The sequence below is a fragment of the Pholcus phalangioides genome, unplaced genomic scaffold (assembly GCF_987345545.1).
Source record: "Pholcus phalangioides strain wild (caught in Gottingen) unplaced genomic scaffold, Ppha-v1.0 ptg000039l_1, whole genome shotgun sequence".
In the NCBI taxonomy this organism is placed as follows: domain Eukaryota; kingdom Metazoa; phylum Arthropoda; class Arachnida; order Araneae; family Pholcidae; genus Pholcus; species Pholcus phalangioides.
The window spans coordinates 30075188-30147276 of NW_028301625.1; the positions used below are offsets into that span (position 1 = coordinate 30075188).

Sequence of the window (72089 nt, forward strand, 5' to 3'; positions counted from 1 at the left end):
GCATGCCCCATGATTGTAGCATGTGTAAACTGGAAATAGTTATGAAACCCCTCTCTGTAAATTTTTGTTAACAGAATAAGTTAAACATAAAAAAAAGAATTATCGTACGGGTTTTTTATTTCAATTACAGTATTTCGATCAATCAGGAACTTGTCGAATTACGAGCATTTTTAAAGCATTAATGTGGATTTTTTTTTAAAGATGTTTTTAATGACATTTTACACATTTTTTTAAAAATTAATTGTGTCGATCATTTTTATAAATGTCTCCAGAAAAAATTCTTTAAAGATAGGGTTCAAATCAAAGCTGCAAAACGGCCATTCATTATATTCGACGTCATTGGTTTCCAACCGAAGTTTAGTTGATTTTGAAATATGAATGCAAGAATTATCATATTGGAGTATTTAGCCTCCCTAAAGTTTTAATAGTAGTAACTGGCAAGAGCTGTTTTATATATAGGGCTGATCCAATCAATTGATTAATCGGGTCGGTTAATCGATCAATTGTCAATCATAGTTGAAAAATTTTAATCGAAGGAATTGACTCGATCAATCCGATTAAAATTTTCATTAAAAGATTGTAATTTAACTTTAATTAATATACTTTGCGGACCAAGAAAAAATATCGTTACATCAAGAGGCAGAAGTTTAACATTAGAGTATAGGCATTTCCAAACAAGACTTGAAAAAATATCGTTGCAGAGGGATTTCTCGTTATATCGAGTATCGTTGTAACGAGGTTTCACTGTATATCAGTTCTTGTCGCGACTTTATATAATTTTTTTCTAGGTTGGAAATACTTTGCATTTCAAATATTTCTCGCATTTCATTTCTTTTGTAAAATCTCAATTTTTGGAAGAAAAAAAAAGGTTACATTCATATTCTTATATTTTTTTCTCTCTTGAAGAATTCATAACGGATAGAATTTCAATAAATAAAAATTTGATTTATATAACGGGAATGGCACCTAGTTTTAAATGGACCGGAACAACCTTCTCTTCGTTACGCATGTATGCCGACTGATGACAAGGTCAAAAAGAACATTTTCCTCTCAGTCACTTGGAAGATGTGTGTGTCCATGTCCTATCACAGATCAGGTAATAAATAACTTTACATTCTCTTCATTCCCTGGTAGTTATGACGACAAGTAAAAACATTTACAAAACATCGTATACTTTGTTTTCTGCCTTACCTATTTTCCAGATGATTCCTTACTTTAGGAAGAGACTTATACCATGGCTACTTCTTTGCATGATATGATATCTGCTCCATTGCATTCGTTGGTGAAGTATGAGACACCTGTACTTATTAATAACAAGGATGACGAAAATCTAAAGGTATCTTTGACATATATAATATTTCTAGTAATAGCCTGTTTAAGATGAAAAATACAAAATTAGTTACAATTTACCATTTAAGTGGCAATGAAAAAATATCTCGCTTCCTTAAGAGCCTCTTATTTTAGCATTGGCAAGCTTAAATATTTTGTAAAGTTGATGTCTCCATGGAAAACTTTTCCCCATAGTTTTCACCTACTGAAAATCGGAAGTAAGCCTTCTTCATTAAAAAAAATATATGATTTTGGAGGGTTTTTTTTAGTGATTTCTGCTCTGTTGGTTAGAGGGTTAAGTAAGTCTGAAATCAAATATACCGTTGGCAATACAATCAGTAGAATTTTTACTGGTTTCTTCATGGACTTTTAAACTTGAATAACAACTTCCTCTTGTAGCATCTCAATAAATATTTTATTCAGATAAAACTATCTCGTGGGAGAAAGAAATTTTAATTGAAGCACTTGATTAATAAACACGCTTTGAACAAATAAGAAGGTTTTTTCCTAATTCGGCAAAAATAACACATTAAGTCAGGCCAGTTGCCAGAAATTTCGTTCGGGGGGGGGGGGGGGAACCAAAGTGATAGAACAATAGATTTGGCCATCTTTTTTCGGTCAGTTTCTTCCATTTCGGCGGAGGGGGGGGGGGAACCAGAAATCCAAGTCCCCCCTCGCTACGGCCTTGCATTAAGTTAAAAACAGTTCTATTCTTTGAATTAATCTTGAAAAAAAAAACGTATCTAGGAGCAACAGTTGATTAAATAAAGCTCGTATCTATTAGAACACCGGGTATTTCATTTGGAAATTATGACTGTGAAAATCAACATTGTCTCATTTCTTTCTTATAGGGAAAGACTAGGAAAAGTTCACCAGTCAAACAACAGTCTTCATCGAAATCTGCACGCCATGGTCAGAAGGAGGAAATTATTGAAATTCTTGACACAATATTGCCTCCAAGGTACGAAAATGCTGGATAAATAACTTTCCGTTGTATATACGAAGCTATATATATATATATATATATATATATAAAGATCGTTTAATATAATCTCTACGAAAAGTTCAGGTAATTTCACAAATATTCTTGATCCTAACTACGTGGAGAACGTCATTACGCTATATTTTTTAAAATATCTAGCATTTGTGTTGTTATACTAATTGGTATCACATGGAACAAGTGTGAACAAGACTCTTCATAACCTTAATCCAGAGCTGAATAAATCGCAAAAAAAATTTAGGCGGCAAAAAATTTTTACTGGAAGAAAAAAGGTCCAAAATAATGCTTCTTTTGACTTTTTCAGGGCATAGTGACCCTCTTTCATGTTGGCAGATATGCTGTGATAAATTCCAAACATTTGTTGCTGCTCTCAATATAGTAACTAATTAAAGAAAATTTTAGGTGCAAATACCAATTTTTTAGTCGCCATGGCGACGTGGTACCTGGGATCTGTCCAGCCCTGCCTTAACCAAACAAATGATTAAATATGTTTAAGACGAGCCAATGAAACAAATATTTTATAAAAAAAATTCAACGATTTTATAAAATTAACACATCGTAATAATACCAAGTAAAATTACAAATGTAATTACGCATCGTAGTCATCAGTAATCTTTATTTTATTCATTACTCTCATACGTCGTTTTGTAGTTTTTTCCTTCTAACAACCCAATTATTAGTATGAAAAATAATTACAATTTTCATACCATTGAACCCGATGACCATTAACAAGTTTGCAATCTTACTCTTTTTACATAATTTGAAGATATGAAATTAAATTATGTGCTATTCACAGAGAATACGAAGAAGATGGAAAATTATGGATTCAACCAGTGTCCAGAACACCGGCAACGAGATTGGAAGTTATAAATCTTCAAGAACGTCTTGATATACGTCTGTACGAGAGAAAAGCAAAGGAAATCGGTATCTGTCCTATCAGAAGAGAACTTTACGATCAATGCTTCGGTAGGTTCACACGTGTACAACTTATATTTTCAACAAAGGGAAATACACTGAGGAGTTGAATGAAGTTTCATTTCAAAACTAGTGTTGTCTAAAGGGGTTGGAAAATAAAAGGTGAGCCTCTCCCTCACACACAACACAACACAAATGAAAAAAAAAAACCTTAAAAAAAGGAAAAAACTAAATTTATAATAATAAATACAGTAGATCCCGCTTTTAACGTTTTTCAAAAAACAGTCATAAAAAACTTTGTAAGCAGGAAAACGTTTTAAACGGGAAATATTAATGAGTATTAGTAAAAGCTGGGACCAAGAAAATAAGTAGTACTAAGCGGGAAAACTTTCTAAGTGGGAACGTTATAGACGGGATTCACTGTATACAATATAAACTAGAAACTTTTAGCACAAATTTCATGTTTTCAAAAATGATTCATGCAGTTTGAAGTCGGCGCAATCAGTAGAAGAGTGTACATGTGGCATGAATTGTATCGAATTTAAAATTTTGTATCGAAAGTTGAAAAAAGTCACTTTCTCCAAAAATACTGGGTTGTTCGCATTCCGGAGTCTCTTTCGGCAAAATTTCCTCTTCCTCCACAGAATTGATCCTTAGGTCGGCATTACACTATGTGAAAGTTTTAGAAAAGTTCTTTTCTCGAAGTCTAACAGTGCGTGAATTAATTCCTCCTAATAGCCTATGTGGGTGTACGGGAACTACATAGAATTGCCAAATTAGGGGTAAGAAAAAATAATAATGGGGAAAATTTTGACCCTTTTGGACACCAGATTTTTGAATATTATTGTCTGGTCCGTCATTTTTTCAGCCAACTCAATGGATTTTTATAACAAAGATATTTAAGAATTTTCCAAAAATATGTGATTCGAATTTCCAGCATGCTGATCTCCCTCGATGTTTCTCGGCATGCCGGCTCTGATGCCGGGGAATATGGTACGAATTTTTTTTTTCTTTCAGCGTAAATCCCCGGTGGAAAATCCTCAAAGATAGTAATGGAAACTTAGGCCAGGATTACATACAAAAAGTTTGATTAAAGATCTTTTACAAAACTTTAAAAAAAACAACCAATCTTGAAATCTGTCTCAAGTCCGAATTAAACGATAAAAGTTTGATAATGACCCCGGCCTTAACCGAATTCAACATCATCAATGTTAATCAGCTCTTAATTTGTTTTCGTATCAGATTTTGTTTTCTACCTCTGTAATTGTGCTTTGCCGGGTGAGATGTGAATGAAAAATAAATTACTTATACAGTATAATGAAAATGTAAAGGCAAACATCTAATTACTTGAAGTGATCTTTCTACATGACCTCTGATCTCACAAACAATATTTAAGTAGAAAATGATAATTTTTTTAGCAATGAAAGACATTTTGAACTTTAAAATTTATCTAACTGGTTTATGCAAAATTAATAATAAAATGAAATTCATTTTCCAGATGAGTTAATCCGCCAAGAAACTCTAAATTGCTCGGAGCGGGGTTTATTGCTATTGAGAGTGCGTGATGAACTCAGGATGACGCTTTCGGCCTACGAAACGCTATACGAGAGTAGCATATCATTTGGCATAAGGAAAGCATTGATGACAGAAAAAGGAAAATTAGACATTGAAGATCAGGTGAAAACGATTCATTGGTTTTTTAATGATAAAAATTAAACTGGATATAAATATAGAAAGTACACATTGGCACCCCCCCCCCCCGATACAGTATTTTATTTTATAACCGTAAGCAGATATTGCTTTCAAATGATTCCAAAAGAAAACTAATTTTACACACATCGACGGCCCAATTCAAAAAAGCAACACCTCAAAATTCTGTTTTGAGATAATCTGCATTTTTAAAAGATTCCCTTTGTATGGAACTGAGTGTTAATCAACTGAGATTTAATTACACAACCAACCGTTAGTCAGTAGGGAGCATATAAACAGAATTAGGAGTTATTGCTGTTTTCAATATGTAAAGGTATTTTCCCACCGTTCTCATGGTGTGCATAGCACAAAAATGCAAATTTCTGAGTTGCCTTCTTGAACTGGGCTGTCGATATGAAGCCGAAGAAAATTTAATGTTACGTTATCAGGCCCGTAGAAAAAATATATTTCGGAAAGGGACACCTGGTGTTTTATGGTCTTGAATGCTATGATAAAACCATACGGAAACTATTAAGCTGCAAGACAGTTCATTTATAAATCATTTTCCAACTTAATCGGAAAATTCCACTCCAATAGTTCTAGAAGTTCATTATAGAAGTAGCATACACATAGTGTGTGTGTGTAAAGTAAATGAGTGTGATAATGACACTAGTATGATGTTAAGGCGGAAGTAGAACACGAAATTTAATTCACAGGTATGACCTGTAGCTTACGCGTACAATGGTTTCAGACAGTGGTATTTAAACTTTTTGGAATCGTGAGCACCGTTTACGCTCAGCATCAGGAGAAAGGCACTCGTATGGTAACTGACACATGTCTAACCCCTTCCATGCTCGATTATTCCATGCTCTTCCATTGCTCGATATGCTCATTTTTACGATGTGATGAGATATTTTTTAGCATAACTGTAACGTTCCTTCTAATTTGTATTTCACGTGCGTCACCAGTTTCTTCTGTGTGCGGAATGGCAATATGCTATATCCACCTATGATATATTTCATGGCCTTGCGTGTGTGGAAGCGTTTTCATCGCAAATCACGAGCACAGCTTGAAGGGAACAGTGCATAATTGTTTGTAATTGGCATACAAATTTTTCCTAGAAAAACCTTTATTAGTTGTTAAATTCACCTGTGAAGTTTGTTTTCTAAATTGGTTTTGTTAAAGTTCGCAGTACTGAAGTCATTAGATTTCAGTTTCTATTAAAAAAAATTATACAATGCATGTCGTTTTAACATGGCTCCCACAAGGGTAGGGCTGGCAGAATTCCGGCCTGGGACAATTCTTTTTTTGTTTTTCGCATTAAAAATTCACTGTGAAGGGGCCCGTAAAAAATCTGACTAGGGAACCCGGCAAAGATCCCAGCCAACGGGCCCTGTTGCCTTTTCCTTGGAGACCCTTCTTGAAAGGGTTATTATGCAAAACGAATGTAAACTTTTTGCCCCCCTCATTCGGCTCCGGTTGCCCCAGCCTAGTTACGGCCCTGGCCGCCAACTAGAAACGAAAATTTACCCTGTCGCCCGTATCCTTTTTGGTACACAATAATCAAGACTAGGAGGTCAACCAGTCAGAAACAAAAGTTTCAAGGTTTTCAAGTCTTAATTATGGCCCCCATATCCTGCACACGGACCCTATATAGGAAATTCATATAGTGAAAAAAAACCCAGAAAATGATGTGAATCGCCCGGGCCCCCAGGCTGGCGCATTGCCAACCCCACCCTTGTGGGAGGGGGGACATTGTCTGAACAGTATAAATTGACAAAACATACAAAAAACAATTGCAAATAGACCATGAAGCTACTTCTTATATTCAGTTAGTAGACACCTGCCGATTCAAGAGCAACTATACATTTCTCGACATGAGCGCCGGAACTTGGGAGCTAAGGTCATTTGAGCCCCCAATAATTGATGAATATGCAATGCAATCCACCCTTCCAGCTCCTGCGTAAGCGCTTGAGTCCCGCATATACGGGACGACTGGCAACTTTCAGGCTCCTTTCCTCCCCCCAATGTTTTCATTTTGTCGACACCAGTTTCTAGATTGATGTTAAGCAGTAAAAAATAAAATTCGTCGCAACTGTTGCTCATCAATGCTCAATCCTCATCTTGGGGGGTGATCAATTTAAATAGTCTCACTCCGTTATAGCAACCCCGATTATTTATATATATATATATAGAGCCTGAAATTTTCAATAAACAATTAATCTTCAATTTGTACAGATTACAAGCTTTCAATCGTGTTAATTCGATGAAACATCAAACTCCTTACAGGGCCACAATTTTTTGAAATAAATGGTGGCATAAAATGAGAGTTCAACTTATATACAAGGTGTCTTGCAAGTCCTAATTCAGCCTTCATCTTAACAACCGTTAGTCGTAGAGAGTTATGGTTCTAATTTAACCCTTATAACAGCACTTCCGAGATATCTTGTCAAACTTGATCCGCTTTATTTCGGTCATCCCGAAATATTTCGGGTTCATAACACGCTTTTATTTCCAATGTGGCAGTTATAATGGGTATCAGGAAAATTTTAAAAACAGCTTAAAGGGTTAAAAAATGCTCAAAATGTGTTTAGGAGTCCAAGGCCGTAACGAGAGGAAGGGGGACTTGGGGGTCTGCCCCCCCCCCCAAAATGTGAGAAAATGACCGGAAAAAGATGGCCAAATCTATCGTTCTATTATTTTGGTCCCCCTCCGAATGAAATTTCTGGCTACGGGCCGGTAGGAATCACTCTGTGCCAGTTTCAAGAGTGAAAATATAGTGTCATAAAATAAAAATATATTAATTTTTATGTGGTCCCCATCCTCTAACTTCCAATTAGAAAGTTGTTGCCCTGTCATTCCTGAGGCCAACCAAAAAATTCCCTGTTTCTAAGTGCAATAAGTGCAATATATTTGCATTCAAAAATCGGAGAAAATTTTAGAAAGAACAGCATAAACTAACAGATAACTGTTATGTCAAGATGGCTGAAAAAGAACGAGCTTCATTCCAGATGGCCTGGTCCTCAAAATGCTTGTGAACATGTTCACCGGCTGCAGGAGCAGTGTGGCAGACCAGTATCTCCATCAAAAAACTTCACTTTGCTTCACAAACATATTCTCAACTAGCCTTCACATGGAGAGAACCTGGCACATTATCTATCTCATCCAGAATTATGGTAAAAAAAAAAATTATGAAAGGCTAAAAAGAACAAACTATAACTTGCACATCTATTTCAAGGGCTGTAACTATCGTTTGTCACCCTTGTTTTTGGTAGGTCTACACTTTTAACATGGAAACATATTGCAAAATGAATTCATAAACTCTGTGAATTACAGCAATCACAGTTCTATAAATAAAAATATACTTCATATTATTATTATATTTTTGCATTGATAAACTGGAGTTGATACACTAGCAGAAAAAATTAGTCATAAAAATGAATATATTCTGCGTTATATTATGAATATTAAGAATATGAAAATTTTACAGGAATGTTATGATATGTGACATACAAATACAAACACAAAGCCACAACAGGCAAATGTCCAATGAGTTGGTTAAAAAAAAGATGGCCATAAAAAATATGGATGTCAAATATAACCGAAATAGAGCAACCTAATATAAAAGCATATATCACAAAAAAACGAATAATTAATACTATGTAATACACTACTACTACTACTTTACTTTGAAAAAAAATAAATATATATGAATGATATAATAAACTGCTCATAAAAAATATGATTTTCTTATCTAACCATAGATAGCTTCTCGATTTATCCCCTATGTTTATATTATACTTCTTTTTAAATATGTCAATTGCGTTAAAATTCATGACCCCTAGAGGTAAGCTCTAATCCATTTATAAACAATCTTATCAGAGAAAAACTCCTTGCAACACCACAACCTGGAATTATTCCTTACTAAATGATACTGGTGTCCCCTTGTTGAAGCAGTGGATTGATGGTGCATTGATAACTCATGGCCCATTCTATTGAAAATTTTAAACACTTTGATCATATCCCCTAGCATCTGTGTTCCTCCAATGCAAACATATTCAAGAGTATACCAATAAGAGCACATATAGCTCTTCTCTGTACCCCTCTTATCAAGTCTATGTCCCTCTGTAGGTATGGTCTCCAAAATCTTATGACATACTCTAGTCCAGGATGAACTAAACCTCGGAAAACAGGAAGAATGACTTTTACGAGAATGCAAAGAGACCTCTTTAAGAATGAAAGAGAATGCTATTCTACTTTTTGACAATCATTGAGATATGTTCAGAAAACTTCAGCCGCTCATTAATGAGAATTTTCAAATCCGCAAACCTTGTTGCATCTGGGATATTAATATAAAATTAAATATTATATAAATAATTATATTATAATATTATATAAATAATTATATTATAATATTATATAAATAATTATATTATAATATTATATAAATAATTATATTATAATATTATATAAATAATTATATTATAATATTACATAATAAATATATTATATAAATTAAATATTTTCATACTTAAATCACAAGTGCAGCATTAAAGTTATGCTCAGTTTCATGATTTTTATCTTTAATTTATCCTGCCCAGTGAACATATCGGCACATACTGCTATGTATGTTTAAGCTAATTAAAAATATTTTACAGATGAACCTTCTCCACTTAGAGAATGAGAGACTGAGACTACGTTTAAGAGAGCAAGAATCAAGACATGAACAAAGCAGAAGATTCTGGGAACAGCAAATGGCTGTTGAAAACTGCAGATTCACAGATGAAGTGGATTCATTACGAAAGGCGAATGATCAGTTAAAGGTTTGGCTGTTGTTATTTTCATGTAGCGTACCTACAGTTTTATATAGGTATTTATTTATTTAACATATATACATTATTTACATTTTATAAAAAACACCTTATTTAGGTGACATTTTAAAAACACTACTCATTCCTATATTTTTGGATGTAATAGAGAAGCAGATGAAACTACTGTTAGTGTAAAATATATTATACCAGCAGATATGTAAAATAAATTATATACAGTTGAAAATCATGTATAATGATAACCTCTATAATGATTTACATATATCGCCTATATAACAATACTACTCTCAGATACACTTCCCATAGTGTTAATATATTCTCTCTATAACATTAAATCATGCACAGTCCAACTACTCTTTCTCGAAAACTCTATTTCCTGAAAAACTCTATATCATGAAAAATGAAAAAATTCATTGCATTTTCTGTACTAAATCGATGAATTTTCACCTTTGTCTTTTTGAATTTTTTCAAAAAATTCTCTATCTCAAAGGTCAAGCAAAATGATAGTAAAAAGAAAACACAAAAATTCCTTTTCTTTCGTGCAAAAATTCCTTTACTGGTTTTTCTCTGGAGGTGAGAGAAACTGATAAGAAAGGACTATTTATATATTATAGACCATTGTATTGATGGATCTTGTCGATCAAAGGCAGATATTGAGATTGACAGAGTGGGGATGCCATGTGTGGATGGCTTGTTCAGCATGGCAAAAAGTCAGCCAACAGATAATTCAAAATTGCATCAAGAAAGCTATGGGTTTCGAACCAAATACCTCAGTGATGAAGGAATCAGATCTGGCGAACACTGGAATTTCAGCGAATCTCGGAAGAATGATGAAAAATTAAATTCAGTACATTAGAGAATTATTAAAAAAACACTTGAAAAAAAATTTGAATGTATTTTAGTGTAATTGGACATTGATTGTGTAACTTAGCCAATAAATTTCCTCAGTATGTAGTGAAATATAGCATGGTATTTTTCAGTTTATAATCAATCAAATTTTTTGGCATTTTTTCCTTTCTCAATAAAAAAATCTCTTATTTCTAGGAAACTCTGTCTCAAAATTTTTTTCGATCCCATCAGTTTCAAGATAGAGAGGCTTGATTGTATAACAATACTTTTCTCCAGTCCCTTGAGTTTCACTGTATATTTTGGAAATTATATTCAAAAGTAAAATGCTGAGCTCCATGAAGAGTTTTCTCGAAAAATGTCAATGTTTCAGGAAAAATAAACACGCCACATAAAGCAACTTCTAATCTTTTCAAAGTATTTAACACTAGAATTGCCAGCGCAGTCATTTTGATGGTTTTTGATTTTGAAAACTCTATAATCTCGATGATATTTAATGTACACACTCATTTTTTGGTGACTTTCCATTACTTATATACAGGGTGTTTCAAAAAGAATCGCCCGATTTGAAATGCGTATATTACGCATAATTAATAAAAATATTGAACATAGACACTTAAGATTAATTTTATATTACATGGCTAATCAAAGTTTTTTACAAACCAAATTATAGGTGCTTAATATGTCCACCTTGGGATGCACGGCATATGTCTATATACGGTAGTCAAATTCGTCCCAAACTTTTGTGAGCATGTTTGCATCCACTGCTTCCACAGCTGCTGTTATGCGTATCTTCAGTTCAGCTAATGTAGCTGGAAGGGGAGGCACATAAACATAGTCTTTTATAAACCCCCACAAAAGAAGAAATCGCACACTATAAGGCCCGGAGATCTTGGAGGCCAATGATGTTTAACTGAATCGTCAGGTCCCGATCTATCATGTAGGAATGCATTGTTCAAAAGTTTTCGAACGTCCAAGCTCCAGTGTAGTGGTACCCCGCCCTACTGGAAAATAAAGTTATTATCCGAATCGGTTTCTAACTGTGGGAAAAGCCAATCTGGACAAACACTTCAGTGCCGGCTGAAGGAAGAGCGTTAGTGCTGCCTGTCAGCACCTGTGTGAAACTGGAGATTTCCCTCTTTCTTTCTACCTATACATTATTCGATCAAAACGGATGATTCTTTTTGAAACACCCTGTACCTTTCTTGATGCACAAAAATTTGAAGATAATGAAGGTTTTGTTCGGGAGATATCAACACTTATACCTAGAACGGCCAAGGCATAAATTGTTTTCTTGTTTTTCATGTTTTCTTGTTTGGGGTGGGTGTTGTATGTTTTTGTGTGTTAAGGTCCCTCATTCCTCTGGCAAACTCATTTTTTATTTTAGTCAGAGTTTAGATAACTCTGTGTCATTATCTGCTTTGAACGATTGCTGAGAAACAAGGCTCATTCCCAATGTAAAGAAATGGCTCTTAGTCAACAGACAAGTTGTTTGAACAACAATGATATTTTATCAATACTAAATGACAGAAGTGGCGAAAGCACTGAAGAAAACATTGGGGAAGCGGCTGAAAATTGTCATTCGTCTCGTGTATATGGGAATCAAGTCCTCACTCAGGAGGAGGAATGATGTTTTTCATTGTATATTCATGAATTTCTTGGAGCTCAGCCCCCCACAAAATTTATTGGGGGAGGCTCAATTTATCTTAGCCCCCCCCCTCCAGGTTCCAGCATGTTTGCTGAATGATATTTTGCACAATGAATCTGAGCCTGAGGAGACTTATGATGAACACCATGATTTTCTGCTACATCCACCCAAATGAGATATTAAGGATCGTGAAAGTGACTGGTCTGAACCAGATAACATGGATGAAATGGAAAGACAAAGATGTACTTTTTTTAATTTTCATACTCTTTATAAATTAATTTGCAGAATGAAATTTTAATAGTGCGCTAGTTTTTCCTCAATGTGCAAATTTATGGTAACATAATATTGTATGTTATCCGTAGCGTTTGCAAATACCCAAATAGTCTGAATAGAAAAGGCTATGATATACGTATAAAAAGAGACAGATCATTAAAATTGAGCAATGCATGATGTGGTGTAGGATTGTAAGTGCAATGTTCATCTATCCCTTTTTCATGGTAAATCTTGTCAAAAAATGTCCTCTATATTTTCATATTTAAAGTTGGAGGGTCATTTTATAGGCACCCAGTATACTTGAGAAAAGGTAAATTTCTTCAAAATTCACAAATTAACCATGTGAGACGATGCTTGCTACTTTTTATTGTGAAAAATTTTGTGTAATCAAGTATGTTGTATTAACAATTTCAGCAACAATCCCGAGATATCTCATCAAACTTGATTTGCTGTATTTCTGTCACCCCCAAGATATTTTGTCTTTTAAAAACCCAATGAAGTTGTTTTTACAGTAAAACATGTTTTTCACACATTCCCCCACCCAATTAATCAACTGCAGTGAGCAAAATCAGCTCTTGTTCAACATTAGATAAGAAGGAGCGAGAAAAATAAAGAAATATACGCTCAGTGTATAAATGGTACAAAAAGATTTTTTCCCCAAAACAAAAAGTATTTCTCTTCCCAGAAAGCCACAACACATGGCAGGTGTTTTTGTATCATAGTTAGGGAAATAAAAGCGATGGGCAGAGTAAGTTTTCTGGTTGGGAGAAAAAGCAGTTAGGGGTCATTCAAGTATTACATCAGCACCAAGGTGGGGGGGGGGGAAGGGGGTTTTCGATTTTGCTGACTTTTCGTGACAAGGGGGGGGCAGAGGTTTGAAGGTTGCTTACATCATCAACCACCCCTTTTTGAAAACATGAAATATTTTAAGCTGCTGACAAAATTTTGCTGATGGGGGGGGGGGAGAAGGGGGTCAGTGTTTTGCTGACAGGGGGGGGGTGGAGGGGGTCAAAAATGGCTGAAAACCTCTTTACTTAATACTTGAATGGCCCCCATTATCTGCTCACAATTGGAAAAAATTCTGCTTAAAATACATGGCAATTTGGGAAGGTTTCGCAATTTAAAATGTGGCATTTATAATGCAGATCGGAAAAATTTTAAAAATCGCTTAAAGGGTTAAAAAGACTGCTTTGGCCCTTCTAGGTGTAACTTATAGTCGAGCCCTTCTAGTATTAATCTTGAATCTAAATTAGGGACAAGAAAACATAATTTTGAACAACAAAGATGTTGTAAACAGTTTGCATACAACGCATACACACAAGAAATGTTTTGGATAACATTCTGAATATAACATTGTCACAAGAATGATCATACGTACACATGATTATCAAAACGTCATCATATAAGGCATAATCAAAAAGAAATGTGAAATTTATAATTATTTGTAGTACTTTCATTTCATAAGTGTCTAACATATTTTTTTGGCTAATATAAACATCTCTATGGATTAAAAAATAAAAGTTACATAGTAAAAAAAAGATAATGCATTAAGGAGTTATGTGGAATTGAATGAGACTTTGTACCTCTGATCATAACAGTAATAAAACACTACCTTGTCTCAGCTATATAAAAAGATATCCTTAAAATATAAATACCTTCATTCATATTACTGTTGGAGGACATTAAGCAAATGCTACTTCATTAAAAATAAAAAAAGGAACAACACTGTAATAACTATTTCATTTTCTGATAGGTTCAGCTGGAAGCAATTGTCACACAACAGGAAGATGAAGAAATATTTAACGCCAACATGCATGATTGATTTGTGCATTTTTGAACATCTGACTTACAAAAGACATATTTCATACTACTCATTACACTTGTAAGTCACCTAAATATACACAAAAAAAATATTATTTAAATATATTAATGATTGACAGACATGATATCAAGTTTAGGTGATTTGAGGAAAGTGATGTTTAGTTTTTAATGCCAATCGAAATATTACTTTATTATTTCATACATGTAAAACACGTGTGTTATACATATTGTTCTCTTTTCTAGGTTTATGATGATGCCATTTATAGTCAATGGTATCCTATGCCATGGATGCACAGAGGTTACCAGCTACGCAGATCAATGTTATCCATGAAGTTGGCTAGAAGTCGCCTTAATAGCATAATGAATTGCCGTCGATTACGACTCCCTGCACTTGGTATAAGTACGGCAAGAGACCGAATTAAAAAAATATCTCCTCATGTTATTTTAACTCCATCAACTCCAGTGGAAGATGATACATCACCCTCAACATCAAGAGGAAAGCCAGGAAGTGCTTAAGCTGCAATGTTTTGCTCTACAATCAATTTTATCATGAAAATTCAAAAATGAACAGTTTATGAGCAACTATAAAATTCCATGCAAGAATTAAGTTCATACAAGTAAGAAAAATTAACATCAAACCACACCCAAATAAGAATCATTAAGTGCATAATTAGAAACATTCATTTTTGGTTATGAAAAAAAATTCATGTGCATGAAAGGGTGAAAAAATTATGTACTATATCTCTTTAAAAATAGAAATATTTTTCTGAACTGCCTTAATTAGTAGACAAAAACAATCTAATTGAAATTTTCTCAAATAATCGATGAATGGTGATGTCTTCATGATTATTTTGCACAGCTCTGATAAAGCATCAGTTGAAAATAATAAAACATGCCTATAAAACTTCAATGAGAGAACAAATTAGGACCAAAACAAGTGTGATAAATAAAGGGGATAATTTTCATGTATTGGCTAACCCTTTTTAGGTTCAATTTACACTGGTTTCGAAGGTAAAAAAATGTTGGTTTTTTTTTTTCAAATTTTAAGATCAGATACATTAGATTCTAAGATCAGAACACAATAGTAAATAGTATATTGGCATGCAATGTTGCCTAAAAGTTATTTGAATTTTTTTTATTTCATGGGAAGAAAATTTGCTTTTAAAGTTGACTTTCCTGTTAAAGTTTGCAGTACTAAGGTGATTCGATTTTAGAACATCTTTAAAAAATTGTACAATGCATATGAGATTTTAAACTAAACAACATGTTTAACTTTTATACTGTGCAATTATATAATTTCCTGATCCTGAAATTCAGCTTATGAGCTAGACTTCTCATACAGAAAAAAGTCAATTGCCGCATAATGTGTAGTGCTATTATCTGCTGGCCAGAAGTTGGCAAAGTGTTTGAACACATGCAAAATAATGCAAGATGAATTGAGCAGTTATAATTTCTCTGCCCAAGCTACCCCCAGGATGGCCCAGAATAGCAGATTATGAGTGCCAGAGGTCAGCTTAGAATAGGCTAGAAAATAGATTAAAAATACTCTCACTAAATCTTTAGTCTCACAGAGGCAACATTCTCCAACAGAAGCTTATAGAACATCAAGTAAATTGCATAGCTGTTTCTAGTGAAACCAGACAAACTCAAGCACTTTCAAGCAAAACATTAATATAAATAAATCTTTATTTATTTTAATTTATTAAATACCAATACAAATTAAATATAGATAAATCAACATTTTCCTCATAGTTATTTTCAAAAGTACAGTATAAACATGTAATTGTGTAAATATTTTAGCAAATTAAAAATTTCTCATAATAAAAAAAAGGTACCGTAATCATTAATGTCATTGTGTATGTGAACACTGGATCATAAAAATGAAATGAGATCCTTGAATATCTCATTGGTGTGGGTATTCATAACCAAAGTGAAACAAACATTCCAAAAAGTAAGTATTAGTTTGCTCATTTTCAGATTTCCAATAACTTACTCTGATGAATCTCCACTTGATTTTTGCATCATCTACATCAATACCTGAAACATCCAAATTAATTGAAACACATTCTGGCATAAAATACTCAACCATACAATTTATCATTTCAATAGTTGTTATATTCGAAAAATTTAGAATTCACTTGAATAAAGAAAAAAAGAACTTGTGCAATTTTAAAACACACCTGAATTTTATCCTTGAGTTTGTTTCATATGCTTTCACAATATGTAAAAGAATAATTAATTGATATTTCCTTTATATTTATCCAGTTTAAAATGTATCAAAATTTTGAATCTAAGTTTTATATTTTAAGAATTTATTAAGATAAGGTTATATAGGGCGATTCCTATGGCATGTACAAAATTCTAGTAGAAATTGGTGAATCAAAGACAAATCGGAATCCATGCCCCACAAAGGTAGGGCTGATAGGGCTCCAGCCCAAGGGACCAATCTCATTTTATTTTTTTACACTATAAACTCACTATAGAGGGGCCCAAATCTAAGACACGGGGGTGCCAATGCAGTCTAAATTCTTTCCTGGTATGGTAAATGGCATTGTACAGGTGTGGGAGTTCCAGGCATTTGATTCATTGGCTAGCTTAATCACTGGATCTACCATGCCTTAAATACTTTTTTTGGAACCCCACCCCATAGACTGGGGGCTTATCAAAACACTGGTACATGACAACCCTATTGACAGCACTGAGGAACTGATTGCATGCATTGAAGGGAAGTTCAAGACATGCCCGGATCTTCCCTGGATGTTGAAATTCCATGCTCTGGAGATTTGAGGACTGCATTACAGCTCATGCATGATACTTGAAACACCTTCTTTTACCTTTGTTACTTTCGTAGATGTACATTTATTATTAAAAATGCATATCTGCTTACGTGATGTCCTTTCACTTCTGGTGCATGCTACAGCATCAAGAAAGCATTCCGACTGCACATTGCTTTGTGATTTTGATTCATTTTTGAGTCAATTACTACTTCCAGAAGTTTTTACACATGGTAGCAAATCACTCTGTACATAATAAATTGTAATTATGAGTTTACGTTTTTGTACATTTCATGTCTTGACATGAAAATGTATAGTAATGAAAAATTCTAAAGTTCTTACTTCAGAAATTTTTTACAACAGTTGTCCCTTATAATCCTGCCTCCTTTTTCTCAATTTGGTAGGATGGGACATCTTTCCAGATTGCATATTTTAGATTATGCATAAATGTTAAAAAATATCATGATTTTGGAAAAAAAAATGGTGGTTTTCTAAATCTCAAAGATATATTTCAAAATTGAATAAAGTATTATTTAAGGACACATAACATAAAACACAACTGAGTTTTACTCATGCTTGATTTTTCAAAAATAAAAAATTCTAAAATTTACATACTACTTACAACATATGTAAAGAACATACATAGCATAAGCCAACTTCTCATTATACACATTACATATACTCATTATACTCATTATACACATTTTTTCTCATTATGTACATTTAACTATCAATATAGGAGTAAACAAATATTTGACTGAAAAGTGAAGACTTTAGTTGATTAATAGCATAAATAATTTGCACTACACAGAAAGATGTCATCTTACATCCTGGTAACAACATTTGATGTTCCTTGGTCATTTCTGTATACAGGGTGTCTCATAAATAGAGGTACAAACTTTAAGGGAAGGTAGAGAATATCAAAAAAATTGAGAATTGCATACGAACCCATGACCAGAGACATCATCATACGTTGCTAGGTGGCAAGCACTCCAGCTGGAGGTGAAATATGTGATTTTTCCTAATTTTTTTTTTCTGCCAGCTCTCTGTTTGTTTACCATTGCAAGCTCCTCAGATGACAACTACTGCTCAAATGAGGAAAGATCACATATTTCCCCTTCAGCGCTGTCATGAACAGTGCAGCCTAGTTTTTACCACTTCGCAAAATCATTTTCCAAAGTATAAATTTCACATTTCTATTAAGTTTCTATTCCTGCATAAATAAATAAAGACTGACATACTTTTTGCATAAAGATTTGCATTCTGTTTAAGAAAAATTAAAAAAAATATTGATATTAGATTATTTCCTGAAAACTCATGTTATAAAAAAAAAATTTAAAAATATGATCATTTCAGAGAATCCTGACCTCACTGAAATAATTTAAATTATAAAGTACAATGTGTAATAAAACTAAACATGTGTAAAAAAATCAATAAAGCTCTACATATACAAATAATCCACACAAAAAAAGACATCAGAAATACTCTGAACACATAGCTTGAAACAGAAAGAGATTATATGATCCCAGGAAATACCTTCTCAAAATTAAATGTGAATGCAAATTGAAAGATTGGTACTTGAAGTTCCATTTTCAGTTCATTTTCCAAGCCAAGTATGTATTCCACAGTAACGCAACTGAGCTCACAAACAAAACCCTAAATTAAGAAGTAAAAAAACAGAGGACAAAAATGTTTATAAAAAATCTATTACTTCCTACAAATATGTATTTTTTATGATAAGGTACAAAAAAAACCAGATTTCTTCAGATAAGATGATGTGAAGTATTTGATTGTCCAGAAAGTAAAATAAAATGTTAAAATGAAGTCAAGTTTTTTATATCAAAAACAAATTATCAATAGTGACGGACTCGCGATGCGAGGATCCGGGTTCGAACCCCACAGTGGTGGTTGGCTGAAGTTGGTTTTCTGTGGTTCCCAACTTCAAGGCGCAAATGCGAGCCGATCTCCCCGTTAAAAAGCCTCGCCACAGAGAGCAACAGTCCTACAACGATAAATCATTCAATCATAACACTTCACTCAGTTAGAAAAACTGGTGGCAGATGGCAGCACTACACATAACAAGCATTACACAGAAACAAACTTTACGTCAGGTTGCACTACACGTACACGCACACTCCCGCATGTACCGATTCGTTGGGGGTTCCGCGGGGGCGGGGGTGTGGGCGGGGTGCATGCGTGGTGTAGCAGTAGTGGGTAGGGCCTCCAAAAAAAAAGGCTCGGGGATCCATGATGTTCTTAAGTCAGCCACCTCGTTGGGCAATTTGCCTGTTGTGGCATTGTATTTGTATTTGTAATAGATCAAATTATTTCAAGTATCAACAGCAACTCTGAAAATAAATTTTCCTCTGGGTTCAAAAGTTTCAATAAAGTTATTATTTTTGATATACTGAGAGTTATTTTGGGGCTTATAACATGCAGAGAATTATAAAATGAAGAGAGATGGTCTTAGGACATTTAGAGCTAACAGAGGTTACCTAAGATACAAAATCACACTGTATGCAATCACTGTCTTTAATCCTTTGGATGCTAAGCAATTTTCAATGGAAATGGACAACAATGTTTTTAACTCACTTTTCAAATGGGGCACGGTAGCCCAAGTCGATAAGATACTCGCCTAAAGTACTAAAGGATGTTTAGAGGTGTCGTGAGTTTGATATCCGGTTCATCCTTGTCAGAAAACTTTCCTGACACAGGTGTACAATAAAAATGGCGACTTGACTGCAGCAAAAAATTGTTACAGCAGGGAGTCCCCCATCGAGGGGTTAGCGCACCAACCTCCCGATGAGTATAAAAAAAACAAGCCTGCCGTTCAGAATCAGCAATAAATTGTAGGTCCCGGTCTAATTAGCCCTCTTGTGCAGAAAATGACTGTGGTGTAACAAAAATTATCAAAATGATCAACCAAAGATTTCATTCGACAAGGCGGGGAACAAAACTGATAGTACAGAAAACTTTATCATGTAATTCTATATATAGGGTGGTCATAAAACATGATCAATGATCAACTTTTCAAATGAAATTTTTTATCTTTAGTGTAACTTTATGTGCACAAAAAGGAAAAATGTTTTTTTTCTTTACTACACGGAAAGTAGTTTCATATGTTGAACTGACCAGGACTGCAATTTTAGAGAAGCAAGTGGATTCTGTGCCAAGAGCACTGGATCAGGGCATGAAATTCATCCTTTCTCTTTCTTTCTTTGATCATTAAACATTGTGGGGGATGAAAACATGCATGTTTGCCCTGGGTAACCAAGTACCTATATGCATCCCTGAAGCAGACAAACATCCTTGCAACAAAATATGTTTGTTCTCATATGTTGTAGACATTTACTTATATTTATTAGTTATAACGAATATTGAATGTAGTGATATTTGTTATAACTGATAACAAAAATCAGATATAGAAAATGTTTTTCACGTTCCTGAGCGACTTAGTTACATCTGGGCTCAACTATAACTCTGAGCAAAACATATTTCTTACACAAGTGAGTAAAGAAAATTTGTTTGAAAAAAAATAAAATAGATATATGATTATTTTTCCTGAAACAAAAATTTTTTCAGTGTCATAACAACTAAAAAAAATGCGGTGGAATTTACCTGAACTGAAGAGGCACAACATAAAACGTCACAAGTTGAGTTGCTGGCCATAACTGCAACAGAAGGAAAAAAAAATTCTAATCATTTAAACATTTATTATGTTTAAACTACAGTTAAAACATGAATTTGTTTTTGCTCTATCTAATCTAATAATGGTCTCCCATGGGAAGAGGCCAAAAATTTCACTCCTTGTATCTAGAAGTTGGTTATTAGTTGGATTTGCTATAGTGAGGTCTGACTGTATAATGAAATATATATTTTTGCTGCATGGCTAGTGAACAAAATATATCTACAGAGATGCAACATTACACTATGATGGAGTAAAAAAGAATGAAATATATATAAAATGATACATAGTAGTCACACTACAACCACTACAACTAATGCTAAGAGGCCAATAAAGTTTCATTATAAATAATTTGTTTTCATGAAAGAAACACATACATTTCAGAATACCAATTCTCTATCAAATTAAAATAACTATTTGCTCTGAAAAAAAAAATTGGTTAAAAAAAGGCAGTATTCAGAAGAGACTGATTTCATTTGAAGGTAGAATGATTCATGAGAATTTAATAAAATTTTTTTTGTGTGTGTGTGCATTCTGTTTGTGTTAAACTCCTGTTGTGATTCAAAATCTGATCATGAAAGAACATACGTTAAATATTTTGGATAATTCTAAAAACATCTGAGTACTTACCACGTAATTTGCTTCAAGTATGGCTAGATAATCCTGACAAATAGAAATGTATAATACTATTATGCTTATCTGTAATAATTGGCAATAAGGAACATCAGTGATCAATACAATCAAATTAATAAAAATAATTGCTGTCATATGTCAGGCATAAAGAAATAATCAAACTTGGGAAAATATTAAATCAAATATGAGTGTTTAAAAAAATGCTATTAAAAATTTTGATTCAATTTTTTAAAAATCAAAACATGTTCTCTTCAAAAAAATTATAGCAGCAACCAATAGTCAGATCCGCTTATAATGAGGAGCTCATTTCCTGCAAAAATGCTCATTAAATTTGGTCACTTGCTGAATCTGTATTCAAATGAATTAATGAAAATTTTAAAATTGAGTGCTTTTTGTAAATATAATAACAAGGTATTGATACTACAGTGAAAACTTGCTCCTTAAAAGTGATAGAATTGTCACACAATTAGCATTGCACCAAACAAAATGCATTAATTTGTTCCTTTAATCCACTCTCACTAAAAGCGGGCTCGTTATAAGCGGGTCAGACCGTACATAAAATAAAAATAAAATTCATAGCTTATTGAAAATTTCTTTGGTACAAAAAAAATGGAAGATGACAAGGATCACAGTTTTGAGATATTTTTAAATATATAATTGTTGATATTAATCCTTAACTAGCATGGTGGGGTTATTTTGTATCTAACACATTACTTATTTTGCCATCCCTTGAGAAAGAAATGCATCTAGTTCATTATGTTATCAGTGCCTTTCAAACTGGTTGTTTGCACATGTTTAAAAAATTCATGACATTGTTCTACTTTTACCCCCTTTAACATTTAACCCCTTTATGCATAAGCTTTTCGACAAATTTGGACGATGTGCAGTTGAAGTAGCAGAGACAAATATAAAAAGTGGTACCGTTATTTACATATGGGAAATGATAGAAAAAACATGAGAAAAACTGATTTTTCATTTATTTTTTCCTCTTTCAGCTACCATCTCCTTACATTGGCATACATATCCCAAGGTGGGATTATAGTATAATTTTCCAGGAAAAAACATAACACCCACTTCAGAAAAAATTTAAAACCCCACCCTCGAGAAAATTCTATGTACGCCTATATCTCCTTATGTATATTTTTCTATTTTTTTTAATTGTCAAGCAATATATCTCGTCCATGATCATTAAGGGGTTAAGCTTCATTCTTGTTTTTTTAGTGTGTGTTTGAAAACTTGTTTTATTTCTTTACAAACATCAGTGTATTGTTTGAATAGTATTATTAGAAAAGTAATACAAAACTACTTACTTTTTTCAAAATTGCAACTATTTTTTCCCATGAATGATTTTGTAAGAAACCATTTACAGTTATAAAACCAGACAGAAGACAAGGAGCAAAAAATGCCTATAAAAATCAGAAGATAAGCATATACTGCTCAGTATTCTAATTAATCATGAGTGTCTTTCTTAATCTGACATGAAATTTGTAAAAAATAAGATCTTTTTGATAACTTGCTTAAAAAAAGTTTTTTTTTACATAAATTGCCATAAACTATTAAAAGCCATGGCCATCTTAAGAGCATGATGGGCCCCTGGGCTAAGTGATTTTTCTGAGGATCTTCCAAGCAAATTTACATACATACTCTCGAAAATGTGAACGAGATCTCATTTTTTTGTGAGGCCCCGCTTCTCTAAAGGCTACCAAAACGTGCTCAAGTTGGCAATGCATTAAGACTGTTAATGCACTGTTAAAAGCATATAATTTTTTTAAAAAGTCAATATATAACTTTTAAATAATATTTCATGCAAATATTAATAGTTTACGAGCATTTTTCCTCAATATAATAAGAAACATATAAAAACTTCATAAATCAAATATGATTCCTCACTTCGTATTTTCACTAATTCAAGTTGCTTCATATACAAGGTAATCATGATTGATGTTAGCTTATTAAGAATATTTATTTCTCTTATGGGCTGTTACTATTCAGTTAACATGAAACTATGCCTAAATCAGGGCTAAACAAATTGCAAAAAAATCTAAGAGCCAAAAAATTTTTTACCCAAAGAAAAAGGTCCAAAATAATGTTTCTTTTGACTTTTTCAGGGCATAGTGAAGCTCTTTCATGTTGGCAGATATGTTGCTATATATTCTAAATATTTTGTGTTACTCCCAGCCTGCAATTTAGTAACTACACAAAGAAAATTTTTAGTTCCAATACCAATTTTTTAGTCACCACAGCGATCTAGTGCCTGGGATTTGTCCAGCCCTGGCTTAAATTCCCTTACAGCATATGGAGCATTCCACCAAGACAAAGAAAAGTGCAAAAAAATAATGCAAAAGTTGCATAATATTTTCTTGGCCAGTAGTTAATAGCTGCTAACTGTGATTGAATTTTTCCCTGGGCCTTCTAATTTTATCTATATACAGTGGAACTTAATTTTAAGAGTTCATAAATTCATTCATTCCAGAAATGCGCCCATTTTCACACATGAGTTTATTCATTCCAAAAATGTGCTTGTCATTTGAGACACTCGTACATTGAATCAAACTTCCCTATGGAAACTCAGTAACTCTAATAATGGAAACTCAAATGATTCATTTCACATCCCTCATATTAGCCGTGATTTTTTTCAAAGGAAAACTGCACGTTATATCACGTGATGCTCGACAGACACACTGTAGACTAGTGCTCACCTAGAAGTCTTTGGTGTATACTTATTGTTCTTATTACAAGAAATGTTTCATTTATTAAGTCAAAATATGATTAAAATAATTTTATTTTTTGCTTGTCTTGTAAGACATTACTCATATATCAAGTCAAAATTTATAAAAAAATTTTGCTCACCTTGCGAATTACTCGTAAACCGGGTTACTCATAATCCAAAGTTCTACTGTATCATCCATAGGATATTTTTTACTATATTCAATTTATATAGGCATAAAATTCCTAATTAATAACATGGCAATCCTTTGAACTATGCACACACACTGGAGTCAATAAAGAAAAAGTTGTGATAAGATTTCAAGACTGTGATGAATAAGTCCAATTAAAGTCCTATTTCAGAAATGCAATTGTCAGATCAAGTCATTAGAAGAGGCCATGAGAAAATTAGGTCCTTTGTTATGAAAATCTGTTTGAGTTGACTCTAATTAATCAATGCATTTGGAAAACTACAAGAAAGTAAAAATTACATTTCTTTTGCGGGCAATTTTCTGATGTAATAGTAAAATTGTTTTATTGCTTCCTCTAGACCCAACACTGGTGCAACATTTTAATCCTGTACAAGACTGGATTATTTCATACACACATCTCGTTTTGCTTTTTTTTGCCTTTCTTATCAGCAGATTGGTGCCCTGGCATGAAAAAAAAATTCATATACTGTATTTATATATATGTGCACGTAAGATAAGTATATACAGTCGAGCCCCGATTTAACCAATTGGAAGAAAAAGATAACTTCATTTTTTAAATTGAGGAAATCGTTAAATTGGGGTAAGATTTATCAGGATGTAGCGTATTTAAGCTACTGTCCAAGTGATTCTCAGATCCCCAATAAGTTCACAGGCAATATCAAGGAAAACAAAGGCAGTTTCAAGTTAAAACATTTATTTTACATTGTTACTTCAACTTCAACACAAATTACACTTAAGAAATTCAATTATAATAAATTAAGTTAATTCTGATTTTGTTATCAGATTACATTATAACAAGATCTCGTGAATAACTAGAGTAATTTCACCCAATTATGCTATAGATAGTCACCTTATTTCAGCAAGACATCCTCATGTCCACTCATAGGCGGAGATAGATTTGGAAGTCTGAGGGGACACGGTCATTATTACTCGGGGCACAATGATGATGATGATGGCAGTTCATATATAAGCACATACATTAGATCTATCAACTCCACCTTTGACTCTGGCCCTTTATCCCGTATCTCCGCCCATGTGTCCACTAAGGCTACGACAATCGAGTATCCAAACACTCAAGTGAGACAAAAGTTTCCAGTCACATAGGAATGTTCATCTCAGGAACACATTAGATGATGGAGAACACTTCCAGGCACTGAAGAATTAGTAGAACAACATACAAGATCATATCTCATGATCCCACATGAAGACGACCATCATGACATGATGTCAGTCTTGGAGAAGTATTATGGCTGACCGACTTCCAGGACTTATATGTAGTAATAAATTACAGGATCATTTCATAGGTTACCAGATTTTTCCAGGAACAATTTCAACTTGACTAATAAGTTCAATGTTAATTCAACAACACAATAAGTTTTAGTGAAATGACTAAGAAAACATAGTTAAGGAACCCAGACCAGCTGGAGTAGCTTGACTGTGCCTTTGCACAAAGAAATTATTTTTACATCATTAGTATTCAATAAATAACACTACTAGTTGTTAGTAAGGGTTATCAGCTCATCTGCCACAGAGTGATGAACAATGAGAGAATGCGAGATAAATATGATTGTTCGGGTTTTTAGAAGGCTATTTATACTCATTGAGAACAGGTTTGATCTTGGCCCAATCAGAGAACTTGTGACCTCCAGCGCACGAAAAATACTAAGACATCATTCAATCTATTTTAACACGTAACAATAATTATCTCAAATACTACTGTTTTTGGGTGGTAATAGTTCAAACAAGATAGAAGAAGCTGGCCGGACTTTCCCACGATGTCAACATAACTATTAAGGGTGAGATCAAGGAATTATCTGCACCAACAGAAGTCCATGGTCTCCTTCTGCCAGTGAGACAAAGTATTTTACACAATATAATTATTTAAATCTTGTTTCTATATCAGAAAATATTCAAAATAATGCAATTAATTATTCGTGATCCTAATGACTCAACCGAGTTTTTTCCCGGGGGTATGACCTAGTGTTAGCTGAACTAGGGGGTTAATGGTGGTGACATGACAATGGTACTACTGGAACATATGACCCAAAGGGTGATATGTTACAAGGAGCCTAAACATGCTGAAAACGCCAAATTTTAAAAGCTACTTGCGTTGGGGTTGTTGTTAGAACTCTCATTTCTAATATGTATTGAAAAAAAGCATAAGCTTAAGAATGAAATTGGAATGCATCAAAAAATGGCTTGATAGAAGTTTGTTTGGTACGTCAACATTTTAATCAAATTCTGCTGAAATTATAATTTTTTTGCTAACCAAGAAACGCTTTCTTTTCAGATGAGCTGCTATTCTTTGCTTGTCAAGACAGAGCACAAACTTTTGAAGTAATATTTTTTTACTAATTCTGAACATGCAGACAGCATAATTTTTAATAGTTTTTATTATTATAGTTCAGTTTATTTTGGTTTTAATTGGTGTATACCAATTAGAAACTGAAACCTTCCCATGCACACTCTAAATGGCTCTCTTTATTGCTTCCTTTACTCAAAAAAGAACAAATTCCTACTTCCCATTTTAGTTTGTGTCTAAAGAAGAGCTCAAGGTCAAATTCTGGGAAAGTCAAATCTTCGTATTGAGGTTTTGGAGGACGAGAAATAAGAAAAAAAGGATAGTTTGAAAAAAAAATTGAGGTTTTCATTCATTAAATAGAGGTTTGAGCTTTGATTTCATGAGAATTTCTGAAAAAAAATTGTTAAATCTGAGTTCATTATATCGGGGTCCGACTGCATATAAACCCAGAAGAGGCTCTCTATTATATGCTGAACGTATATTTTTCCACAACCTTGAATTAGACAAATGGGTGGAAAGTAAAAACAACTAATTCAAACAACATTTCTATTCCCTTTTCAAAATGTGATAGTGATTTCACACTCGGCAACTTTCCGCAGCTGAAGAACAAGTTTTGAATTCGAATCAGACGAGGTTAGCTCGAAATCTCAGTCCAACCTCTCTCTCATCGTGTTAATTTTATTCTTATCTTTACAAAAAAAACACAACAATAATTGTTTCATAAATGATTGATTCGTACAGTACATACTTTGAATCTATGATATTCAAGGCAATATTACTAAATAGGCCTACATGTTTTTATTGATTTTTTGAAAAATAATTATACTTGTTTTAAAATTACAACTGTAACATTATAATTGTTTTACTCATAACAAATTACTTATTAACAATAAATACCTGATCCAATAACATTTTTTTCAATCCAATCGTTCGCCCAGGAGCACTCACCAATCTATCCAACAGCTGGTACCAACTCTTGAGAGCTGGTCCCTATTGGAATATTGAAACACAAATTATAAGAAAATTGTGAGAAATATTATGAAAAAAGTTATAAGAAAATCAATACAAATTTAATTAAAAGTAAATGCAATTTTTGGCTGACAGTAAAATAATAAAATATTCAATTTTTATCTTTAAATTGACATCTTGCACTAGTTTTCCAAACCTAGAGACATAGAGACGAAAAATGTTTGTGAATAGAAAAGTATTGCAGTCTCCCAAACATAAGATAAGACTTAACTATGTCACATTTGACAATTCAATTTTTTTCTAGAAGCCAAACCTAAAAGCTCAGTGTCTTGTATGTCAATATATAATGAATATTGGGTTCTAGGTAGAAGAGAGCCAAGACGCAGCACTGAACATAACTGCTTTATTGTCTGATGGGCGCTCACTGGGAGCTATACGAGAATGCCATTTTAGTGGGATGTTGCCATGCAAATACAAAATGTCACGGAAAATTCTATACCATCACTGTGAATACATAGCACTCAGCTACTGGTGAGCAATTCTCGATGCCCAATCGCTTTAATTAAAATACAGTGGAACTTTGATTAATGAGCTTTATTCGTTCCGCCTACATGCTCGTTATCTGAATTACTCGTATATCAAATCAAACTTCCCCAAATAATGGAAACTCTGATAATTTGTTCATTAACAATTGTTCATTGTCACAATTATTCATTCACATAAAAATGACTAATAAAAACAGCATTCAATCAATAATTCAGCACAATAATGATATAATAAATAATACACACAATAAAATATGTATAATATAATAATACCACACAGATAAACATACAACAGGGGCGTAGCCAGAAATTTCGTTCAGGGGGGGACCACTTTCATTTTGGGGGGGGGGACCAAAGTGACAGAACAATGGATTTGGCCCTCTTTTTCCCTTTTTTCGGTCATTTTCTCACATTTCGGGGGGGGGGGGACCAGACCCCCAAGTCCCCCCCCTCGCTACGCCCTTGACATACAACATGATGTTTACAAATTAACTCACTGTAAACGAGAAAGAGGACTATCATTTAGGACAATTTAAAGACTCTGCAATTTTCAAACTTATTCTTTTTGTGACTTTGAAAAAGAACCTATCCAATGACACTTGTATTTGCATCCTTTTTAATCATTTTTTGCATCCTTATGTAGGAAATGTCGTTAGACAGGTTATTGCTCACACTGCTAGCTTTATTTGGGTGATTCTTTTTTACAAAATTCTGCACAGATTCCCACATTCTACACATCTTTCTAATCTCATCTGAATTGGATAATTTTTGTTGCACCACAGTCATTTTCTGCACACGAGGGCCAATTAGACAAGGACCTACAATTTATTGCTGATTCTGAACTGCAGCCTTTTTTTACAATCATCGAGGGGTGGGTGCGCTAACCCCTTGATGTGGTAGCAATCTTTTTCTGTGGTCATGTCACCATTTCTGTTGTACCCCTGTGTAAGGAAAGTTTCTGACAAGGATGGAACTGGGTATTGAACTTGCGCACCTCTAAACATCCTTTGGTACTTCAGGCAAGTATCTCATCGACCTGGGCTACCATGCCCAATCTCATTTGAACCAAGAGATTTCTCATTTCTCTTTCACTCCTTCTCAGACAAGATACCATCCTAAGCTCTTGCATGCAGTGGAGATCCATCAGTCATTCCGTGGTTAAATCCTGGCCATGATCCCTACTAGTTCTTACATATTGTTCTCATTCACCTCCAGTCTTGTGGTCTTCCTCAAGGACACAATCTCTATGACAACTGGTGGCTCCTGTTTATGGGCTAGCTCTTCAATAATGCAATCAGCTCAGTTTTCTCCAAGCAGAATTTAAAAAACTTCAAGTGCACATATCTGTGGTTACAATGTTACATCTAATTTTGCATTGTAAACAGTCACGCTCACATGTGTGTTCATTTTTTGAGTGAAGCACGCTGACTGGAGACTGTATAGGAGAATGTTACCCTCAATTCCGAAAGCAAAAAACCATCAGATCAGTTGAGATAAGTTAAAAAAATAAAGTGCGAAATTTTTGCTTGTTATGCAAATTGTTTATTAACTGAAATTCCACTGTAAAAGAATAAAATCGTCTGAGGTGATGTGATGTAGACAAGTCTCAACTTGTGCTTGGAGGACAATTTAAGAATTTATATGTGAAATATTATATTGGAAGGTCACTTGAAAAATTTTAGAAATTATGTTCATCACGACACTGAAGTTTATTTTAAAATTATACTTACAACATAGAAAGTGCCCAGAATAGCAAATCTAATAGTTCTCTTTTTCTCAATTTTTTTAAAGCTTTTTTTTTCCACTTGTGTTTGGCATATAATATCCCCAAATGCCATCAATGCACCTAATAAAATTTAACATTCAAAAACATCATTACAGCCTAATACCACATTATTTATTCTATTAGTAATTAGAAGAGTAAAACAGATATTGAAACTGCACAGCAGGGAAAAATGTGATTGCAAGAATAAAAAACTAGAAGAATCGTTACTTTTAATAAAACATTGTTAATTGCCTTTCATGGCTGTAAATAATATAATAGTTTTTAATTATACTTCAACTAGTGTGATTGTACTAGTCATCAAAATATGAGAGAAAGTCATATAAAATTAAACACTTTACTCTGTGTTTCACTAACTTGACTTTGATGACCAGGGTCTAAGGGGCCAGCAGATTGGTCTGGTGCCATGGGCGCTAGAGTAGAAGAGCATCAAATTCACTCTTTAACTGCTTCTTTGTTATTACACAGGAGTGTCTAAATCCGTGCTTGCCCCAGCTAACAAAGTATCTAGTCACGGCCCTGTTGGTGATGGTAAAATCAGTTTGAATCCATGCTAATGTCTCTAGCAGGGCACTAATCCAGGATGAAGCTTATATATTTTTTGTTACTTTTAGAGAGGTCCTTGAAAAACACTGGCCTGAGGGCTCAACAGAGATCTGAGCCTAGTCAGGGCAGACTTAAGAGTATCATGGGCCAAGAGAAAAGTGATATTTCTGAGGCCCTCCCTTACTTGGCTAAATACATTTGTGCCTTTCAATTTGCATGTTTGCACTCAAAAATGTTGACCAGATTTCATTTCCATCAGGCCCCTCTTCACTTGAGGACTTCAGGCTGTGACTGAATGGACCTACGCATTAAGGTAGCACTCAGCCTACAGGTCATGGTTGAACCAGTTTTGTCTTTAGGGCCTGATTTCCACATGGGTAAGTAGGGCATTCACCCAGTACCTCCTAGAGATAGAAGGCCTCTGCAGAGTTTGCCATAAACGTCATTTAACTACCTAGCATGTTTGCCACATTTTGAAACACATCATACTATTACGTTTCTTATTTTGGCGGAGAATCTTCCTGATTGGCTCACAAATACCGCATAGTGATTGGATGTGGGGCATAGAAATCGCCAATTCTGAGCCCGATCATTTCTTTTCCTCACAAAGATGATACTGGCATGAGCAGGAAATTTTTTTCCCAGAATATTCTGAGGGAAAATGGACTACTTACTGACGTCACAAGCCAACTGCGGAGGTCTTCTATTTCTAGGAAGTGCTGATTCACCCAAGGTCTCATGCATTTGAGAAACAAAATTTAAAAATATAGCCTATGTATACTTATTAACAAAACATCTTTGACTGTAATCTCAGGAGTCCTTCATGCCATTATCTGGCCCTGGCCATCTTAATGAGTGAGCCAATGGGGCTCATGCTGAAGGCCCCGAGTCAAACACGGGGGGGGGGGGTGCCCTAAACCATTGGAGTGATGGACATGCATCGCGGGGACCCAGGTTCCAGCCCCACCGTCACCACAGTGCTGATCGACTGAAGTTGGTTTTCTGTGGTTCCCAGCATTGAGGTACAAATGCGAGCTGATCTCCCCATTAAAAAGTCTCGCCACAGAGAGCAACAGGCTTGCAAACAATACAAGTATTCAATCATTACATTTCACTCACTTCATTTCTGAAACATAGATGGCAGCACTAAAAATCAGACACAACTCTATATACGCACTCAGACTGTTAGGTACACACACTTACACTTCCGGCACAACTCACAAGGTAGTAAATTGCTCATGGCGATAGACCTAAGTTGTACTCAGTTATTAAATATTGATTGCTCCCTGCCCAGAATTTTTCATAGACCATCTTTCTAAGAACATGTGTAAAGAAGTAAAATTCATCCTGGGCCCCCTCACATCCTAGAGCAGGACTCTAGGCTGGGATCTTTTCTTTGGTGGGTCCTCTGAGCCAGACTTTGCATGACCCTTCTATAGTGAATTTATAGCATGGAAAAACAAAAAATTGTCCTGGGCCCCAGTCTAAACCCCTATCACCCCACCACTGTGAGGAGTCATACCAATTAGCCTCACCCCATATCTGAGGAGCAATGACTGCTTTTCACCTTTTCTTTATTAATTATCACAATCATGTTCCATCGTCATTGAGGCCAGTTTACAACATTCAACCATTTTCTTTCCAATGGAGTTACCAAATTCCGAAACTTAGAAATGAGGACGCATGTGTGCACCCCTGGCAAATTTAACTTACATATGCTCACAGCAGATGGCTCTATCATACAAACAAAGAACAAAAATAGCTTCCCAGCCAAAACAGACCTGGGGGTGTACCACCTTCTGATTTTTAATAACCAATCATCCATATGTAAGAATCGGCTCGTAAGAATCACGTTAAGAATCGAGCTCCAAATGCAACCACGGTGTGATTGTTAAAAGTTATTCTTAAGGTCATGTGACGATGGACAGGCCGAAAAATTCCCCTTTTGGGGAATTTCGCCATTGACCAATCAGCACCCAACTAAGAATTAACAACAACTTGTTGTTGACAAGATGAGGGAGAGGAAAAGGAATTTTAGAGCGACGCTAGCTTGAAAAAATTGTGGTTGAGAAGAAATGATAAATACATAATATTTTTTTAACATGTTGCAGTAAAAAACAAACATATATCCATACTTAATCATCCGATATGATTCGAATCAAAAATTCATCCTACTTTCACTGGGATGGATCGCTGCCACCCTCCATGAAGAGGGCTATGCTATATATGTTACAGTGAAAGTGATAAAGAGCTGTTATTATATGAATAATCACCAGCCATTTCGGTAAGTTTGATAAATTTTGCTCATATACCGTGAATCTACCACATTTGTAGGTCATTATGCATAATTGTCAAACCATGGTTAATGCAATAAATGAGTCATCGTCATCTTTACATTATGTATGTAAGTGAAGCTAACATTACAAGACTAACAAGAATTTTTATAATATGCTTCATGTTTCTTTAAATTAATTGTCATGGTGAATCGAACGTGGTGATGTACATGTATTGCATAGCTGCTTCATGGTCAAATAACAATAATAGTGATCAGATAATACATCAATATTGAAAATGGTCATCGCTTCTGTAATGTTGGCCTTTTCACGTACACCGACGCATGTGAAAAAAACAAACACAGCAGCATGTTAATAATGATTTTTAATTTATGTACAATTATATTTTGGCCAATTAGAACTTTATCTCACATATTTTGTGGGAGAAATTCAATTTTCTCACAAGTTTTAAACTAATAAAAAATTTCAAATCTACAAGTTCCCATAATATAAAAAAAATTGTATTTACGACTCATCGATTATGATATTTATGGAATGAAAATTTGAGAATTATGCATAATCATCGGTAAATGTGATAAATGTAGGAAAATTTATCAAACTTTATTGAAATAATCCAATATTTTATCACTATTATCAACATATATAAGCTGCATGTAGACTCCAACATTGTTTTCAACTCTTCCACACAACCTTCAGATAACTTTTTGATAACTTAAAAAGTGACGAATTCCTTATTTGAAAATAAAAATGCATTGTTAATTTTTTTTTCATTTTTTAAAATATGAATCATAAAAAAAACTTCTATTAAAGAAAGAATTTAAGTTATCTCGCATAGAAGAAAAAAATTGTTTACTAAGAATCAAGCTAAGAAGTGGGTAGCCTTGGTTCTTAACTCGATTCTTAACTATGGAACAAAAACGATTCTTAGTTAAGAACATGGTAGCAAAACTCCCTCGTAATTCTTAACTAAAGATCAAATCCATAGTTAAAAAGCGGATTCTTATTAAGAATGAGAAGGTGGTACATCCCCTGCTTTTAATATGTAAGGAGTTGTATTTTTCTTTAGGGGGTTGCTCTAACAAAGGGTTTTGTTAAGAAATCAGGCATTACAAGTTTTTTCACCCATTTTGTTTGGTTCTGAATTCCACTGGTTCTCCCATGCCATGAGAAAGACCCCAGGGTCATCTCAACACATGGGCCCACCAAGCACAGCCTGGAGTGGGGAACTCCAGGATAATCAGATCTTGTGCTATGATTTTGAAAAGTATCTAAATTGGTCATGCCCCCCCCCCCCCCCACACACACACACACATACTGAAGCAGAGTCCTAGGCCAGAATCTTTGGCGGTTCCCTTATCAGATTTTTCATGATGCCCATTATTGTGCATTTATAGTGCGAAAAAGAATGATAAGAAACATCCCAGGTCCATGGGCTGGAGCCCTGTCAGTATTAGCAGATACAGGCTAATTGGACTAGGAGGAGACAAATGTCTACCTCTGTATTCCCAGCTATGCCCCCAATAATACAATATTTTTTCACTGAATGCTCCCCACTGTATACTCCTACACCTGTCAGCCCCAACCAGGGCCACGACTAGAAACAAAAATTTACTGTCACTCACAGGGCCAGTGTCCATTTTAGGACATCCCTCCCTGCAATTTCAAATGAAAAACATTGAACTCAGCGTCCTTCCTGATCCAGCACGCCTGAGGTTCCTCTGCTCTCCCTAAACTGTGACACAAGGGTGGGATCAAGGGGCCTGCCAAAGGTCTGGTAGCCCTGCTCCAGGATGTGGGGGGCCATGATGGTAATGTCGCTTTTATACGCATTAAGTGATTTAGTAAATTTTAACTTGGTAAGGTCTCAAAAAAAGTGTCCACACATTCAGTGGATTAAGTAAATGCTCATTGGATAATTTTTATACGAGGCCCACTGGTGCATGAGCATAGGTCTACTTGACCACTTCCTCACATCCGGGCTTGAATGAATAAGGAAATATTTAAAAGTATTAGAATTTAAAAAGACTAGCTGATGGTTTCATTTTACCAGCGGTGAGAGTCTGTGTTTTCCATGGATGAACTTTTAAGGCACGTGAATACCAACCGAAAATCGCCGACATTTATAAAAAAAAATTTGTATTCTGAAAATAACACTTTGCAGCACGTGACAACACTCCAAGTTTGTTGATATAAACAAACATTTGAATTCTTCTTATTTATACAAGGCTTTATGAAACAAAGCCATCCTCTGTAAAAAGAACAGCAAACATTTGAATTAAATCCAAGGATTTGATGGGCGGTTAGATTTAATGGTCCTACTAATACAAATACAACGCCACAACAGGCAAAATGCCCAACGAGGTGGCTGAGAAAAAGATGCCCATAAAAATATGGATGCCATATATTTCAAAAATACAGCAACCCAATTAAAAATGCAATTAACAAAAAATTGTAAGCAATAAATACACATGATAAAATATTATACAATGCCCATAAAGAATACTTATGGTTGTCTTATTCTAAGTATGGATAGTTCTCCATTTACCCCAACATGTTTATCGTATTTCTTTTTAAACGTGTCAATTGTGTTACAATTTACTACTGGTGTAACCTTGTAAAAGCAGTCGATTGGCGGTGTACTAAAAGTTCATGGTCCATCCTATCCATCCCATTGAAAATTTTGAACACTTCGATCATATCTCCTCGACACCTGCGTTCATCCAATGTAAACATATTCAAAACATAAAGTCTGTCTTCATAACTCAAGCCCCGTGTGCAAATAAGGACACGCGTCTGTAGGTATGGTCTCCAAAACCTTACAGCATACTCCAGTCCAGGACGAACTTAGCCTCGAAAAAGTGGAAGAATGACTTTAGGAGAACGCGAAGAGACCTTTTTGAAAATGAGACCAAGCATTCTATTCGCTTTTTTGACCACCGCTGAACAATGTTCAGAAAACCTAAGCCGCTCGTCAATGAGAATTCCCAAATCGGTGACCCTAGTTGCTAGTTGCATCCGGGATAGTGACACCATCCAACTCGTAAGAGGACCGTGGGTTGTTCGAACCAAAATGAGCGACCATGCACTTATCAACGCTAAACGTCATGCTCCATTCATTTGCCCATGCTGCAATCCTGTTCAAGTTGGTGTGGAGCAACTCCCTATCGTTTTGATTCCCGATTACCCCCATTAGCATCACAGCATCTGCGAATTTGCTAGTAATCCCATCGATACCCCGATCGAGTTTACCGATAAAAAGTGAAAAAAGTATGGGGCCAAGGACACTTCCTTGAGGAACTCCACTTGTGACGTCTGTCCAACTAGAGAATTCCCCGTTCACCATAACTCGTTGCGACCTATCTCTTAACCACGATTCTATCCAATTCAACAAGTTGCCCCCAATTCCAATCTCGTGTAAACGCTTCAAGAGTTTACTACGTTGGACATGATCGAATGCCTTATGGAAATCAAGGTAAACAACATTTACATTTTTGCTCTTACCCAAAGCCTTCATCACGTGATCATAGAAGCAAAGGAGGTTAGTTATACATGACTTCCCCTTCCTGAACCCATGCTGATTATCCGACAATACATTATTCTCGTCTATCCACTTCACAAACTGCCTTTTGATGAAAATTTCCAAAATTTTCGAGAGGGAACTCGTCAAACTCACTGGACGATAATTGGACACAGCTTCTCTACTACCCTTCTTAAATATCGGAACAACATTAGCAAGTTTCCAATCCGTTGGGACGATACCCTCAGCAACACTACTCCTGTATATCTGTGCGACTGGCCCCAACAGTTCATTAGCACATTCCCTGAGGACCCTGGGATAGATATCATCTGGTCCTGGTGCTTTGCTTGCACATACATTTCTTAGAAGATTTAGGACCTCCACGTCTTCTACTTGAATATCGTTGAGGGTTTTATTACTCTATGCAACACCCGTATATCGAATATCATTATCTCCATTAGAAACCGACGCGAAAAAGTCATTGAAAGAACTACACATGCCTACATTGCTCTCTAACCTAGAGCCTCCTATCGAGAGGGGGCCAACTGTCCCCTTACATCCATTATTGACGTATCGAAAAAATGATTTTGGGTCAGAGCCAATGTTATCTGCCACCCTAGATTCAACTTCCTTTTTACTATCCCTTATCGCTTTCTTCAACACTCTTCTTTTATCAGTAAACCAAGGGCGTAGCCAGGGGGGGGGGACTTGGGGGTCTGGTCCCCCCCCCGAAATGTGAGAAAATGACCGAAAAAAGGGAAAAAGATGGCAAATCTATTGTTCTGTCACTTTGGTCCCCCCGAAATGAAAGTGGTTCCCGCCCCCGAACGAAATTTCTGGCTACGCCCCTGCAGTAAACAATGATAGGTCACCTCATCCACTTTTATACTCTCTGAATGCTCTTTTCTTTTCAAGATAAAGGTTACGCACGCTATCCGTGAACCATAGAGGGTGCGATGTACAAACACGTTTTTTTCGAACAAAGGGTATGACGTCGTGCAAAACAGAGAACAACTTCGAACTAAATTCTTCCCATTGACTTACCAACCCTACTGATTCCTTTTAATTTTCTTTGCTGATTGCAATACATTCTACAATATATTTTGCTGACTCTTAAAATACAAGTATATAATCAATCATAAGAGTTATTTATTTAATCAAGTATAAATTGATTGATTTATTTAATCAAGTATAAATTGATTGATTTATTTAATCAATTAAATATTATAGCAAAAACATGTGGAAAAAATTAAGACCAATAATAATGTTCTAAAACTGTAATTATCTTTTAGTATCTTTTTCTCTTCCGAGTTCCGATTTTTAAATATTTATTAAATATTACGACTACTTAACGTGCATAATATATTTTTTTTATACTATAATTTTTCTGTTTATTTATAGTCGATTTGCTATCAAAAAATGCATTGATAACTTGGAAAAATATTTTACTAAAATTTGCAGACTTCCGTGATCTGCCTTTAGCTGTTTGAATATTTAAGTTTGTGCTCTCAGTATATAAATTTGTTAGTTTAAAAAATAATATCGTTTATATTGCATTGAAAATAGCCCGATTGCACATTTTTTAAATTTCTCGGGGAACAGCGGTGGAAATATTATCTACCTTGTTTTCACCGCTGTTCGGCGATCCGATACGAAAAGAAGATATCGTAGATTTACACGAATTATCGTAGAGGCTGAAAAAACGTGATTGACTGTGTAGAAAAAATTACGAAAAAAATTGTGTAATCGCGGTGCATTTGCGAAATATGCACCCCGGGCAAGTGAGAATCTAAATTTTTTCTTTGCCTTTATTTGACCTTTACCTGACCTGGCCTACTCTGTCACACTAGGAAATAATCATACTGACACTGAAAACACATTTCCCGAGAGAGAAACAATCCCAACCTTATAAGGTAACGAGGTTACATCCTATACCAGTGTAGAGCCACATCTATATCTAGCCTCATTAATTTCATCTATTAACCTCAGTGTCAAAGCCCTCGAAATTTCTGCCTGCAAAATAATCTGGGCATAATTCCTCTCAAACCAAATTCATGATTCTTTAAGTCATTTGCTGCCAAGCTTTATCAATAAGCACTATGAGCAATGTAGGGCATCAAATGATATTTCCAGAGGTCAGTGAGCAGGGCTGCAACTAGGGGGAGCAGACGGATCTCGTGCCCGGGCGCTAGACCAGAGGGGGCGCAAATTTTATTCACAAACCTCTCCTTCAACATTACAAGGGGGAGCCAAAATGCACACTTGCCCCGGGTGACCAAGCATCTAGTTGCGGCACTGTCAGTGAGTGTTGATTCTGTATCAGAAATTATTGCAAAACATCTCTAAAAATTTTCTCTGATGTTTTAAAAGTTTTAAATTTTAACTTCTCAAAGTTTTAAATGACCCACTGATCCATGAGCTGGATAAGAGGAATCGTATTTGGAGAAAAGAATCGCCTTGTGGACAGACTTCTCAATTCCCCTATTGTTCCTTCGGATTTAGTCTATTTTTTTCCGGCTTGCATGTTCGTAAATCAAAACAAGTTTGTAAAGCGAGGCAATTTTTGTTGTTCGTAAGCCAAATTGTACGCAAACGTTCATAAACCGACATTTGACTGTACGGGGAAATCGTCCAAAATGATAAAAAGGTAAGTAAAATTGCCAAATAAATGACTGAAATCACTGAAACTTGCCACGTGGTGGGAAATGAACCCTGTACAATTTGAAATAGGAATTGGTGGGAAATGAAGCACTACACTGCAAATCGCAATAGATTAAATGTAATTCAAGAAAAAAAAGAAAAAGGCAAATATGCGAGATGTGAATGTCCGTATTTATAATCATAATTGTCATATAACATCATTTATACGTTAGGAAATATCTTATAATTCCTGATTTCATTAAATAAAAAAAAATTTAAGCTTTCAATGTAAATATGCAATATATTATAAATTCATGTAAGCTTTGTAGAAAATACAGGAATAACGGGAAATTTCCATTCGTCACTTTTGTTTCCGTTTCAATGACGTTTTCCCGAGAAATTCCTAACATTACAGCTCATGGAATGTTTTCTTCGTGTGGGATATATACGGTTATATCGTACGTACATTTTCTTCTAAGTCATCGCCTCCGACCCGACATATCGCTTTGGATAACATATTAACCTGTGAGAGACCGAGAATCCCGTGATTGGTCACACTGAAGTGAAAAAGTAGTTACCGGATTCCAGAGCTCTGAAATGAGTACTCGCTAGCGCTTCGTTGGCAACGCCACTTGCCTATGTTTAAAATAGATGGAGCCACTATACTGACAAAAACCAACAACAGTTTTCCAACCAAAGCAGAATTACTATGTCTATCTTTTTCTGCATCTATTCTGTGGGCATACCACATCCCAATTGCATCATTGCCATTTTCCATCTCTTTCATGCTTAGCAGTTATTAACCAACCTTTGTCTTACCGATATAATCGATCTTGAGTTTATGCTGTAGATGTGGATATATTAGGCCCCCTTTCACACGGAGCGGATGCGGATGCGGATGCGGACGCGGGTCCGCATACCCTTTCAAACGAGCGCTGAAGATGCGGACGAATCGCCCGCATCTTTAGTTCGAAATTCGTGCATAAAAACTGTTTTTTCGCAATTTTTGTAATTATTTTTCTCCTTCACCCCTGATTCAGTGCCCATAGGCAGCCTAGAGGCATTTTTTGGTGGTTTTTATCATTGAGCCTAAAGATGCCTCCATTCCGATCCTCACAAGTAGTCGATGGGAGAAAATATCTTAAAATATTTTCAAAAAATTTTGAAAAAAAATCTGTCTTTTCGGAAAAATATGAAAGAAAATTCCAAAAACACATCCAATGTTCGAAAAATCCAATCCAAAAACATCCAAAACATCGATGTTCCAAAAAAAAAAAAAAAAAAATTCAGCAAATATCAAAGAATTTGCAAGTATAAAAAAAGGGAGGGGTTGGGACTTTCAAAATGTCTGTGCTTAGAAATATTCACATCACAATTCTGTCTTCAGGCCGGGATTACACTATAAAAGTTTTGTAAAAGCTCTTTGATAAAACGTGAAAAATTCAACCATTCAGCAAGATCACCGGTTGCATTTGCTTGAATGCAACCGATGCGCCTATTGGTTGAATTTTTTAACTTTTATAAAAGATCTTTTACAAAACTTTATAGTATAATCCCGGCCTCAAGTACGGATTACACTATAAACATTTTATAATAATTCTTTTAAAAAAGCAACTAATAAATTTATCGGTTGCACTTGCAATTTATTAGTTGCTTTTTTCAAGTTTTATAAAATAACTTTCATAAACCTTTTAGATAGAGTGAAATCCCATCCTTAGATTAGTCACTTCCGAAATATAAAATTTCATTTTTTTAAGTTTACAGACTAAATATTGAGTAAAATATACTTGTAGGTATCGGGGAACCACCAAAAATATTCAAGTGCTAGGGTCTTCAAACGGCCCTGAGTGAACACCGTACGTGGATAACGTTGTTTAATAAAAGTATTTTTTTTTAAAGTTTAAAAAAATTAACAGATTAAAAATTAAAAAAAATAACAAATATTTAAAATAATATTTCAGATATTTATATTTTTAAATAATTTTAAAAATTTAAAAAGAAAAAAATTAACATTTTTAAATTAAATTTAAAAGTTATTAAAGTATGTAGTCAATTAAATATTCGTAATGAACAGAACGGCTTATAATTTTGGTCCCGTCAGTGGCCGTTGTTGACAGGTTTTATTGTATAAAATTGTGAAATATGGACAAAAGGCAGTTAAAGTTGCTATATCTCAATCTCAGAAGGAAACGAAGGGATACACGTATGTAGGTACATTATATTAATGAGCAGGGACCATCATATGGTGTTTTTAAGGGTATTTATGGCAAATAATTAAAAAAATTCCGTGAAAAATCACCTTCAAAAAGTAGCCAAAGATGCGGACGAATTCGCTCCGCATCCGCATCGTGTGAATAGCTCCGAATAAACCTATTGTCAAAACTTCTATGTGCGGATGCGGAGCCCGCACTTAGGTTTTGACACATGCGGACGACGTCCGGACCCGCATGAACATTTCCTAGGTGCGGAGATTTTTCGGCTCGTCTGAAAGGCGCAGTATATTCCAATTGTTAAAACTTCTTCCGGACCCGCATCCGCATCCGCTCTGTGTGAAAGGGCCCTTAGGACTATTGCTGTAGTCTATTATAAAAATAATAAAGTTTTCAAAACATTTTCAAATACTAGTACTGCTTTACCGTATACCAGCTCCGGTCATATCTCCATACAGCAATTTAAACGTAACCCGTGGGGACTGGTGCCCTATAAAATCCAAATATCTATCGATTTGAAACCCAATGTGTTGCAATGAGAAAGAAATCAAGTATTACTTTATTACCTGTATGAAATTACGCATTTGAAATAACAGTCATACATCCTTATTTTCATTGCTATGTCTTCCTTGATTTTCCACCTCTATTTCGACAGTTTTTCGTATTAACCTTGAATGGTACAACATCATACAATACATATGCAATATACTTTGTTATCGCAAGAAGATTTCTTATCATTATTTTTATTTTCTGAATGAAATAGAACACCAAACTGCGTACGATTTTTCTAAAATAATTTATAGTCGTAGGCATTCGTGCAACATAGTTCGTAGTTACAATGGGGTTTTTGCCATGTTTCAATTTCAAGCAATTTAGCATGAAGAAATCGTGCATCCGGAAATAAATTTACTGCTGAATAATAGTCAGTCACGCTTCTCAATTAGACTCGGTCTCTGTATTCTCGTTATCATACTCTTTGATTCGGTTCGAACAATGCCTTTTTGGTTTTGGCAATGGATACAGCACTTCTATTCTGGGTATACCATTCCAGTATCCCTGAGGAAAAAAGAAAAATGAATGTTTAACACCGCTCATTTTCACTCAAAATGCTGTCTTCATTAAGAAAAATTGAACAAAACATATTAATCATATGGTTATAAGCCTGTGTGTGTGTGTTAGCTACTATAATTCATTCATACTTTCTAGAGGTGAAAACTTACGGGAAATCGGTCTCCTGATGACTCATTACATTGCATTGACAACGGTGCATTCATGTACAGATGGTGCAGAAAATCAGAGTTACTTTGACTCCAATGTATAGATTCATAACTTTTTCCTACGTCAGCGTCCTCTGGAATTGCCTCATCTCCATAACTACAACAAAAGAGAAATAATTCTTGCACAAAAGGAATTGGAACTTTTTATATTTTGTGCTGTTCAACTTAAAATTGTACACAATGTAATTTCTCTCAACTTTTTACTTTTAAGGTATACTCAGAGTCGTCTTAAGAGCTTAATGGGTCCTCGGACTGATTTTTCTGAAGACCTACCAAGCAAATTCTCGAAAATTTCAACGAGATCTCATTTTTGTGAGGTCCTATCTTTTCTTAAGAAAAGAGTCTTCTGTGCGTTGAGACGGCATTGGGTATACTTACTGTCTCATATAACGGAAATAACTTCCAAGTATATCAGAGTCAATTGAACTTTTGCAAACTTCCAAGTCAGTCTTCGGGAAATAGTGAACGTAATTGACACACATTTCGTCACTGATGGCGAAACCTCCCTATGAATTCAGAAGAAAAAACGGGAGAAACAATTTACTTCTTTTCTAATTATGTAAATTTAAACAAGTTGTTAATTACTATATTAGAAATTGTGAGTACTCGAAGAAATTAAAAATATATAGAGATTATATATTTAAAATTCCGATGTCAAAATTGTTTCAAATGTGAATCATTGATTGAAATGTCTCTAGATTTTTCTTGAACACTTCTGCAGCGCAATGGAATTTTGTTTTATAAAGAAAAAATAATTGATTCAAAAATTTGTCGCTAGGGGAACAAATATATAACGATGGGAAATAATACTAAAATAATAAACAGTTACACACACAAATGGAAAGTTTTAACAATTTTTTCGTCCTCACAAAACGAAATTTCATTGCTACTAAAGTTGTTTACGGAAAATTTCAAAATGTTTCGACAGGTAGTTCTTGAAAGGTGCGTTCCATAAGAACTTAGTGTAAAGTAAAAAAATCAAGAAACATAGGTCCAGCAAAAAATATTTTATTCTTTTTCGAAGCATCTTCCTTCAAATGATGTGCAATACCTAGTTCAAAATCACTTTTCAAAGCAAGTAGAGAAGGCTTTTTCTGGAAGCTGTCTCAGTGAACCCTAGCACAACTGAAATTTTTACCAGTTCACGACGCTCTCTCGGTATGTGTTGTCACAAAATTTTCAAAACTGAAACACGATATTTAAATGCAATATTAAAATCATGCCACAACCCCTCCCCACTTCCTACAGTTCGGATCTTGCATCATGATATTTCTAGCTTCTTCCGATGTTGAAGGAGGTACTCCGTGGGAGACTTATTAGTTATTTCAGCTGTGTAGGGTTCACTGAGACAGCTTGCAGGAAAAGCCTTCTCTACTTGCTTTGAAAAGTAGATTTAACGATGGGACCATTTCATATCCATCATCTGAGGAAGATACTTGGAAAAAGAATAAATTATTTTTTGTTGTACCTATATTTCTAGACTTTTTATGATTTTGTCTATAAGTTCTTATGGTATTCTTATACAGAGTGAATCCGACCTATTCTTCCAAACGAAAGAGGGTGATAGATGAGCCCAAGGGATCATGAAACACCCCACCACCCTGTCCTATCCCAAATCGTTTTCGAGTTATGGTGGATAACCGATTATGGAAAAAAAATGCGTCAAGTCTGAAAAACACAGAATTTGTGAAGTTTCGGAGAAACCTATACGCATACTAAGCACACAATTGGAAAGAGCAGAAAAATGCTATAAGGTGACAGAAATTTCATCGGAATATCTAGTTTTAATGGTGGGCATGGGTGGAGATAAAGGTGGAGTCGACTTATCTAATGTATATATGAACTGACATCATAATAGTGCCCCCCAGCAATAATGACCGTGCCCCCCCCCCCAGACTTCCAAGTCTATCTCCGCCTATGATGGCGAGCTACAAGCGTTGAAAGATTGGCAAAGTTCAAAATCGAATTGTCGCTTAAATTACTAATTGCCAATTCCACAAACACCCTTCTAGCTACAATCGGTAAAATTTTCCAAAACCTCGTTCATTCCACCAGCTTTCGAAAAAGTTTAGAATAAACTAAATTGGTCATCTAGTTCAGGAGAAATTTAGTCGTTTGTTTGCAATACATCACTGAAATCTGAGTTCGTCGAAGTAATATTAGTAGGTTTTGGCGACAATTCGATTTTTCACTTCACCGATCTGTCAGCGCTTGCAGCTCGTCATTAAATACTGATATCCTGTAGATACAGGTAGTGCCACCTTATAGGATTTTTTGTGCAAAATCGAATTGTCACCAAAACCTACTGATATTACATCAACAAACGCTGATTTCAGTGATGTATTGCAAACAAAAGACTAAATTTCTCCTGAGCTAGATGATCAATTTGGTTTATTCTAGGCTCTTTCGGAATCTGGTGGAATGGACAAGTTTTTGGCAAATTTGACCGATTGTAGCTAGAAGGGTATTTGCAGAATTGGCTATTAAAAATTTTGGCAACAATTTGATTTTGAATCTTGTTAATCTTTCAGCGCTTGTAGTTCGCAAAACCAGATATTTCGATGAAATTATTGTCACCTAACAGCATTTTTTCTGTTCTTTCCAAATGTGTGCTTAGTTCGCGTATAAATCTTTTAAAAACTTCACAAATTCTGGTTTTTTCAGACTTATCACAATTTTTTTTCCATAATCGGGTATCCAGCATAATTCGAAAACGGTTTGTGATAGGACAGGACTATTCACTTAGTATTTCAGACCATTTTAGAAAAGTCCAATGTAATCTTCATGTAGGAATTTCGAGTGGGAATGATCATAACATAAATTAATTTTGGGTTTCTTTGGTTCCTATTCACAATACAAATTCCAATTATTTATTAATTAATTTACCATCGTGATGTTCTCCCGTTCTTCGGTGTTATATCTACAAGTTGTAATCAAGCCATCACCCTGGAAAATAGGGGAAAAATACTTAAATTTTTTTAAGAAACAGCTGAAGAATGGTCTTTGATGAAATTATAATAATCGAATCTCATACTAAAAAGGCTCATTATGCGTACGAAATGGCATAATTCTTCAAAATAAGATTTTGATAGCAGTAATACTTTTTTAGGTTAATGCAACTCAATTTAAGGTGCATGAATTTTCATCCCAACTTGCAATGATGGAAGTTGTTTTCTTTGCAATTTACTTTATTGTTCTGTTGAAGAGTTAATAATTTTTTAGAGAAAATCGGATGATACACATCTTATCGTAGTTTGAGATAAATTTTCTAGCTATGATCAGGCAGCACTTATTTTCCTAAAAGTTGAAATTGTCTTTAAAAATTAGATGAAATTTATCGAGTTATCTTATCAGCCAATGCTTACACCCATATAACAAAAATTTCAAGTAAAAACGTAATTGAATTTTGAAACTAGAACGTGACTGTTTCTAATTCTTGCCAAGGAAAAATATTTTTAATAGTTTCAGCCGTCACAGACCATCATCTATGCGTATCTAAATGATATAATCGAGCAGTGTTTCTCACCCTTTCTGAACCCAGCAACCAGTAGAATGTTGAAACAATTCAATGAACTTACAGCATGAGTAGCGCATATGTTCTTTAAAATACGGGACATTTAAATGCAGGAATATCCCTATTTTGTACAACTTGTATCTTTGGCCGTCCCAACTATTTCATACAATTGTCCCGTTTTTTTAACGAATCTTATTTGAATTTATAATTTTTACTAAAATTGTGAATAAAGACACTTTTTCGTAAGTTATGAATTATATTATGATATTAACGGCAAAAAGATTCATCTCACATTATGTCATGTTTTCAATGTTTTTTCCTTGAACACATTTCAGTTCATTGAAATTTCTGGTATAGCCCTTTACTTCTATGCTGTCAATTTTTCAACAATTTCAATCTCAATTGGTGATTTTACGAAGTTATGGCGATATATATTTGGTGACAATGGGCAATGTCCCGTACTTTAGCGTACTTAAGATACCAATTCCTAGTATTTTTCCCGGTGAAATATGGTCAGTCAGTTATGGTGAATGTTTTTCGTTCTTATTCACTTCGATTTGCAGCAGAGCCCGTTGTTTCCCCACTCTTCAGTGATTTTTAGCCATAATTTGTAAATTGCATTTCTTGGCTGCATTTAGTGATATATATATATGTCTCGTATTTAAAATTTCAAATTCCTGCATTTTTCTCGATAAGATATGGTTATCCTAAGTGAGGGTCTGATTTTTGTTCGAACCCATGAGTATACTACTAATATAAATTAAAATAATTGAATAGCTTTTCATTCAGTTAGCTGTAAGTTATCAAGTCTGCCTGAGAACCACCGCTGGTCCGCAGACCATAGGTTGAGAAACGCTGATCCAGAGCATAGCGTGCAGCTGCAGTCATATCAATATTCTGTGAGATAAATTAATTAGGGCTGGACTGGTTAGTAACGCAATGCAATCAACCGGCTTACGGGTGAGAGTTTCAAATATTTCGTCTCATCATTTTTATTTTTTCCATGTCCACTTGACCGTCCACTTCAACCCATGATCTGAAGCAGATTTATGGTTTTGTCACACTTTGGGTTACACAAATTTTTCGCCGCCTTTTCCTTCCGCTCTAGCTTCCTCCCCCCCCCCTCAAATTTCTAAAATCTGCCACCCCTAGCAATAGCCAATGTGCGTAGGTGACTTTCTATATTAATTGTTCAGTAATTAATCAATTGATAATTTTCATCAAACAGTATACAGGGATGCCTCGCAATTCAACGCTCAAATTACTTCGGACTGCGTATGTGTATGATTGTATGCATCAAATTGCCACACAGATGCAGTATATAGAAATTAAATTCGATAATTCGACGACTGCAGGTCGGCGGCGGATTAGTTTTGAATTGCGAAGCACTACTGTATTCATATCAGCATATTTTACAAAAGCGTAATTTGTAAGCCAAGAAAAATCCATTTCTTTCTTATTATTAAAAAAAAAATTATTTGGATAACAGGAAATGACTCACCGGCATGACTTGAACACGTCTTCTTAGGAGTCTGATTTCTTGAAAATGAGTGCTATAATGGTTATCTCTATTCAATTCAGGGAGTTCGCGTCCTCCTCTGACCATCCGTGTATACACCTGAGTACCAGTTAGATGAGTATGCAACTGGGATCCGAATATTATGATGCCTTCTGGTGGAAGACCCTAGGAAATATATCAGTGAGAAGATATATCAAAATTGAGATAGGAGACCACAAATCGTGGTAAACATGAAAGCTCTATATGCCAACATCTATTCATTGTATCCCCCGGACAAAATGATTTTCTGGGCCACTACCTAGCTAGAAGTACCATTTTACATACTTGCTCTTGGAAATCATGCGTTTAGACGGCCCTGCAGTCATCACTATATAATTCTTCTGAATTAATGTATAAATAAAACACTTGTCGTAAAAACTTTTCAAAATTTTTACCGCTCTAGTACATTCAGGAACACAATAACCAGACAGGAGAAAAGATTGCTGTTTCGGAGGTATCGCCATTTTATTAGTATACTCAAGTCCAAGTTCCATGACACCTGCATCGTATTTCCGCAATGTAGATGTATAAACGAGCTTCACCCCAGAACTATCCACGTAATCTGTGAAAACAGCATATAAAACGTTTTACACAGAAATACAGAAGTGAGGTCAAATATTTTATACAAACATGAAGCACTTTCCAAAAATACGACACCACTTATTAAAATCACAGATAATGTTATTATTTGGTTATTCTTATCACTTTAGAAAAGAACGGAACGAACCAATATCGTAGCATGGGAAAAAATTCGTTCATAATTATAAGGACTTCGGTTTATGTTATCAATTTTTTTCCGTTGAAAACTGTTTTGCGTATTCTGAAGCTACGTAAGGACGTAATTATGAATCTCTAATGTTTACCCAAACTTATTTTTTTTACTGTAATTTATCAGGCTGTAAGACTATGCAAGAGACAAAGAGGTATTTCTCTTCCCCCCCACCCCCGTTGACAAACATTTTCGTACTTAATGTCGTAATCAGTCCGTAGTATTCGCCGTGATCCATGTACGTGTGGAGTGGTTTTTTTCAATGGCTTTCCTATAGTGAAGGCAAATGTACGACGGAAAAAAAAACCCTTTCCTTCAGTTCTTCATAAGTTTCTTTCAGATGATCAGATTCAAATTTCTTTTTTCGAGAGACTTTCTCAAGGAATCTATGAAACGTATTGTCCTTTGAATGAAAATGCATGATTTTGGCCCACGGGCGTAAAAAAGTCCCGTTTTAGAATAGAACGGAAAAAAATGGAACTATTGAAAATTTTGCTACCAATTATGTGGGAGTGAAAAACAAAGTTCCCGTTTTACCGATAATCGTTTACCATACGATTTGTTACCATACGTTTGACCAAACGGATGTTTGCTCTCCGTACTTGTAAACGGAACTCTTTTCGTATATAGTTATCATTCGGTTATTTATATCAGAGGACCCGAATCCCGTAATCACATGAAGCGGCGTGGACTGTTTTTCCACATGCACAGAACTATTGCGATTTTTTTTCTATCAAGAGAGAAATAAGTTAGAAAAAAATACTTTGCTCACCAGGTTTCAGCAAAGGGTTATTATAGTGCACTTCCAGCATGACGTAACGAGAGAAATCTGGACCACCAACGGGAAGTCCGGCTTCTTTAGGATAGTTGAATGGCTGCAAATACGAGAAAAACTAATTGTGCTGTCTTTAATTCAACTTTGTTATCGATACAAATGGAAGTGGGAAATATGTTTCTAAAGATCAACTCTTAAACTCAGTTTCACAATGAAGAAACGTGTATATCATACCAAAGCTCCCATAGCCCAGGCTGCCAACACTCGTTTGCAAGCTTCAAGTACGCTTGGTTTTGAAGAACTTTGACAAGGACCGTTCCAAGGTGGTAACTTCTTATTAGCTGGAACTTCGCAATGAAATATTTCCATGTGATGCACGACCCCTTCATTTCCTTTCTGAATGGCAGCAGAAAACTTTAACGAAATAATTGTGTAATGTTTCAGCATGTCGTTGCGAAAAAGAAAAACATATATATAGTCCGTAAAAATGCTAAATTGAAATTGAATAAAATTGTAAAATACCTGGATGATATGCTGTTTCTTCTCGAACTCTTCTGGCAGAATATGCAAACTACAGTGATACGTAGTTTCCACGCTTGGTACGTTCACCTGAGAAATAGATACGAAATCCACTTTAGTTTTATGTAAAAAAAAATAACGAATTTTGGAATTATTTTAATAATTTTGCTGTTGCGGCAACATGAATCGTTGACTTTCTCTCTTTCCCGAGTATCTTCTAAAATTTTCTAGCCGAGTCTCTATATTTTTCAAATCCTCCGTGATCTACCACTGAAAAGCAAGTTAAAATGTTTTTTTCATACTCGCCTTATTGTTATGAATCGTAAGAATTTTCGAATCTTCGGGAAACTTCGGTATAGCGTCCATATTCTTCAATAGTTCTACCCGTTGGAAACCATGGATTTCGTTTGACAGACGAATTCCTTCGATTCGTCGAACGGGACCATGTCCAATAGTATAAACCACATGTGTTGTCCCACCCTAAAAAAATTAAAGTTCGTACAATATTCGTTATACGCTATGCACGAAAGATGTATTCATACAAACTTACCACATCTTCGTGAAGATACACACGTGTAGAGATTCAATATTCTTATATGTATTGTTATTATTATTATACTTTGCACATTGGCTCTCTTACCAAGCACGCTCTGGTCACGTGAAAGAATCTCCGTACATTCTGTACTGAAACCCGAGATGATCACGTGACCGGATGCCCAAGGGCCATGTGTGTCAGATCCACTTCTCACGCGAGATGCATCCACGTTGTCTTTCTCCCTCTTAATCTAATGTAAATATTGTACCTGTGTAAATATCTTCTCTATAACCTCATAATTAAATATCATGTATCTCAAACTAGCCTCATCAATACTGAGTCAGATGCGCTACCGTCACACTTAGCACATGTGTTCTGTAATGCAGGCCTGTCATTTGGGGGGGGGGGGAGAGGAGATAAGGGAAGGAGAGTGCCTCCTCTTCCCCCCCCCCTCGGCTTTAAAAAATACAATAGAAATGGACAAACAAGGTGTGTGAAATACAGTATACAGGGTGATTCAGAAAAGATGGGAAAAAACTTTAAGAGGTGATAGTACACACCAATACAAACAATTGTCATCAAAGAATGCATGGTCTAACATGAAACGTAAACGCGCTAGCACGTTTCGAAACGGCTGCGCCACAAACGTTGAAAAGGTATTCCTGTTGAAATTTATCGGGAGAAAAAGAACACCACATGCATGCAAAGGTAACCTGGGGAAGAAGAAACCGTATGCAAATCTGCGTCACAGTGAATGAAAAAAAATTAAAACACGAGAAGCATGAAATTTCAATATTACGTAAAAACGTGAGGTTCAATGCTCTTGTGTAAGTCGAGGAGTGATCATAATTGTATGATGGCCAGCAGTTGATAATTGCTGTGTTGTGAAGCAATAAAACAGAAAAAAACTGTCATAGAGCATATTATCTTTTGGACAAGTGTTTCCCAAAGTGTTCAGTATCGCCCTCTGGGGAGGGGGGGCATATTAAGAACGCGTCTGAGAACAAGTTATTTTAAGAATATGTCGTTAATCTTAGTTAATATTTCCACGTCTATTTTGAAAAATAATCCGATTTTAGACAAATATGTACTTTTTGATTTTAAAAAAGTGAGATATAAGGTAATATGTTCATTATTTGGTTCCACAATGGGAAACGTTTATGGGGTGATTAAAAAAGATATACGTCGTAATAAGGAGGCATTCGCAGGGCTGGCACTGACGCCAGCCCTGCGAAGTTATTCTAGCGTCCAACAGAGAGTTCCAACAGTTGTAATGTACGGGATGGTGTCCGAGACTTTTATTCACTGTGACGCAGATTTGCATACGGTCTCTTCTTCTTCCCCCGGTTACATTTGCATGCATGGTGTTCTTTTTCTCCCGATAAATTTCAACAGGAATGACGTTTTAACGTTTGCGGAGCGGCCGTTTCGAAACGCGCTAGCGCGTTTGCGTTCCATGTTAGACCATACATTCTTTGATGACGATTGTTTGTATTGGTGTGTACTATCACCTCTTAAAGTTTTCCCCATCTTTTCTGAATCACCCTGTATATCATTTATATGCTACTTCCAAAGCTAGAAATCGGCCAATTCGGGGCCCACGAATTGGCCGATTTTGTTAAATATTAACCTATCTAAAGTCCAAATTTCGGACATTGACCGGCCAGTTCGTGAAGTGGCCGGTGATCCCTTTCCAAAGTCCGATAACAAAGGGCATAATTTCGGATCATCGTCAAGTTGGCGTATTTTTTCATTGATAATTTTGTCCACGTTAGCTATGGCAGCCAAACCATAGTCACGATGAGATAATCATTTTTTCTTCAAAATTTGGCAGAAAAAATTATAATATTTTTATGCAATGAAAGTTATCGTTGAAGGGAGTCTTAAAGCTTGTATATATAGTTTTCGGGAAAAGATATATTAATAGATATACTACAGTATTTCCTTGACCTACGCTAATTCTCAATTATAATTTGTAAGTGTCATGGAATTATTGCTGAGATGTAGAGCACATGCCTAAATTATGGTGTGATAATTGTGTGTCTAAGAGTGAATAATTATCTAGTCGATCAGAACACCAAACGTAGATAAGCTAAACTGATTTTAGGTAGGCTAAAAGAAGCCAGAGAAGCAGCTAACTAACATAGTATACTGATTTCCTTTGATATACCAGGGTTTTTATTATCACAATATTCAAAAAGCGTACTAGCTACAAAGCCTCTTAAATTGGTACTTCTAGGAGGCTTTGGTGCAGCACTTGACAATCATTTGCACAAATTTTGGAGAATCCAGATTTCAATAAGAACCGGATTCAGGGGCGGCGGAAGTGTTTGGAACCTGCGGGTGCTTATCGTGAGTTTCATGTAGGAAATTTTGATTTCTGAATCAATTCTGGGGATACTAGGACCCGTTCTACGAATTTTCGTGAGTGCTCGAGTACCCACAGCACTCCGGCCTCTTGACGCCACTAACTGGATAGTAGACACAAGACAAGCAATAAAAACCACTAGTATGATAAGTTGAAAAAAATGCCGTCAAAATGAAGTCTGTCTGAAATACCATAAACACCGCAGCGGTACTTTAAAAATTTAGTACTTCGATTTAAAGACAATGAAAATGAACTTTCCCGTGATAGATTTGGAAAGTCTCAATATACAGTACGACTATGAATTTTTGTATACCTCTATAAGATAATCTTGCGGGTCACATGTATCAAACTTTCTAGTCCACGCGTATCTTGTGATAAGCCCTTTCCTTTTGAGACTTAAAAGCTGGCAATCATTGTAATCATCTGTAGCAACATACGATGCATCATCAGTCCATATGTCCTTGAAATAAGGTAAAATAAAAATCAAATTATATGTTTTGAAACAATTCGAATTTTCATTGTTCAAAAGTTAGTTTTCAGTTTTTTTAAAAGAAAAAGTTTGCGATTTTAGCTGTCCACATATAATGAAATGCATTGATTATGTTTGTTGCGTTAAAATGTCAAAACTCACTGACTATATAAGCATTTACGATGGAAAAAAATAGGTTAGTTTGATGATGTATCGTGAAAACTATTACCAGTTATTGTTATAAGAAATAATATTTTACCTGGAACTGATGTCTGCCATTACGGTCTGTCCACAGGAGACAAAGATCAGCATTTGCCACGTCACCTCTGTCCGAAAATCCAATAGCGATCCATTCACTTTCGGTTATCCGAGCCCTTATTTCCATTGTTATGATTTCTTCTTCATAATCCACCGTCCAATACAGATGAATTTTATCGCTTGGATCCAGAGGGATTTCGAAATAGTTAATATGTTCTGGATTATCTAATTTTTCTTTCCCGATGATCCCGGATGAAACTGAGACAATTAATAACGTTAATATTTCGACACGCATGAGCGAGACTTGTTTAGAACCAGGCTTTGATGGCATCGCTAGATTTCATAAAGAAATAAGTGTTGTTCATAAAAAAAGTTAAATTCATACAAAAACGAAAAGAGAATAAAAAAATAACAAAGTTTTTCTGTGAAACGAAAAATATTTCGTGTACGAAACCGAACAGTTAAAGGCATTACTTCCATGTGTGATAGCCTATACGTTACTCATTGAAATTATTTTCTCAAAACGTGTTTTTCTATGTTTTCCAAAATTTAATAGCAGATTTGGCGGTGGTAATGAACCCACAAATATGAAGATACCTGAAGATTTTCAACTTCTCTTTGAATCGTTGAAATCCACAGGCCCATTACCATTTGACTATTTTCCACTTTATTTCTTCAACGTTGTAATCCTTGATAGACACTAAGTTGGTTTATAACTATGAATTTCTTAGATGTGCTGTATCTTTGTCAGTCTTACTACGGGATACTTTAAATTTCCCTGTGGTCTAATATGGACATTTCGAAAAAAAACAAAGGTCTTATGTTATTGATTGCAGAAACTTACCTTACCCGAATGATACGAGTGACGCAGTGAGACAAATTTGTCTTGTTTTGTTTTTCAACTAATGCTCTTCTTTTTGTTAGATGAAATGCTTTCCTCTATATCATTGTTTTATTCTTCACCCTTGCTCTCTTATGATTAGATGGGCATTTTTCAATTTTTATGCTGCGGAATGAAATAATAAATTCGAAATGAAAAACTAGACATTCAAATTTAAGAACATATCATTCAAAATAATTTTTTGTTCACGTTTCTTCATATTTAAAAGCAAATTGATCAAATTAATCTCTAACAAATGAGTAACAAGTTCATGAAATTTTCACAGCAAATGGTTACGAAGGTTGTTTAAATTTGCATAGAATGGATTAAATGCTGTAAACTATATATATATATATATATGTGATGATGGACAGGCAATACATTCACGAATTCAAATATTTATTTTAAAGTTATGTATTTGCAACAATTGACTTCAATTTGTTCAAGTCAACTGAAGTAAGAATGAAATTATGCAAAAACATTTTTCTCACAGTAATAATTTCTCTCAGGCCCTGCAAAATCAAAAAATATTTTTTATAAATAAACACTATGCAAATTAATCACATGCCTATTCTGATTCACTTTCACCGAAACAATGATGGGAAACAAAAATAATAGGTTTTTTGTTCATTGTTTGAAAACAGTCATGGGGACCTCGAGAAACTTTTCACGAGTATAGTCAACTTTGAATTTGAAAGACAAGGACTTCAACGGAATTGTCTGTCATATCTTACCTTGTATCTTGAAGTAAGTCCCTTGCATATGTGCTTGCGCGTGATCTTAAGTGTGGCGCGGACGTCTTCCAAGCAGTTTTACAACGCCAGTAGACAGCAAATATTGAAAGGTACTTGGAAAGTCCTACTTCAGCTGCGCATCGCTTTACGGACAGCTGTGGAAATTAATGAAAATACCTTCCATAACTCGCCACGGGATTCCAGAAGTTATTAAAACCCATCTCGCACCGTCTTTATCGTATTTCTCGTCGGCTGGCCATAGAGGATAGATATTGAATGGCTCTCTGTTCTCTTCTTCCTACATCCTTTATTAGACTGCCTTACAACGAAGCATCCGCGCATTCGATGAATAGTCTAAATTCTTTCGCCGCTGGAAGTTCCATAAAGGTCCCCTGTGTTAAATTTATCTCTTTATTTTTATGCATTTTAGATTTCTTCTTTCTCAGATCCAATGATCGAAGACCTTCCATTGTTTATAAAGTGCTGTTTGACAGAGATGTGCTTTTTCCCCCTTTACCATTTTACATTTATGCAAATGGTAAAAAGTCGTGTTCGAGGCATGCAAAGACTGTACCATCTTATTACGACGTATATCTTTTTTAATCACCCCATAAACGTTTCCCATTGTGGAACCAAATAATGAACATATTACCTTATATCTCACTTTTTTAAAATCAAAAAGTACATATTTGTCTAAAATCGGATTATTTTTCAAAATAGACGTGGAAATATTAACTAAGATTAACGACATATTCTTAAAATAACTTGTTCTCAGACGCGTTCTTAAAATGCCCCCCCCCTCCCCAGAGGGCGATACTGAACACTTTGGGAAACACTTGTCCGAAAGATAATATGCTCTATGACAGATTTTTTCTGTTTTATTGCTTCACAACCAGTGGCGTAGCCAGGTTTTGGTCCGTGGGGGAGCGAAATGTGAAAGGCGCCATTTTTTGTTCGTGCTTAATGCGCAAACTTAAAATTACGCACTGGTGGAAAGAACTTTAAATTTCCCAACACCAAAAACAAATGGGAAGTCACCCTAAAAGGTAGTTGGAAAAAAATGTAGATTAAAATATAAAAAAAATGATAGGAGCATAAAAGAAAAAGGGAAAAATTATTTTCTCTCTCTAAAATTATTCCGAGATATGACAGTACTGAGAAATCTTCATGCTTCCATTTAATCGCTTTTATCATGTTACACTCTTATCGTAAGCACGTGTATCACATGTACACTACTTCTACTCAATCGTGCGTGTACTTCCAAGACTCTTATGGAATTTCTAACAAATTAATGCATGCCGGAAAGTTCTTTCTTATATTTAGCGTATGCAGACCATAGGCGTATGCAGAAACCCCCCCCCCACCCTTTGCGTACGCCAATGTGCGTGACCATAACATATATATGATGTCATAGTTATGCATGGTTTCAGTTTGAGAAGTTTTGCCATTTGTCTTCCATATTAGAAGTAAAACTGGCAGATGCCTGAAGTTTCGTTTTATGCAAATACCACGGTGAAAGCCTACCTGCTCTCTGCGGGAAGGCTTTCCAAACGAAAGATCGGTTAGCATTCGTACCTAGAAATTGAGAGAAAAAAAAAAGACTAGCTCCTCAGTCAACCGCCACTGTGCCAGTAGTGGGGTTCAAACCGGAATGAATCCATCATGATGCCCACACGATCGCAGTGGTTATCACATACTACTAAATTGCAGACGCACAGAGGGTGGCCTGAATCCAAAAAGGTTTAGGAACCACTGCTTCAAACGAATTAGTGTGCGCCAGAAATTGTCGTTATGTGTCCGTAATCTATTTAAGTATCTCTGAGGCGTGTTTGTAATGCCGTTGCTCATCTTCCGAATCGAAGTGAAAGTGGCGGGTGTATGAATCGATTGAAATATTTTTTATGTTTTATTATCTACCCACTTCCTGTGGAGATACTATTTAAAGGGGGGAGTTCTGCTCGAAGTTGAAAAACTTAAAAAATGCATTGTGCATAGTATATGTATATTTATTTCTAGTGAAATAAATTCATACGATGTGTTTTATAACAAATCAGAGAAGAATGAAAATATATGAGTGATGAATTGTACACAGACTAGCACAGGGGTTCTCAAACTTTTTCCATCCGCTGTGCCCCGTTAATTTAATCAATGTTTGCCCGCGACTCCCCAGAGCAGTTTAACAAAGAATCACTTTGAAAAATCTTCGGGATGCTCCGCGGTACCCCCGGTAAAGGTTGGTGACGCACAGTTTAAGAACCCTCTGGACTAATAAGTTCTTGGATTTTCCCCCTCGTAATTTGACCAGAGAGCCTTCGGGTAAGTGCTGGCAAACGCTCACGACGCCATAGTTCATATTAGAAAGTACCATAAGCCCTCGGATAAGCGCTAATTGAAAAACACTAAATAATTTTTCAAGAGTAGACTGAAGGTTTCGTGGACACTTTCTGTTTTTCTGAAATACTATTATGTATGTATTTTCACAGTTACACTTTTAAACTTTCCCCGTAATACATGGGCAATTCCAGGCCCGGTTCAGGTGTCTCAAGTGCAAAAAGGACTTCATGAACATGAGATCCAGTTAAAATTTTTGGAGAGTGAACTGTTAGGCAGGAATTTCTGAACAGGTAGAGGGCCTTAGAAAAGTCCCTTTGATGCTCGTAAGACGACCCTGCGTAGACCACCTATGTGTTGTTGTGGAAAATAAAGAAACAAATAACGCCCGGAATTCTGCTTTAAAAAGCGATGAGTATATATAGTGCATTTATATTATTTCAGAAATATTAACGGATTCTCAAAGTGTGTGTGCTCGTGGCTCATCGCCACCCTTTTTTGAGGGACGTCTCAACGCGTTGGTGTATTGATGCGTGTTTATTCAGTACTTAGTAGTGGGGTTTTTTTTTACATTAGGCAAGGGATTCTCAAACTGTGCGCCTCCAATCTTAATCAGAGGCACCACGGAGCGGTGACCCTGACAAAGGTTCTTCGAAAATATGTTTTGTTAAACAGCTCCAGAGAAAATTGGCGGAGCTCGCGGATAATCATTGAATAGGGGAAAGGGGCCCCTCGGGTGGAAAAAGTTCGAGAACCCCCTGCGTCAGGCTATTCTGGGCAGTCACGGATAAATGATGACGAGGCCGGGGGGGGGGGTGCCAAAAGTTTATGAAACACTGGATTTATTGGAGGGGAGATATACGTGTCATGAGTTAACAAACACATCGGCCCCATAACTTTTTCCAGGGAATAATTTCTCCGATTCGGCACACTGCTGTATATGCATAATGATGAAAAAGTGATTCATAGAAAAGAGGAACTATGAAAAAAGACAATGTTTCTGAAAAAGTCACATTTTAACATAAAACTATGCACACTATCACCGTATAATATAGTACAATATATTGTCGTACAAATATAGAAGACTATAATTTCCTCCCCCATTCTCTACATATCAGAGCGCTATTGACCCAAGATTATAGGTTTTTTATTTTTACCCACCTTTAAGAAAAACTCTTCCAGAACCCCCTTTTGGCCTCAAAATCTTGGGTTTTTTAGGGTTCAAAAGCTCATAGCAGTTTTCCACCTTTTCCTATTCTTTGACACTGGCCTATACACAAGTTACAAGCTAGTAGCTCTTGCCAAGGCACCAGCAGATAACGAGGCATTTCTAGGTACTATGAATCTATCTAAGTCACCCATACATAAAGTAGTATTTCTAGGAGCTCAAGCTCTACCCAAGGCACCCAAAGAAAAGGCGATACTTCTTGGAGCTTGAATCCTAGCCATTACTTCATAGGTTCAGTGGTCTGTCCACAATAGGTTCCCGTGCCTAATTTCTTCAAAAGGCGCCTTAGTCAATACTCTTAGTGGCCCTTCAGAATGGAATGAGCTTTCGTGAACTCCATATCCTCACACGTACGAAAAGTATTTCTAGGAGCTGTACCGAGAACTACCAATAGCAAGAGAAAAAAGTTACATATGAAGAGCTTGAGAGCAATTATCAGAAATGGTAATGAAAACCTCAACTTTCTTTTTTCCTTTTTTTCTTAAGGATTAGTACAAACCCAATCACTGCGAAACTGCAAGAAGCGCAAATATAAATGTAGATTTTTTTTTCCCCCTTACTCATCCTTTTAGTCAATGAAGGTGGAAAATGAAAAAGTCAATATTTTTCAATTTTTTTTTAAAGATCAAAAGTCATTTAGAAAAATAGGCACCAATGTAGGCAAAATTTCGATTGGGGGAGCAATCGCTCCCTCTGCTCCCCCCCCCCCGGCTACGCCACTGTTCACAACACAGCAATTATCAACTGCTGGCCATCATACAGTTATGATCACTCCCCGACTTACACAAGAGCATTGAACCTCACGTTTTTACGTAATATTGAAATTTCATGCTTCTCGTGTTTTAATTTTTTTTACTCCGGATACTCATAGTTCTACTGTAAATGCAACCAAAACTCGTAGTTACAATTGCTATTTTTCCGTCTTTCGTGGTAAATCTGACCATGCAAAAATTTTCACAATTAATTGCGATATGATCCATATTTTCTTATTAGACTAGACATAGCGAACAAGGACTCCGTTACCAGACGCGGGGACCGTAGCGAAAATAATAATAGCGGGGGCAGAGGTGACTTAATAATTTTTCTTAACCCCTTCTATATAGGGTTGGTTCATAGGTAACAGGGCGTATTTTACTAGCGAACCGTTGATCCTAGAGGCATGCTTTAGAAAAGTATCCAAATAACGTGCAGTTTAATTGCATTTTTAATTGGTTTGCTATATTTTTGAAATATATGACATCCATATTTTTATGGGCATCTTTTTCTCAGCCACCTCGTTGTGCATTTTGCCTGTTGCGGCGTTGTATTTGTATTTGTACTCAGATATGTCATTCATGCTGCTAAGGGTCGTGTAGTTATTAAAATAAAAATGTGAACTTTTTATACGGACACCTTGTGCTCAAGAACTCAATTACAAAATTGTTGAATAGAAAATGATCTCCACATCTGCGGGCAGAGCAGGATTAACCATTAAGCAAAATAAGCACGTGCTTAGAGCACCAGGAAGAAAGGGGACTACAAAAAGATATAAAAATGTTGTTGTTGTTTTTTTCATGCACAATTTTTTTCCAGCATTCGGCAAAAAACCATAGAATTTTCAGTTGATGGTATAGTTGAAGATCATCAAAAGGATTGCACGAATCAGAAAAACTAATAATATTACAAACTAGAGTTCGCGTTAATGCTGGTGAGGAGGCTTGAGTGAACCGATGACCACGATGGCTATATAAGCGGTAGTTAAGCTACTGGAAGGGTCACCCTTGCTGGGAAGACAAAATGGTAGGTTCCAGACGAAGCAGGCTTGATGAATATGTTTGAAACAAATGCCCAAAGATATCTTCTGGCGAACAGGAAAGAAGCTTAGCTTGTTCCTATTATTTTGTGCAATTTCCATAAAGTACGTTTGGGCCTTCTCAACAGAATCATAGGGCCCTTTGGCAAACTGATTTTTCTGAAGCCCCCTTCCTAGTTAAAAAATACCTGCCTACCAATTTGATACCAATTGTCACAAATTGTAAACAGATGAGGTCCTCGGACTGTGTCCCAGGCCCCAACGTTCTAGAGCGGGGCCCTTAGGGTGAAGCCTGTGGAGGGCCTCCAGACAAGATTTTTCACGGGGCCCCTTTATATTTCATTTACTGCTTGAAAAAACAAAAATGATGAGAATCGTCCAGGGCCCCAGGGCTAGAACCCTACCAGCCCCACCCTTGCGGGGGGGGGGGCATGTCTGTGTTCGGTTGAGACCCACACATTAAGAGTAAGTCAAGTTCTATAGAATAAGGTCGTGAACTTGAAAATGTTGAAATCTTTGAGTCATTAGCAGATCAACTGGTTCAATACGTCATACGAGGATGATGTCACTCTCCGCTATCCATATAAAGGTTCTTAACAGCTGGCTGATGCGGAGATATATTTTGGAAAGAGAGAAAATTCAACCGCCCCTGAGGGGAATCGAACCCGCGTCCCTTCACTTTCCGGGTGAAGTCCTAAACCACTAGACTACAGAGGCAACGAATATCTCAATCTTTCCTTGGAGGTCGACCTCCCTCGAGGGAAGATCCAAGGAAAGATTGAGATATTCGTTGCCTCTGTAGTCGGAAAGTGAAGGGACATGGATTCGATTCCCCGCAGGGGCGGTTGAGTTTTCTCTCTTTCCAAAATATATCTCCGCATCAGCCAGCTGTTAAAGCCTTTGTATAGATAGCGGAGAGTGACATCATCCTTGGATAAGTCACCATCTGGTGGCAATGTCAGCAATTGTGAGCTTTGGCCTGAGTTAGGTTCATCCGTCCATGTACGGTCCCGTTCAGTGCACACGACCTCCAAGGAAAGATTGAGATATTCGTTGCCTCTGTAGTCTAGTGCGTTCACCCGGAAAGTGAAAGGAGTTCGATTCCCTGCAGGAGCAGTTGAATTTTCTCTCTCCAAAATGTATCTTGTATCAGCCAGCTGTTAAAAACCTTTGCAATACGCTCATAGTTTGAAATTTTTCATAAACTTTTTCTCTAATTTTTTTTTTTTATGCTTTTTCTTTTTTTGCAATTTTTGTGATTATTTTTCTTCTTTACCCTTGATTTGGTGCTCCGTGCATCCGCATAGGTTACACAGCCGACAGCCACCCTTTTGTGGTTTGATCTGCAGCCTCTAGAATATGGATATAAAGACTATGGATATAAAGTAGACTTAGTTTGATCTACCTTAGAAGTAGAAATTCTAACAGATGTACAGTAGATTACAACTCGAAAATGTATCAGAAAGAAAAAACAAGGGTACCCAATGACTGTGGTTTACCAAAGAATAAGATACCTGTGAATAATTTTGGCCATGCTAAAATTCAGTGGTTGCTTTGAAGCCGGTTTTTGAAATCCTAACACGCAGTCGGTGGGAGAATACATCTTGAAATGCTTTCAAAAAAGAGATTTTGAAAAAAAATCTAAAAATTTAAGGTCTGTCTTTTTGTGGTAAATCATCATCATCAACCATTTTCAATCCACTGCTGGATGAAGGTTTCCTCTAAATTTTTCCATTCTGCTCTGTCTGATGCTTTAGCCATCCAGTTGAATCCTGCCACTTTCCTGATCTCGTCAATCCATCTTGCGTGGGGACGCCTTCTCGGACGTTCAACACCACGGGGGTACCACTCTAGAATACTTGTGGTCCATCTGTTGTCCTGTCTTCTTGCAATATGTCCAGCCCATTTCCATTTCAAACGTTTGATTCTTTCCATGATACCATATACATTTGTGTGGTTCCTTATCCAAGTGATTCGTTCTCTGTATCTCCTTGTGATGCCTAGCATACATCTTTCCATGCGCCTTTATGTTGTCTGTAGCCTTTGTATCGTCTTGCTTGTGAGTGTCCATGTTTCAGCTCCATTAGTCAGTGCTGGTAGCACACACTGGTAAAAAACTTTTCTTTTTCACGCATGATGGCACGTGACTCTTCAGAATTACGCAGTTTTTGCCAAAAGTCCATCTCCAATCCTGATCCTTCTGTTTATTTCCTTAATGATTCCGTTGTCCATGGTAATTTCTTGTCCCAGGTATACATAGCTTTCTACTTCTTCTATCTCTGTGTTGTTGAACAAGATTGTCCTCTTTAACGCAAAGGGGTTGAACGTAACTTTAGTCTTTTGCCGATTCATTTTCAAGCCCACCTGAATACTTGCCTTCGCCAATTCTTGTATCATTTCTTCTAGTTCGTCTGGATTACTGCTGATAACAACAATGTCGTCTGCAAAACGCAAATGGTTGAAAAATTCTCCATTTATTTTAATTCCTTTTTTATCCCAATCCAGTTTTCTGAATATTTCTTCTAAAACAGAGGTAAAGAGTTTTGGTGAGATAGTATCACCCTGTCTGACTCCTTTTCCAAGTTTAATTTTTGCTTTTCCTTTATCCAAACGAATCGTTGCAGTTGCTTTGGGGCCGTTCAAGTATTACATAAGCAAATTTTTAGCCATTTTTGACCCCTTCCCCCCTTTAGCAAAGTTTCGTCATCAGCTCTGCCCCTCTGAATTCTAACTCATATTTTCATAAAGGGTGGTTGCTGACATAAACGTTATCCAAACCCCCCCCCTCCCCCCTTGTCATCAAAAGTCAGCAAATCGGAAACCCCCCTTCCCCCATCGATGATGACGTAATACTTGAACGGCCCCTTTGTCATAAATTTTCTTGATGATATTGATGTAAGTCTTCTCTACCACAATTACATCAAGAGCTTTAATAACAGCAGATATGAAGACAGAGTCAAATGCTTTCTCAAAATCAATGAAGGCCATACACAATGGTAATTCGTATTCCTTATGTATCTCTATAAGTTTCCTGATTGTTTGGATCTGATCCATTGTTCTAAATCCACTTCGAAATCCTGCCTGTTCTTTTGGTTGAGCTTCGTCAAATTTGGATTCAAGCCTATATGTCAGCACTTTGGTGAAGATTTTATAAATTACTGATATGAGACTGATTGGTCGATAGTTCTTGATATCCTCTTTTTCACCCTTTTTGTAAAGAAGAACCATCATTGCGTTATTCCGATCTTTAGGCACATCCGATTTTGTGAGACAATTTGTGAACAAGGCAGCTAGCATACTGGCAAATTCTTCTCCTGCTTCTTTAATAATATGTATTTAAATCCTATCTTCACCTGGGCATTTCCCCTTTTTCATACATCTTATAGCCTTGTAGACTTCCTCTTTCAGCACAGGTGCTACTTGTACATATTTGGCTTCATTTTCTTTTCTTCCTGCTCCCTTTCCTTTGTTCCGATCCTGTTCTTCATGTTTGTATAGAGTATTATAAAATTCCTCAACAATACTAATGATTTCATTTCCATCTTTTGTGATGGTTCAATCCTTCCTTTTTAGTGCAAAAATTTCCTTTTTCCCAACACACAGTTTTCGTTTTGCTGATTTTAAGCTCCTATTATCTTCCAATGCCTTCTTTACAATATCACAATTAAACTTCCTGACATCTTCTGTAATCCGCTTTCGTACTGTCTTGCAAAGTTCTGCACATTCCAATTTTGATTTAGGGTCATTCTCCTTAATCTGAAATTCTCTCCGGTCTTTCATAAGTTTCTTTGTTTCTTCTGTTATTTTTTTACCGGTTTGATTTTTTTTTTCCAGCGACTTCTTTTGCTACTTCTTTTAGGGTAGTGGTTAAAATTTTGTTCATTGTGGTGACATCTTGTTCATCCTCAGTGGTGTTATACAGCGAATCAAATCGGTTCTTCAGCTCTAACTGGAATTTATATCGATGTTCTTGAGGCTTTACCATATCGATGACAGTTTTTCTTTTTTTGATAAGTTTCGCTCTTTCCATTATAGTGTTAAGCCTTATTCTGCATCTAACCAGTCGATGATCGCTTCCTGTATTTAATTTGTTCAGAACACTGCAGTCTTGGATCATATGCTTCTTATTAGATAGGATGTAGTCGATCTCATTAGTTGTTCCGGTTGGGCTTCTCCAGGTCCACTTTCTTTGGGGTTTCTTCTTAAAAAATGAATTCATGATGCATAACTGTTCGCTCTCTGCAAATTCGACGAGTCGGTTTCCTCTGTCGTTTCGTACAACGTAACCATGACTTCCAACTGAGCTTTCACCATTTCTTCTCTCTCCAATTCTGACATTGAAGTCACCCATTACTATCTTGATATGATGGTTTCCTTTACTATGCAGCTTGTCTAGTTCTTCATATAAATACTTATACAAATACAAATACAAATACAACGCCACAACAGGCAAAATGCCCAACGAGGCGGTTGTTGTTGGTGCATAGATTTGTATAATTTGTATCCGGTATCTGCTTGATATTTGCATGACCAGCTTTGCAATTCTATCAGATGTACTATCTAACTCAACTATGTGATTTTTCCACTTTTTATGAATGAGAAATCTTACTCCACTTGTTCTTCCATTATCTATTCCCTGTAGTAAAACTGGCAAGTTCGATTTTCTCCTCTCCCTTTTTTCTTATTTCACAGATGCCTAAGATGTCCCAATTTATTCTTTCCAGTTCTTCTTCCAACTCCTGCAAACGATTTTCTGAAGAAAGAGATCGTCTGTTATACGTGGCCAAGTTCATCATCTTATGGCACCCTGGTCCAACCCAGAGATTCTTAGCACCCTCTGTCTTCATGTCTTGCTGGTTGCTACCGTAACCAGGGACACTCAGACTTCTAGGACTGAAGTCCTTAGTTTACTGACAGAGTTCATATTTCTTTTTTAGAGGGTTTTTGGCCGTAATCTTCCACGATGGCCAGTGCGGGTTGGAAGAAGCCAGGGGCGTAGCCAGAAATTTTGTTCGGGGGGGGGGGACCAAAGTGATAGAACAATAGATTTGGCCATCTTTCTCCCTTTTTTCGGTCATTTTTTCACATTTCGGGGGGGGGGACCAGACCCCCAAGTCCCTCCCCCCTCGCTACGCCCTTGGAGGAAGCCCATCCGCGTCCGTTCACCACGTGTTAAACATGGCTACTTACAGGCTGCACCACAAGAACGTGCAGATTGGACATTAAGCCTCTACTCCTAGTCGATTCCTTCAAGTCCTCATAATGAGGCAATTAAAGGATCTTCTCCTAGTTAACAAGTAACGAATATTCAACAGCCTTGGTGGTAAATATGAAAGAAAGATTCCAAAAACTTCCAAAGATGTTACAAAAAAAGGGAAAACCTGAAGATATTATCAGACTCTGCAAGTAGGAAAAACAGGGGGGATACTTTCAATGCCCGCGCTTAGAAATATTCACATCATAATTCTGCCTTAGATCAGTTCTGAAATATAAAATTTTTATTTTTAGATTCGATATTGAGTAAAATATAGCTTTAGGGACCGGGGGGGGGGGGGCACCAAAACCATTCAAGTGCTTAGGGTCTTCAAACGTCTTATCCGGCCCTAGCTGCTAGTCTTCTTCGAGTTGCGAATAATTTTAGTTTATTTGTTGTTATTTGGAATAACAATTACCATTTCTATAGTTGAAACATAGCTACCTTATTATATTGTTGCAAAAAAAATTACCTTTTGATTGGGTGATTCAGAAAAGATGTGAAAACAAACAATTTTCATCAAAGAATACATGGTGTAAAATGAAATGCAAACATGCAACAGGGCGCAGCATAGTAAAACCGAGGATACGAGGAGAAAACACAAGAATAAGATCAAATGAGTTTGATCAAACGAGCGACCGCCAACGGTGATGCAAGAACAGCGGCGAAGGAGGGATTGATGAAAGCTCTGGAATATTCCAGGTATATCGGGAACCTCTCCAGCAGCATCCGAAAGTCTTGCGATTAGTTTCTCTTCATAGTCAAGAGGAGTCTCATACATCAAACTCTTCACCTGTCCCCACAAAAGACATATCGGACGATCGTGGGGGGCCAAGCTACAGGACTACCTCTCCCGATCCGTTGGTTTGAAATGACGTCCAGATAGCACCGTACCTCTCGCCCAAAATGGACTGTATCTCCACCATGCTGATCCACATACGTCGCCGGAGGAGCAGGTGGATGTATGCATCTTGATTGATTGGAAGGATTTGTACAATATTGGTACAGTTAGTTCACTTGTGTTTTTGGTCTATCAAGCCTTAGATCAGAAACCTTTTAGGCTTTAAATGAGTGCATGATGGCGAACCGTGATAGAAGAAAAAAGTTGAAGAAAAAGTGCGATTTTTTCAAAAAAAGTAGTCATCCCTTTATTTTTTCGATGAACACAAGACTAAAGCAGTTTGTCTCATTTGCAATGAGAGCGTAGCCATGACGAAAAAATACAATATTAAGAGATATTACGATACAAGCATAGTGCGAAGTATTCTGGATTGGAGGGACATTTTCGAAGTGAAAAAGTCAATGAACTGAAATCGAAACTAAACTGTCAACAGTCATTATTCTTCGGAAGAGATGAACACTGTTCATCTCTTCCGAATTTCTCACAATTTTCAGACTGTTCAATGAACAGTCTGAAAATTGTGTTCGTGTTAGTTATATAATAGCAGAAAAAATTGCGAAATGTGAGAATTCGTTAAAGAATACCTTCAGTTCTGCAGTTGATGTGCTTTGCCCATCACAGGCTCAAGCTGTTTCGAACATTAGTTTGTCTGATAGTAGCAAGACGCGTGGAAAATCTGTCAGATGTATTCAAGACTTTAAAATCCAAATGTGAGGAATTTTTGTTTTTACTCAATAGCTATGGATGAATCGATGGATGCAACAGATACCGCATAAGCGGCCATTTTCATTCGTGGTATTGACAAAAACTTCAAAATTGTTGAGGAGTTAGATAATGTCGTTGCACTTAAGGATACCACACGAAGTTTCGACTTGACTTATATTCAAGTTTGGCTGAAACATTGGCCAAATGTGAGTTGGACTTAATCAACATATTTGCCATAACTACAGATGGTGCTCTCTCTATATATGACCGGTCAGAAGACGGGTAATCACATTGATAAAGTCAGATGCCGAAAAATGTTTAAATATGAAGATGACGGCTTTCTACTGCACACCAGGAAAACTTGTGCAAAAAGTTTTTCTTCAACTTTGTAATGTATGTTGTAGTGAAAGCGGTTAACTTCATTCGATCCAAAGGACTTAACCATAGACAGTTTCAAAAATTCTTAGAGGATTTGGAAGCCGAGCATGGCGACGGTATTTATTATACAGAAGTACGGTGGTTGAGCCGGAGGAAGATGCTTCAGCGTCTGTTTTCCTTGAAGGAGGAAGTTGATGAATTCATGAAATCCAAAGGAAAACGTATTGGAGAGTCAAGATAAAAAGTGGGTAAGAAATTTCGCATTTTTTTTTCGATATCACTGGTCATCTGAATGATCTAAATCTCAAATTAAGGCCATATGGCCTCCTTGCGGTCCTGGGATATTCTAAGGGGGCCACGGGTGAAAATCGGATGAAAGGGGAGCCACGATAAGAGGTACAGGAGGCTACAGAGAGCTGTGAAGAAATAAAGTTCTCAAGAGAAATGTAGTGGGGAAAAAATGTAACTACTTTCAGAATCCAGAACAGCTGTCCATAGAACCAGGGTCATCTTAACCCGTATGACCTGGGACCTCATATCCATATAGGACCTGTACGATGAGATTTGTTGCTGTGTTCTTCAAATGTAAGTAAGATGTTATTCCAGCTAAGTGTGGGGCCCCGGAACATCACTTGACCTAGGAACCAACGATGTTGAGACGGCAATGCATAAAACCCCGCAAACAGGAAACTCACCAAACTCCAGCTCAGGGTGATGTGTCTGGTAGTTCGATTTATCATGTAGTTCGTTGAATCGTCCCGTATTTCAAACAGACCTATCTTTACTATATGATAAGGCTCTTGGGAGTGATCCCTCCCCCCTTTCTTCTGAACACGTGATTTGCCCAGGGTCCTAGGGATCGATTCTAGTAATAAAATTTTTGTTCATTATGAATTTAGTTTTGATTAAATTCAATTCGATAAGTAGAAAGGGTCTTGTGCTTGGATGAGGTGAGGGGTATGTGAATATGCGGAGGCATGGGCCCCCGCATAGGTGGGACTGACAGAGATTTAGCCTGAGGGGTCCGAGACGATTCTTACCATTTTTGCTTTTTTTGGCTCTATAAATTCACTATAGTTGTCCCGTGAAATTTCTCGTCTAGGGCTCCACTGAAGATCCTAGCCCCTAGAGGCACGCGCCCAAGTGGTGTGGTGATAAGATGCTCATCTACCACCGTGAAGGTTGTCGTCACGGTCCCAGGTTCAAACCAGGGGAAGAATAGATATTTTCCCTAACAAGCTTGAGGCGACCACCAGATGGCGTCGTCATTTCCAACCCAACTCATTAACGGCAGTAAATTGATTGCAATATAGCGATATGGCCAGAGTAGGTGTTTGGTGAAGTGCCCCCCCCCCCCATCAGAGGCCCTGCTGAACGATATGGGGGCCATGAAGACAGAGGGGAGCCACGAAAAGAAAATGTGGTTCAAAGGGGGGCCATGGGCTGAAAAAGGTTGAGAAACACTGATCTAAACTACCACTTACTGGGAAAAAACCTTTTTGACCATAATCTTTGACAACGTGAAAGCGTTCGAAACTAAATTAGTCCTTTGGGAACGTCAATTGCAAAACAAAAACTGCGTACATTTTCCTAAATTATTTGAGTTGGTAAATAGATCTACATCTTGGAAACTGGACGATTATGTACAGTGCATTTCGAATCTGAGAATGGAATTCAGCAGACTTTCCACTCCCGCGGAACTAAATTTCTATGAAAATGTTTTCCTCACCATTCTCGGTCGATATCGAAAGTGTTCCACCAGAGCTACAATTAAAAGTTGCAGATTTGCAATGTGTGTTAGATGCAAGTTTTTGAAATTCCTTCATTAATTGATTTTTATTTTAAGTATGTGTCCTAAGAAAAGTATCCAGAAATAAGCAAACATGCATTATTCATGTCTTCTATATTTGGCAGTACTTACATATGTGAACAGAGTTGTTTAGTCGAATGAAAAACACAAAATCAAAAACTAGAACACGTCTAATTGATCGGCATTTGGAGGATACTTTACGGACAGCAGCACAAATTTTACCTAACATTGAAGCTTTAGTCAAGCAAAAACAATGTCAAGTTTCGCATTAATTTAGGAATTATATCCACTCGTATTCGTTATCTAAGTAACAAAAGACTTTATTTGGTACGTAATTAATTCAACATACATGTATAAACAAAAACCATCCATTTTCATTCTGTTTTATACAATATAAAAAATGCCTAAAAAATAATTGTTTTTCACCATTCAGCTTAATTTTTTAAACGAAAATGCTGCATAATGGAATCATAAAATATGTAGTACGCGTCGCATTTTAATTTGTCGTATTTGAGCGTACGTAGGATCAACTTTTGGCGGGGGGGGAGGGGGGGAAGGGACGCACTGAGATGGGTTGATGGAATCTGAGAAAAGTTTAGATTTACCAACTTTCAAAAGCATTTTCAAGTAAAAAAGTATTAATACAGCAAAAAAGGATTTTTTTTAACACTAATTTGAAATGGGTTTTTTAAAATCAAAATTAATATGTTAAAACTAATTGAATGCTTAAATTTTTAGAATATTTTGAAATATATTTAGTTTGTGATCATTTTTGGGTCCCTCCTACACCGTTAATGAGTAGCCCGCGGGACGCGACAAACTTTTTATGTGGCACTCGAGCGCAAAACGTTGAAGACCCTACTCTATAATATAAAATCACAAACTCGAAAATTGCAACGTTTTATGCTCGTTTCTATGCAACGAAAATCTGTTACGATTTTGAGAGATGGAAATTGGTTACAACTTCGTGGGACGGAAAATTGTAACAATTTTGGGTTAAGTTGCCATTCAACTCTTGAATGCATCGGGAACCGTTCTACCTATCGGGACCAAGTACGATAGAAAACACTATGTACCTAGAGGTACATATATTATGTATATATCATAATATCAGTGCTTCTCTACCATGTCACATGTATGCGCAAGACCGCTATAGTGATCTTGCGCATACACGCGACTTGTTTTTGCTCTTAGTAGCTTCCAGAAGACCGGCCTTAGTCGCATCATTTGTTTATCTTCTCGTGCAGGGAAAAAAAAACATTTTTATAACTTTTTTTGTGGTGCCCCTTCCTTCCTGGTGCCTAAGCACGTGCTTATTTTGCTTAATGGTTAATCCGGCTCTGGCTGCCTTAAGACCCGAAAAACTTTAAATAATCTTATGAATGATGGCTGCGAAATCCTTACAAGGGTACTGTATAACAAACACTATTCTTCATGACATCTATTGGAGATGCGATGATGAATTAATAGATATTATACCTGCAAGTATGCTCCAGAGTTGACAATGAAATTTGGTATCAACATTTTCGAGAGTAAGCATGTGAACTGGTAGGGAGGCACTCCCAGCCGGAGAAGTGGGGTGCGCAAAATTAACACCACTTATAGAAGAGAAGGCCTCCGCATGAAGCTTGTGATGCCACTGAAGACCATCTCGCCTATAGCCATTGGATATACTACAAAAAAGGGTAAAGATGGCACATGCATCTGCTATAAGTGAGATGGCCTTCTTCAGTGATGTCACACGCTTCGTGCGGAGGCCTTCTATAGGTGGTTCTTGACAGAACACACTTTGCCAGAGACACATGGTACGCTCAAGGCAGCACTGGATGAAAGAGTTGATCCAAATGTGCTTGCTTTGGTTAAACCTTGGACAATTGAGGGATCAGAGAAAGCCTATAATAACTAGAGCTGACAATAGTAGGAAAATTGTGGTTAAAACAGACTCATACAGTTAGTTATAAGTGAATTAGAATTTTTTTTTCTCCGGCTAGTAATAATTAAAAAAAAACTTCCTGCTTTAGCTACATTAGAAATTCCTATTATAATGACTATTCTAATAGCGATAGTTCAGGATATTAATCCTGAACTGCTTCTTGGCTCATATAGCAGCTAATTCTCCAGTATTTACAAAAGAAATGCTTTTCCTATTTCAAAAAGGATTTAGTCAGCTGTCCGAACAATTAGAATTCACAATTTTCATCTCTGCTCGATTCCACAGCTTTGTGACTATCTGCCTATGTCTTTCTACTGATCAAGAGTTTCTCAACCCATGACCAGAAAGGCGCGGATCCAGAGGATGATGATAGCCCTCTCGAGTCCGAAATACGAAAGATAATTATCATTCTGTCTTGTAAAGTAGGGGAGAAGTATACTCACTATACGCTCTTTACTTCCACTAATTCGTCCTCCTCAAAATATAGCCCTGGTAGGCAGATTTGAAAGTATAGTTACGATCAAAGAAAAATTATTCAATTGTTTGCCATAAATATTAGTGTAATATTTATGTAGGTTTTATCAATTTGATCATTTTTGTCGCACCATGGCCATTTGCTGTACACAAGGGCTAATTAGACTGGGACCTACAATTTATTGCCGATTCCAAATGGTAGCCTTTCATTTTTTATATTCAGTGAGAGGTTGGTGTGCTAACCCCTCAGTGTGGGACTCCCTGCAGTAACAAACCTTTTTCTGTGGTCATGTCACTGTTTCTGTTATACCCTGTGTCAAGAAAGTTTTTGACAATTGCGAATCGGATATCGAACACGCGACACCTCTAAACATCCTTTGGTACTTTAGGCAAGTATCTTATCGACCTGGGCTACCGCGCCCAACATAGGTTTTAACAAAGGATTAGACTCACATATTCAA

The 72089-nt window shown here is 36.1% G+C and overlaps 3 protein-coding genes across 4 annotated transcripts; 1 reads left to right on the forward strand and 2 right to left on the reverse strand.

The window, feature by feature from the left end:
- Nucleotides 1–972: 972 nt before the first annotated feature.
- Dnali1 (Putative inner dynein arm light chain, axonemal Dnali1) lies at nucleotides 973–14866 on the forward strand. The gene is made up of 7 exons (XM_089254023.1): nucleotides 973–1096; nucleotides 1203–1336; nucleotides 2181–2290; nucleotides 3126–3295; nucleotides 4743–4921; nucleotides 9592–9756; nucleotides 14594–14866. The coding sequence occupies exons 2-7, from the start codon at nucleotides 1235–1237 to the stop codon at nucleotides 14864–14866; spliced, it is 999 nt and encodes a 332-aa protein (XP_089110149.1). The 5' UTR covers nucleotides 973–1096; nucleotides 1203–1234.
- A 1152-nt stretch (nucleotides 14867–16018) lies between these two features.
- Nucleotides 16019–35141, reverse strand: LOC149065817 (mitochondrial inner membrane protein Mpv17-like). The gene is made up of 8 exons (XM_089253660.1): nucleotides 34847–35141; nucleotides 29907–30022; nucleotides 27560–27652; nucleotides 22753–22848; nucleotides 21440–21472; nucleotides 20743–20795; nucleotides 18661–18780; nucleotides 16019–16387 (listed from the first exon to the last, which is right to left on the reverse strand). Exons 1-7 carry the CDS (start codon nucleotides 34917–34919, stop codon nucleotides 18717–18719), a joined length of 528 nt encoding a protein of 175 aa, XP_089109786.1. The 5' UTR covers nucleotides 34920–35141; the 3' UTR covers nucleotides 16019–16387; nucleotides 18661–18716.
- A 6775-nt stretch (nucleotides 35142–41916) lies between these two features.
- Tbh (Tyramine beta hydroxylase) lies at nucleotides 41917–54919 on the reverse strand. Of its 2 annotated transcripts, XM_089253537.1 has the most exons (14): nucleotides 54823–54919; nucleotides 54053–54214; nucleotides 53210–53541; nucleotides 52795–52941; nucleotides 49885–50058; nucleotides 49582–49668; nucleotides 49294–49473; nucleotides 49057–49159; nucleotides 47911–48077; nucleotides 47459–47641; nucleotides 45330–45389; nucleotides 42822–42949; nucleotides 42387–42540; nucleotides 41917–42222 (listed from the first exon to the last, which is right to left on the reverse strand). In XM_089253537.1, the coding sequence occupies exons 3-14, from the start codon at nucleotides 53537–53539 to the stop codon at nucleotides 42103–42105; spliced, it is 1833 nt and encodes a 610-aa protein (XP_089109663.1). In that variant the 5' UTR covers nucleotides 53540–53541; nucleotides 54053–54214; nucleotides 54823–54919; the 3' UTR covers nucleotides 41917–42102. The 2 variants fall into 2 exon arrangements, with proteins under 2 accessions (XP_089109663.1, XP_089109664.1); XM_089253538.1 differs by lacking the exon at nucleotides 54823–54919 and having other exon boundaries at nucleotides 42005–42222; nucleotides 54058–54144.
- Between the last annotated feature and the right edge of the window lie 17170 nt (nucleotides 54920–72089).

What these genes read in the sequence shown, in the direction of transcription:
- LOC149065817 (XM_089253660.1), bottom strand. Translation starts at nt 34,919, where the DNA reads ATGTCGGCGATTTTCGGTTGGTATTCACGTGCCTTAAAAGTTCATCCA. An exon ending in TTCTGGGCACTTTCTATGTT is followed by an intron (nt 27,653 to 29,906) that starts GTAAGTATAATT and finishes ATATTCCAATAG; the next exon opens with GGACCAGCTCTCAAGAGTTG. An exon ending in AAAAAATGTTATTGGATCAG is followed by an intron (nt 22,849 to 27,559) that starts GTATTTATTGTT and finishes TGATTTTTATAG; the next exon opens with GCATTTTTTGCTCCTTGTCT.
- Tbh (XM_089253537.1), bottom strand. Translation starts at nt 53,539, where the DNA reads ATGCCATCAAAGCCTGGTTCTAAACAAGTCTCGCTCATGCGTGTCGAA. An exon ending in CGCAAGATTATCTTATAGAG is followed by an intron (nt 50,059 to 52,794) that starts GTATACAAAAAT and finishes TAATTTTTTTAG; the next exon opens with GGTGGGACAACACATGTGGT. An exon ending in AGAAACAGCATATCATCCAG is followed by an intron (nt 49,474 to 49,581) that starts GTATTTTACAAT and finishes ATTTCGTTAAAG; the next exon opens with TTTTCTGCTGCCATTCAGAA.
- Dnali1 (XM_089254023.1), top strand. Translation starts at nt 1,235, where the DNA reads ATGGCTACTTCTTTGCATGATATGATATCTGCTCCATTGCATTCGTTG. An exon ending in GACACAATATTGCCTCCAAG is followed by an intron (nt 2,291 to 3,125) that starts GTACGAAAATGC and finishes TGCTATTCACAG; the next exon opens with AGAATACGAAGAAGATGGAA. An exon ending in AGGCGAATGATCAGTTAAAG is followed by an intron (nt 9,757 to 14,593) that starts GTTTGGCTGTTG and finishes TCTCTTTTCTAG; the next exon opens with GTTTATGATGATGCCATTTA.